The sequence below is a fragment of the Euprymna scolopes genome, chromosome 12 (genome assembly GCF_053919585.1).
Source record: "Euprymna scolopes isolate OS-2025 chromosome 12, ASM5391958v1, whole genome shotgun sequence".
In the NCBI taxonomy this organism is placed as follows: Eukaryota; Metazoa; Mollusca; class Cephalopoda; order Sepiida; family Sepiolidae; genus Euprymna; species Euprymna scolopes.
The window spans coordinates 120504910-120576998 of record NC_136493.1 but is presented as its reverse complement, the minus strand read 5'-3'; positions in this window follow the sequence as shown (position 1 = coordinate 120576998).

Sequence of the window (72089 nt, the reverse complement as noted above, 5' to 3'; positions counted from 1 at the left end):
CTGTATAATCATATAAACATATTTAAAATTCATAATGGTCCGTCAATTAGCGTAGGAGGGAATCTTAGACAAAGAATTATATAAACATATAAACACTTATTATTCATAACGATCAGTTAATAAGTTTAAGAGCAAATCTAATACAAATCCCATTACGTGATCTATTTACGTGATTTTTGGAATGTTACAAATAAGTCGAAATATCATGTATATATTTCCAATATGACATTTTCGTTACTTGAATCAAAAGCAGCCTTCAGTGTGTGTTTTAATAAAAGTGTTTTTGTATATATATACATAATATGTAAAAGTCAAGAGTATAGAAATGTGTAAAAGTAAAGGGAATTGTGGAGATCGAAACCGCAATCTTGTGCTAGTAATCGGCCATAGAAATCCCGATAAAATATATTTGTATTTTACGAACTCGTCTTCGCAGTCATATGGGCGTACAGATGCTGAAGCAAGCCTATATAATGTAAACAAAGCACCCATAAGTCATGAATTATACATTAAGGAGTACAAATTTAACTTTTTTTTAAAACTGGCGCATGGTATCATACGAACCCCGAAAAGTGTGCATGCCTAGATACTATAGCGTAATTGTGATTTGAAATTTATGCGTACGTCTGAGCCCATTGAACATTTATACTGAACGTTCGTTTATAAAGTGGGAGAAATGTTAATCCAGAATATGGGAATAGCCAGAATTCAGACAATCCAAGTAAGCAGATTTATGCTTGGGAGAATTCATTAAATAGATAGTATGTAAAGAAAATATCTTATGTTTATATATGTAATCGCAAGTTAATGGCGATCAAACTCAGCAGTGTAACAAAAGAAATTGTGGTTTTATTCTGAAACTCGTTTTAAATAAGCGGTTGAAAAATAAGATACGTCCCAACATCCCCATAGTGAGCCCGGCCTTCGAAATAAACGACCTTCGCAGACTGGACAACCAGTGAACAACGACACAAATAGTAATTCTTCTGAAAAATATAAAAAAAATCAAATGCATTTTTATGAAAAATGCGTATCTAAAAATATAAAGGAAAAAAATTAGTGAGAAAGTGTAGTCGTCGTCGTCCTCGTCAAAGATGAAGAAGTAACAGTGCTAGTTTATTGAGAAGGATAACGAAAGCGTAAATGGTTCTCATCAAGTAAATGCGTACCCGAACAAAGAAAAGAAAAGAAAGAAAAAGTAAGGGTGTGACCTATTGGGTGTGTTAGGTAAGTCTGTTATTGTTGTCATTTGTTTTAAATTAATTCATTATATGAAAATGTCCTGAATAGATTTTTTCGCCGCTTTATGCATTCCTTCAATAATAAATACGAAAAGTGCATGTCGTACGTTACTACAAATGATGGCAAACGAAGTCTGTTTGTGTGCAGTAAAGAGAATGCGCCGTCGTCGTCGTCGTCGTCGTTGTCGTCGCCATTTACGTAGACAAACTAAAATAAGTTACATTGTTAGTTGAGTAAGAACGATAACGAATTAGTAATTATGCGAACAAAACACAGACATTTTTTTTTTAAAATAACCTCGAGAAAATTATTATTTAATGAAATATGTAGTGTTATCGTTTAGAAGCCCCTTTATTGTTTATATCATACGAATTTATCGGTCAAGTGCCTTACAGAAATTCCGATAAACTATGTTTGTTTATGTATATGAAGAACTCTTTTTCGCAGTCGTACTAGTGTACACATGTTCAAGCAAACCTGAATGGTGTAACCCAACGAATCCCGAAAAGTGTCCAAGATACTATAGCGTAATTATGTTTGTCGATTTGTATGTGAGATTGACGCCATTGAAAATTCATACTGAACGTTCGTTTAAAAAGAGGGGGAATTGTTATTTGGGAATATGGAAATAGTAAAAGTTCAGCCAATCGAAATAAGAGTAATTATGCTGGCGGAATTCATAAAATAAATAGTGTGAAAAGGAAAGTTTATTTTATGTATATGTTTGTAAAAATATAGGATCGTCCCCGGTGTTAACTGGTAGTGGGGAGAGCACTAAACAATTGGAGAGAACTATAGAAACTTCCTCCTCTGTAGGTGTGGTGATTGTGATACTGTTTTTCAGTGGATATAATGTAACACTTTATTCGTTCTACTGAATATGGCAGAATGCTGGTCGTAAGCTACATAAGATAGTGGTTGTCAGGTAGATATATTTAATTTTTACGTGGCATGTGTTTCTGAGATTCTAGGCTATTTGGTCCAGGGGGGATTTCTGCAATCAAAATATTATATAGTATATTACCCCAGATTTGATAGTTTTAGAAATGATCGAAATTATGGAGAAAAATGAAAGAATGCAATAGCAAATATAGTGGCAATTTATATGGCATGGATCAATCTGATTGCACAAATATATTTGAACTCGTTAAGGGTATTACACTACATAGTCCACGACTCAAAACTTTTCCTACATATGTATGCTAATGTAGAGCAGTATTCATTTGGCTGCATCTATATGATGTTTGTAATCTGGAGGGTAATTGGAAGATGTTTGAAAACTATTTGACATAAAAAAAAATTATGTATAAATTTCTAAATTTATAAAGAAATTACTGTAAAAATGAAGCGGAACACTCGGAATATTATGTTATGAATAAATTTGCTAATTTGATTAACGATTTAAATGAACAGATGAAAAAATGAAAATTAATTCTTGTGGCATTTGCAAACAAAGGGGAGATGATGAATTATTGATAGTTTAAAGTGAATGAACAATTGAATTTGTTGACGTTATTAAAGAAAATGTGCAACTTTGCAAGTGTTTTAAAAAAGACAGTTCATTTAATAGCATAGAATAATGGATTGATAGTTTATTAAATACAGAAAAGTTGGAAAAATTAACATCTATGAACAACATTTTATTCAAACAGAAAAAAAAAAACATTTTATGCGATAAGTTTATCCCTCAAAGATTTAAAGGTTAAACATCAGATATGGTATGTGACATGATATCAGATATGGTGTCTGCCATGAAAGAAAATTACACTTATTTTCCTATAGCAATAGAATATGCAATGAATCATGGCATGCATACTCTACACTCAAAAGAAGACACCCATTATAGATTATAGTTAATTCATTATCAACAGCAGGAAAGATTAGTTGGAAATCATTGGTTAATATTCAAAATGTGTTTCATGAACTTAATTAGTTTAAAACAAACAATCCCGTTTTATGAAATTATTGGAATTCTGATATAGTTTTTTTTTCTGTATTAACCAAAACAGCACGAACCGATTAGATGGTTAGATCTTAAAAGGATTGATAAAATAGATTTCTATCACATATTATAAACATTATACAGTTACAGCAAGGTGTCAAACATTGCCGAATGAAATGGCATCGAAATTTACAAAATATAAATTACAAATTGAAAGAAATTTAATGAAATGAGGTAATCCGAATTTAGTCTGTTTGTGTTTTCCTAAAAGCAATTGCCAAAGAGTATTTGGTATGAATTACATCAGACCATACGAAAACATCTCATTTTGCATCCTAGATATTTATACATTAGTATACTAGAAACAGATGATGACACCCTATTCTAATCTGTAGAAAAACACTCAATATTCATTGTGTCTTGACAAAACTGATAAAATGGCTTTCGATTCTGGAATTTTTTCTTATGATTTTTGACTTTTTAAACACCCTGTATTTTATCTAGGAAAATTTAACAAGCCTAATTTAATCAACAACTTCACTTTTTATACAAGACTGGAATGAAATTGTTTAATGATGACGGATCAAAACAATTTGTTAGTCGAAATACATTTGAGCTGTATACATTTGATGAAAAAAAAATAACTAAGAAAAGTTCTTAATAATACTATCATGTGCTGAAAATTTTGCCTAAAATTGTAAAACTTTTCAGAAAAACTGAACAGTGCAATTAAATAATGTTGAATGTGTGAAGACAGGCATCTTATGTTTGAATGGTGTTTTTGCTCCCAGTTTAGTAATTTTATGAAGAACGATGCCATTTTAGCGGAACATTATCCCGAAGTTAGAAGAGTGGCACATGGCTTTTGAAGAAGTGAGTATTATTTTTACATTGAAATCTGGATAAAGGAATCATCCATATAGGATTTGCCAGAAAAAATAAACAATAAATAATACTAAACATAGTTTGTCAAATGTCTTGTTCAATATCAAGTCATACAACAGTTATAAATGTTGAGAAAAAGATTCACATTTATTTATCTAGTAAAACATGTTAACGAATATGGGGAAAGGCACAAACATTTATAAATTATTATGTTTACTCAAGTCAAAACATTAAATAACTTCAAGAATAGAATTTCCATCTGAATTCAAATATTTGTTCATTCAAGTGAATAAGCGGTCTATTAATATAAATATTAATATAAAAATCTCAATTGTGACATAAAGCAAGTAAAAGCACAATAAAAGCACAAAATAGTTTACACTGATTTTATTCTAAAAGCTGCTGCAATTCATAGAGGACCAACACCAGCGCATGGCATTACACTCCAATTATCAAAGAAGTAAATGGCTCTTCGGATGAATTCGTTTATATTAATAGTATATAGAGATATACAAAATGTCCATCTAAATTTACAAAGAAAAGCCTTGAAAAATAAAGGAGTACATAGAAAAATACAAGTATGACTGATAATACGATTAAGATTAAAAAGAGCCAGTTGTTGAAGCTAGAAAAGAAAAATACAAGATATTCCCGTGAAAATATAGTGAACTTATAACTTAAAACATTGCGCATTAAGTTTTACTTAAATAAATTTTATATTTTATAATATATTCTTTATGCTGCAACATATTAAGTAATATCTGCATTATACGGTTTCTATTATGTCTTTTTTCTTTACCAGTTTTAACAAATATTCCTATTAAATTCCTAAACATTATACTAACCGCATGTGTCTATGCAACACGAACCCCCACACACTTCAAGATGTCTTTTAACATATTGTATTAATCATTTGTTCATATATATATATATATATATATATATATATATATATATATATATATATATATATATATATATATATATATAGATATAATAAATTCCACAGCCAAACAACGTCGCATCCCAGAAGATCCATGACAGTAAACGAAACGGAAGTTCCGCCCTCATTTTCGCTATCAGTTACACACATACGAACTCAGGATTCGAAACCCGAGCCTCTTGCATACAAGGAAAGTACTCTATAAACTGACTATTTGGTTGTCATGGCGCTTGTGGGTTGCGACGTTGTTTGGCTGCGGATTATTGATATATAATCTCTCACATTCCTATCACTGTCTGTCTGACGTAATGAACATTTGATTTAAAATGTTTAAAATTCAACGCTATTTCACACGATTAATGGTAGCCGAATGGATACGGCCTCCGCTAATCGAGCCAGAGATGTCTCGTGTCGCGGGGTTCGAATCGTTCGACTGGTAGTAATTGTGACACCCTGCACTGAAGAATCCCGAAAGGATGAAACACTAGTGTCTGTAGGTATTTAATTATTATAGTAAAAAAAAAAAATAATTATGACAGCCCCTTTAAGAAATACGTTTCTTATCGTTGAGCACTTTCTGTTGAATAAAAGTCGGTCAATTTAGCTCTTATGCGTAGATCGTCGTATAACGATTTGATCACTGTCTGTCTGACGTAATGAACATTTGATTTAAAATGTTTAAAATTCAACGCTATTTCACACGATTAATGGTAGCCGAATGGATACGGCCTCCGCTAATCGAGCCAGAGATGTCTCGTGTCGCGGGGTTCGAATCGTTCGACTGGTAGTAATTGTGACACCCTGCACTGAAGAATCCCGAAAGGATGAAACACTAGTGTCTGTAGGTATTTAATTATTATAGTAAAAAAAAAAAAATAATTATGACAGCCCCTTTAAGAAATACGTTTCTTATCGTTGAGCACTTTCTGTTGAATAAAAGTCGGTCAATTTAGCTCTTATGCGTAGATCGTCGTATAACGATTTGATCACTGTCTGTCTGACGTAATGAACATTTGATTTAAAATGTTTAAAATTCAACGCTATTTCACACGATTAATGGTAGCCGAATGGATACGGCCTCCGCTAATCGAGCCAGAGATGTCTCGTGTCGCGGGGTTCGAATCGTTCGACTGGTAGTAATTGTGACACCCTGCACTGAAGAATCCCGAAAGGATGAAACACTAGTGTCTGTAGGTATTTAATTATTATAGTAAAAAAAAAATAATTATGACAGCCCCTTTAAGAAATACGTTTCTTATCGTTGAGCACTTTCTGTTGAATAAAAGTCGGTCAATTTAGCTCTTATGCGTAGATCGTCGTATAACGATTTGATCACTGTCTGTCTGACGTAATGAACATTTGATTTAAAATGTTTAAAATTCAACGCTATTTCACACGATTAATGGTAGCCGAATGGATACGGCCTCCGCTAATCGAGCCAGAGATGTCTCGTGTCGCGGGGTTCGAATCGTTCGACTGGTAGTAATTGTGACACCCTGCACTGAAGAATCCCGAAAGGATGAAACACTAGTGTCTGTAGGTATTTAATTATTATAGTAAAAAAAAAAAAATAATTATGACAGCCCCTTTAAGAAATACGTTTCTTATCGTTGAGCACTTTCTGTTGAATAAAAGTCGGTCAATTTAACTCTTATGCGTAGATCGTCGTATAACGATTTGATCACTGTCTGTCTGACGTAATGAACATTTGATTTAAAATGTTTAAAATTCAACGCTATTTCACACGATTAATGGTAGCCGAATGGATACGGCCTCCGCTAATCGAGCCAGAGATGTCTCGTGTCGCGGGGTTCGAATCGTTCGACTGGTAGTAATTGTGACACCCTGCACTGAAGAATCCCGAAAGGATGAAACACTAGTGTCTGTAGGTATTTAATTATTATAGTAAAAAAAAAAATAATTATGACAGCCCCTTTAAGAAATACGTTTCTTATCGTTGAGCACTTTCTGTTGAATAAAAGTCGGTCAATTTAGCTCTTATGCGTAGATCGTCGTATAACGATTTGATCACTGTCTGTCTGACGTAATGAACATTTGATTTAAAATGTTTAAAATTCAACGCTATTTCACACGATTAATGGTAGCCGAATGGATACGGCCTCCGCTAATCGAGCCAGAGATGTCTCGTGTCGCGGGGTTCGAATCGTTCGACTGGTAGTAATTGTGACACCCTGCACTGAAGAATCCCGAAAGGATGAAACACTAGTGTCTGTAGGTATTTAATTATTATAGTAAAAAAAAAAAAAAAATTATATATATATATATATATATATATATATATATATATAGTGAATAAATGACAAAGAGAATGTGTTTCAAAATTTATGATGTTGACCATTATAATTTATTTACAATTTTTACAGTACCTGTTTCGTAGCCTAATTCAATATATGTTTGTCGCTTATTCACTATATTGCTATGTAATAATTACATTGATCTTTTTTAATAAGGATGGATATATATTATAATATATATATATATATATATATATATATATATATATATATATATATATATATATATATATATTATAATAAGTTTCGTGGTTAAATTTTAAATTCTGAAAAAACAACATATCAAGACATATTCGATTAAAGAATTTAAGTATAACTGCATTTCATTTCCTCTTTTTGCCATTGTTGAAAATCCATGGATTAAGGAAATTAAAATAACCCCTTGTATATATTCCTTTTGTCAAACAATAAATTCTTAAATCGAATATACGTCTCTATATGTTGTTTTTTGCAGAATTATATATTAACTATGAAAGTTTTATATCACTCTATTCTTAAATATTTAGCTTTTCCTTTTTGGCTAGTATGTCCTTGAAAGTATTACTTCAATAATATCGATCAGTGGGTATATATATATATATATATATATATATATATATATATATATATATATATATATATATATATGTGTGTACGTGTGTTAGTATATATATGTATATATATGTATATATATATTATTATTATTATTTTTTTTTTTATTATTATATTTTCACCCCAAACAAGGCGCAATGCAACTTTGGTGTAGGGGGCAACTATCAGGGGCAGCAACTGTTGGGGCACTACGTAGGGATTTGGTCAGCAGTATGTCTTTTACCATTATACTTGAACTTCTGCATATCAGTACAGTCAGGGAAGCAGGGACCTGGAATGGAATTCCAGAGTCTAGCGATTCTGGGGAAGAACCTACTTGAGTAGAAAGATCTTTTACATATAGGGTGGCTCTGCGAAAAATGTAGGCTCTCTCTGCCGTGTTAGAAAACTACTGATACCTGAAAGTATCCTGTACCTCTATAAGGCAACCATTCGCCCATGTATGGAGTATTATTGGCACATTTGGACTGGTGCATCAGCTGCTAGTCTCTCGCTCCAAGAACTGGGTTCAAAAGAGTATCGCCAATCTGATAGGGCGTGAACTGTCATCTAAGTTTCAGCCTCTGTCCCATCGACGAAACGTTGCATCCCTCTGCCTGTTCTACAAGTAGACACCCTCGACCAACCCGACAGGCAGATGAATCCCACCCCCACACCATATATTTAAATGTGCAATTGTGTTATGTAAATCGTGCGGGTTTTTTTTTACATAATTATTATGTCAGTGAATGATTATTGCAGAAAATACGAACCATGGTGATACTAATATTAAACTTAAGCATTTTCTTAGTATATTTTACTTTGATGTAAAACACATAACAATAGCACACAGTTTATCATCAGTTTTTTTATTACGAGACAAATAAAAAGATACCGGCTCACTAAATTGAAAAAAATAAGCTTATCTGTCCCCAAGCACATAGATTAATTTTTTTATGCAGAAAAAATTGTATTACTTAAAATATTAGTTGCGGAAGATACAAAATCACAGAAACATAGCAATTCTAATTTACTAGCGGGTCGGGGGCACCCGTCTTTACTCAGGCGTTAAGCACGCTTGAGTATTATAGTATAATTTGTCAAGTTTTGCTATATATTATTATAGATTCGTGATTTTTAAAGTAAAAAAAGATTGTATTTGGGTGACAGCAACTAGAATCGTAACTTTTGCATCTATTGCTGGTGGTCATACCATTTGTTCAATGTGGCACGCATATACGTTTATTATAAAAAAAAATAAATAAAAATGGACTAAGATTTAGCTACAGAATGTACAGCGAATATTTTTAAGTTTGAGGAATTTCTGCTCCCTTAAAAACTACTTTAACCAGCTAATCCCCACCTCGAAAAAATGGGTCGTAAAAATCCAATTATTTAAGACCCATACGCAGTCCTACGATTTTTAGTCTCGGGGTAGAATGAGTTCGAAAATATGCTGCCTTTTAGATAATAGATTAACGATAAAATGTAGGCATGTGCGTTTAATAATGATGTGAATAAAGCAATCAATTATTACAAAAATATAAGCATATCACTCTAAGTACGATGAATAACATTTCATACAAGAGCCCGAGTGTTTTATGGCTGACATTAAAGGGCAATTATGTTAGGTGCTTTTTCAGCAAATATCATATTAAGGTCCGGTTTAGCTTTATAATAATCAGTGAAATATGTGAATATTTACTTTATTATATGGTTACATTACAGTCTAGTGATACAAATGCCTTAGCCACACTTTACGTAAACTATTGCAATGTAGAGCTTCATGCAATATACAAGTACATTTTGCAGTGTATGGAGTTTTTAGTCTTTATCGTTCCGTCGTAAAACAGGCTCGCATTTATTTTCATTCATAGAGATTTTAAATTTTATTCCATTTGCATACATGTTTAAAAGTTTTCTGTAATTATCCTATAATTTAGAATTAAAATATACCTCAGCATCTTTACCTCGAGTTTTCAGTTGTGACACTTGTTCGGAAGGTTACCTAAAAGGCATTCGTTAAATAAAAAGGCCACATTTATAGAAAATAAAAAAAAAACAAATGTATGTTCCTTGTCATGTTGTAAATTTGGAGAAATAAGTCTGTAAAGAGCCGCGTGTTGTATCAAGCGGTTGTGTTTTGAAATGCGTGAACTTTGCGTGGGCAACGTGACAATAACGTCAAAGAATAAGAGTTCAAATAGAAACGTTGTTTTAAATTGAATACAGTAACATACGCATAAACTGCGCTCGAACACCAAATACCACGTAATATTTGGAAAATAAGACAATGTTTCACTTGTTTGAAATTTATCACAAATATATTTCAGAGGTATCCTCAATCGGCAACGTGCAGTTTCTTTTTTTTTCCTTTCCTTCTTCCTTGACATGCTGTAAATATGTAGAAAGAAGTCAGTAAAGAGTCGCGCGTTGTTTCTAGCTGTTGTATATTGAAAGGTTTGAACTATGCGTAGTCAACGCAAGAATAACATAAACGAATGCCAGTTAATATAGAAACGTTGTTTTAATTTGAATAAAATAAAATACGCATCAAGTGCGGTTAAAAGCCAAATAATACGTAATATTAGGAAAATAAAAAAAAAATATTGTACTTGTTTGAACGCACAGTTAAAACATTTAAAATACAGAGGCTGGAAACAACACGCGGCTCTTTACAGACATCTTTCTCCAAATTTACAACATTGCAAGACAGAAGATAATAAAAAAGAAACAACACACTGAAGATGGAGGATACCTCTTACATATTTGTGATAATTTCGAACAAGTAAAATATGTGTTTATTTTCTAAATATTACGTTGTATTTGGCTTTAAAGCGCACTTGATGCGTATTTTATTTTATTCAAATTAAAAATACGTTTCTATATGAACTCTCATTCTTTGACGATATATATATATATATACACATATATATATATATATATATATATATATATATATATATATATACACCTGAACATTCATTTATACACACACACTTATATGTGTGTATATATAGATGAATATGCATGTTTATTCTGATATGATTTATATATATATATATATATATATATATATATATATATATATATATATATATTATTTTATTTTATCAAAAATTCCTTTCTGTTGCAAGTTTAGAATATAATTGTCTATAATACCAACTCAATTATTATCTCAGCTCAATGAATTTTCAAAAGAGTTTTAAGAGCATATATACGTACATTGAATAAAATTACAACCTACATGAATAGAAATTCACTTTTGTTTTTTGTTGTAAGAGTTTAACATCAAAAAAAAGTAAATTTCTATTCATGTAGGTTGTAATTTTATTCACTTCACGTATATATATATATATATATATATATATATATATATATATATATATATAACTACTTCATTCACATAAAATAAATATACGAAAGTATAGATTTATAAGCAAACTTTAAATATTTACTTAAAAAGTGCTCAATACGTAGGTAGAGCTAGTTAGTAATTTATAAACTATATATGGCGATCAAGCTACACTGAATATTCTGCGTTTCATCCACTATAGAATTCTGTGGTTATTGCTCGTTTTTATATATGTTGAGGATTTTTAGTTAGCAAATCAGCTTTCTAGTATCCACCGCGCCCCTTCCTATCAGCCAATGGGCATGCATTTTTTCGAACAAAGGATCTGTTTTAGAACTAGGTAAGTGGTTTAAGGCAGACGATTTTCCTCATTTCTGCTCTTTTTTCATATAAATATACATATGTGTACACACATACATGCACACATATATATGGTGGTTTATCTATATTCATGTTTATTTAATTTATTATATTTGTTTCTTTTCTATTGTTTGTGTTAGTTTTAAAGCTATTTTGTATCGCTATCCTAGAGTAAGTTTTATTTTGTGAACAAAATTGTTTGCTATTTCTCGTCTACAGTTTAATATATTTGGGGGTTCGTCTACAGTTTAATATATTTGGGGGTTCTTTAAAGTACAGGATATCGATTTTTCATGGAGGCATAATTTACATGGGTCATTTAAATGTCTGCACGTAGTAGCTTATCTGATTATTTTCCATTCGTTACCGGCGAATGTCCGCTTTCTTTTTGTTCCCAGTATTTATTCGCTAGTGTTGTTTTATACGGTGTTTTTTTTATATTTGAATGTGCTTTTTTGGTCATAGTATCGAATTTTCAAAAATAAAAAAAAACACCGTATAAACAACAACACTAGCGAATAAATCTATTAGTGTAAGCATTCTGTGAGGAATTTATCTGCAAAATTGACAAAATTACTCTACCTAACCCCGTTAGAATTGTAAGTAAATTTAACAATACCTTCCTCAGAATATAGTCGTTGAGATTTATCCTGCTAAAAACATACAACTATGGGAATAATTATGTAAAAACAGAGAATAATATCACCGGACTCACCAACCGAATATATATTCCAACCCAAATATATTCCTACCAGATGGTAAAACATTTCACAGCCCTAATAAACCGTGTGGCAGAAGTGGGCATTACTTTCCTGAGAAATGTACCTTAAACTGCAGGAGTCCGTTGATGTTTGAAAATATCAGCTTTAAAAAATTTCTAGTTTCTTTAAAACAACTACAATTTTAAAGTACTAATTAGATAAAATTTCCGAAACGAATAAAATACGGAAGTTCTGAACCCCAGACGAATTCGAGTCCAAGTGAAAGTTTTTTAAATTTTGCAAGATAAATTTAAAGAACGCTGAAGGTTACATGATGTGAACATGACACTTAAGATGAAAACAGTAGTCGTATGTATGCCGATAACAAAAGTAGCCAATCCTCATTTAAACATTTCCTGAATGCAGTATACCCATATATATATATATATATATATATATATATATATATATATATATATATATATATATATATAACTACTTCATTTACTCACATAAAATTAATATACGAAAGTATAGATTTATGCGTAAACTTTAAGTATTTACTTCAAAAGTGCTCTATACGTAGGTAGAGCTACTTAGTAATTTATAAAACATATATGGCGATTAAGCTACACTGAATATTCTGCGTTTCATCCAATATAGGATTCGTCAGGCTTATGCGTTAATTCTGTGGCTGTTTCTTGTTTTTATATATGGTGAGGATTTTTAGTGCGCCAATCAGATTTCTAGTATCCACCGCGCCCCTTCCTATCAGCCCATGGGCATGAATTTTATCGAACAAAGGATCTGTTTTAGAACTATGTTAGTGGTTTAAGGTAGACGTTTTCCTTTTTTTTATATATATAAATATACATATGTGTACACACATACATACACATATACATACATATATATATACATCTATGTGTGATCGTTTATGTATATTCATGTTTATTTAATTTATTTATTTGTTTGTTTTCTATTGTTATTGTTAGTTTTAAAGCTATTTTGTATCGCTATCCTAGAGTAAGTTTTATTTTGTAAACAGAGCTGTTTGCTATTTCTCGTCTACAGGCTAATAGATTTTGGGGTTCTTTAAAGTACAGGATAGCAAATATTTCATGGAGGCATAATTTACATGGGTCGTCTACATGTCTACACGTGGTAGCTTGTCTTATTATTTTCCATTCGACTACCGGCGAATGTCCGCTTTCTTTGAGTTCCCAGTATTTATTCGCTAGTGTTGTTTTTATACGGTGTTTTTTAAATTTTTGAACGTATTTTTGTGGTAATAGTGTCGGGTTTTGAAATCTAAGGAAGGCATGCCTATGTAATATTTCTTGTTATTCGGGGTTTCTTTCGCAAATATTGTTGCTTGATAAACTACGCTTTTCGTTAGACATTTATTTTGGACTGGGCAAAATGTGAGGTGTCTACAGTTGCATATATCTGGTTCGTTATTAGTATTTTTGTTTATGGTATGGTTGTTCTTGTCCAGTGGTTGTTTTTTGTTCTGCTTCTTCTTCTTCTTCTTCTTCTTATTATTATTATTAGTAGTATTATTATTATTATTATTATTTTTATTATTATTATTATTATTATTATTTTTATTATTATTATTATTATTATTATTATTATTATTATTATTATTTCTGCTAGTGTTGGTTTTATTTTTTGCATGGTGTCTACTTTTTATTGTTTATTTTGTTGTTGTTTACATTGTTTTCATTTAGTACTTTATTATTATGTGCTTTAATTATCATCTCTAAATTTTCGCAACAACTGTAAGATAACTTCAAGTTATTTTTATTGAAGATTTTGTTCCAGGGTTGGTTGCGGGAATGTGTTTTTCAATAAGATCTAGAAATTTATTGCCAAGTTGTGTTTTTAACATTTGATTGTATGAGGCCGTATACCAAATTATAGTTCTTTTTCTTCTTTTTTATTTTATTATAGTCGATAGTGTTTAGTTTGCTTATATTTTATATCGATATTTTTGTATCCACTATTTTTAGGGCTGTTTCGTAGATATTGGTTGACCTGTTAAATGCATTTTCATCGCTTGAGTTATTACTGAGCCGACTGACGATCGAGTTAGGAATGTGTTTTATAATTGATGGTGGGTGGTTGGACTAAGGGTTTACGTAAATTGGAGTAGCGTTATCTTTTAAGTATGGTCCATATGTGTATTTATCTAATTTTTACGTGACGTCCAGGAAGTTTGTTATTTTATGTATGCTGATACGCCCGCTTTTAGGCCTAATTTTTTTCATTTCCTTGTGTATGATTTTCTTAAAGTTTCTCGCTTGAGTTTGTTGGAGTTTTTTTTTTGTATTATAGCTTGTCCGTCATCTCTATATACGCCGATATCCGTAGTATCGAATATGCTTGTGAGGGTATATAGAATGAATGATTTCACAAGATCTGATGCCTCTGCAGAGTCTCTGGCACCCATCGCCAAATCGAACGAATTTTCCATTTTAGTTTTTATCCATTGGTTATTGTTATTTTTTAGAACTGATTTTCTACATTTTTTCATGATGTTGATTTCTTCTGAGGATATATCAGTATATACCTCGGCAAATTCTAGGGCAATGTTAAAAAGTTCTTCGGATATCGAGGGATAAAAGTCTATAATGTCAAACTGTATGAACGTACATTTATCTTTGTTTTCTATATTTTTAAACCAGGTGATTGCTTCGGTAGTATTTACCCACTGGTTAAGTTCTAGGTCCTGTTTGATTTATTAATCAACGGAAACAACACAATATCGTTAGAAATAAAAACAACTCTAATAAAATATTTGTAAAAGCAGATAAACCCAGAAACTTATATAAAATAGATAAGCAAGAATATAACAAACTAATCACAGAAAACATTAGAAAAAACTACAAAAAACTAGACACAACCGAATGCGACTACATAGATATAATAAATACTGAAAGTAAACAAATTACCGATAAACTAAAAATTAGCGATATAGTTGGCAAATTGAAACCTAGAGAGTCCTACATTCTGCTTGAAGACCACAAATGGGACTTTAGCAATAATCCCAGCACCCGCCTGATAAACCCAACTAAACCAGAAATAGGTAGAATGAGCAAAACTATACTTTCTAGAGTAAACAAACAAATCAAACAGGACCTCGAACTAAAACAGTGGGCAAATACTACCGAAGCAATCACCTGGTTTAAAAATATAGTCAACAAAGATAAATGTATGTTTATACAGTTTGACATCACAGACTTTTATCCCTCGATATCCGAAGAACTTAGTCTAGGATAGCGATACAAAATAGCTTTAAAACTAACAATAACAATAGAAAAGAAACGAATATAATAAATTAAATAAACATGAATATACATAAACGATCAGACATATATGTATATATAGATATATGTATATGTGCATGTGTTGAGATCCAGCAAGAAGCAAGAGCAAGACAACCAGCAACAAATTAAACTGCAGTCCGGCTTAATGTGGGTACTGGTCTTCCGTTTTTAAAATCAGATATTTGCTTTTCCTAGAAAGGTTGCCTTCACCACGGCTTACGGGAGCCCTCTCTACCCCAATACACATATACACACACAAATGTTTTGAACCGGGAGAGAGAGAGAGAGAGAGAGACTTAGCTGCCGTACAAAGCTAAGACTCTGTAACATCATCTTTGTATAGATACTCCCTCAGGCATTTGGGCTCATGGACTTTAAGTGTCTGAGGGAGTGGCACTCGTCTGACAAGGATTTGCAATCATCATATATGCATGTATGTGTGTACACACATGCATATTTATATATAATATATATACAAAACAGAAGGAACACGTCTACCTTAAACAACTAACATAGTTCTAAAACAGATCCTTTGTTCGATAAAGTGCATGCCCATCGGCTGATAGGAAGGGGCGCGGTTGATATTAGAAAGCTGATTGGTTAACTAAAACTCCTCAACATATATGAAAACAAGACACAACCACAGAATTCTATAGGTGATGAAACGCAGAATATTCAGTGTAGCTTAATCGCCATATATATTTTATAAATTACTATACACACACACACACACACACATATATATATATATATATATGAAAATTTGGTTCGTTTCAAACGAATAAAACCATATTTCTACGTTACCAATTTATTTGAACTTTTCAGACACACCATCTTTAGAGTCGAGGCATGTTTTTATGTTATTAAAATAAATTTACATCGCGAATTATTAAAATATTGAATAAAGTAAATATTTGTTTTACCGTGGTGCGAATCTGTTCGGTTGATAAAACTGAACTTCCGGTGGGATTCATTTCACAGCCACGCATTGACGAAAAATTTCATTTTCTGTTTAGTAAGTAAAAAAAAAAAAAAATATTTGTTTATCTCCCAAATTTTTTTAATTTACATATTTTTTCTTTATTATATAAGGCCAAAAAAAGTTTGTCGCTTGATTTTTTAGTTTTATTTTGTTTTTCGATATAAGATTGGTTGGAATAAAAAAACACCATTAAAAAAATAGCGCGGATCACTCTCTGCATTTCCACCGAAAAATTGTACTAAACATTTATTAATAATTTCTCACTTTTACAAACATTTGATTTTAAATTTCTTTTTAAATGACGACTTTTATCGACTTTTTTTTAAAAACACCCCCAAATAGTGTTTATTCCGAAATCCGTTGTTAACATGGAGAGGTTGAGAGTGTTTATTCTGAAAGCCGTTCTTAACATTTGTGGAGGTGGACCTAATGTAAATAAATAAATAAAAAATAAATCATTTCCTGATAACTTCTCACTTTTCCAAATATTTTTTTAATTTACATGCTCGGATGAACAAATTGTTGAATAGTGCGAAAACAAAACGTTTTTGCAATAAACTGCGGGATAATTGTTTGGGTAAATCACTTCCCCGCAGAATTTATTGATAAATTAATCTACTTCTCTCCCACGGGCACTGAACCCCTCCTTTTTTTGAATAGTATTTTCGGGTGGGTATGCTGACAACAAATATCAGTTAAATTTTGCAAATATCCCCCCCTCCAAAAGTGGCGTTTATTCCGGAAGCTGTTCTAAAGATTTGAAGGTGGGGGTTTATTCCCAGGTGGACCTAATCTAAAAAAAAGAAAAGAAAAATGTGTTCTATGTTCACATAAGCAACTATTTTTTTTATTAACTTCTTTTTTTTACTTTTTTTTTTAATTAGAAAATTTCAATGAATACAATAATAAATTATTTATCATTAATATGTGTTTTTGGTTTTGTGTTGAATGAACATTTTTTTTCATTACAACAATAATGAACCAATTTAAATCTTCCGGCATGCGTTTAAGGGTTACGAAATTATCAATAAATCGTTTAGTTACTAAGCCAACGTCAGTAAATAAAAAAAAATATTACGTGCGCATGCATTAGCCTTGACTAGGGGGGTTCTCAGGGGCGACCATTAAATAATTATGCTGGTCGCCATGGAACTCAACGCGCAAGGAGTTCCTAAAGTGGCACTTATGCACTTATGGTGTCGTGCTATTTTTTAAAATAGTATTTTCATGTTAAATTTAAATTTTACAATATGTGTTCTTTTATTAATTTGTTAAGTGAAAGTACAGATAACCCGGTCGGTTTCTAATGTGAGGAAAATCTAGCCCCCCCCCAAAAAAAAAAATAAGGGGTACTCTGGATAATAACAAAACATTAAAATTGCCTCAGTCTCGAAAGATTGCTTCTCTACTGAACGAGGTAACAAACGGTGAAGTGTAGTTCACCTCTGTTTCTCTCCCCCTCTCTCTTCCTCTCTTAATATCTCTCTATCACTCTCTCCCTTTCCCTCTCTCAATCTATCTTTCTCTCTATATCACGCTCTCCATCTCTCTTTGAGCTCCTTTCTCTCTCTAACTCCCTCTATCTCTCTCCTTTCCTCTGTCTCATCCCTTTCTGTTTCTAACTCTCCCCCTCTCTCTGTTTTGCTATCAATCCCTTTATCTCTCTATTTCCTTCTCTTTCTCTATTTTCCTCTCACTTTCTCTTTTCTATCTAGTTATCTTCCTCTCTATCTGTCCATCTCTAATCAATCATCCTATTTTAGTCTCCTAAATTAATTACAGTGAATAAGGCATTGTCAAAACATGGATAAATCCTCTTTTAGTCACCTGTGAGAATAGAAGTTATTTGGAAATTACTGCTACCTTGAACAGCACCAGAAGTAACTGGTAAAACCTTTCTAATTAAATTGATTTTGGCAGCCATTTGGTAACAAAATGACATAGCCTTAGCCCTTGCTGCATGAGGAATACCTGATACCTTGCTGCCAAGTAGAAGAATTATTTATTCTACTTTAAAAAATGCAATTTTTCAAAAATATCAAGTTCGACATCTCATAAACACCGAATATTGGGAAAAATATTGCAGAAATGCAAACTTATTGTTTAGGATTAATGCACAATGGTACGCAAAAAATCACTTGAGGCTCTTGGTCGATCCTTGCAAGATTTGCGTGGCAATGTCAGACCATTTGGGAATGCAGTAATATTGCTTGCAGGAGATTTCAGACAAATGTTACCTGTTATTCTTCAATCAACACCAGCAGATGAAATAAATGCTTGCCTCAAATACTCTACGTTTTGTTCCATGTGAAGAAATGAAACTTAACTCAACTATGCATGTCCAGTTGCAAACTGTTCGATCCGCACAACTTTTGCATCGCTTGTGGGAAATTGGGTACAAAAAAGTGCCAGTTGATCAGAGTTAAGGGCAAAATTCTTGGACTTTTAACTTCTGTAATTTCTGTAATTTTATTTCATCAAAAGAATAGTTAGTTTAAAAGGTTTTTGCAGATATTCAAATTATAAGAATTCCATTTGACTGAGTGAATGAGCTATTCTTGCAGGTCAATACAAAGATGCCCATGAACTTAACGCTATTATTCAATGTAAAATTCCAAGTGAAGTAGTCAAATACAAATCCATCGACACTGTTGTGAAAGCAGATAATGGTAATTATCCAACAGCTATATTTCCCAGGGATGCCACCGCATATATTGTAACTGAAATTTGGTGTACTAATTATCATGTTGTAAATATAAACCAATCCAAGCTTTGCAATGGCACATAGCTTGTAGTGAAAAAATAATAAACAACAATCTTTACAGGACCTTCACAGATTGATATATCTTCATGTCATGCATTCCTATGATTCCACCGGATACATAATTACACTTAAGGAAGTTGAACTATCCAATTTTATTGTCATTTGCAATAACCATCAACAAAGAACAGGGAACAAGCTTTAGAATTGTGGGCCTTACAGTTACACACTGACTGTTTTTTCACATGGACAATTTGTATTACGTATTCAAGAGTCACCAAACCGGAAAAGCTCTATATCAGCTAAGAAAATGGAACAACGAAAACTGTGTTCCCATGCAAAATGGAAAATTAAACCTATAAGAAACATGCTTTTTCTCAGTTTGGAACTTTTTCCATTGCGCCAATTTGAGCCACATCAACGCGTGGCAGGGTACAGCTAGTATATATATATATAGATAGATTGATAGATAGATAGATAGATAGATAGATACGCATTTACCCACACATACAGATATATGTGTCTGTGTAATTATGTATGCATATATATTACACAGACACAGACACACACACACACATATATATATATATATATATATTATATATATATATATTTATATATATATATATATATATATATCCAACATTATTTTACTTTTCACATGCCAATTTCTCTAGGACAATGTAACGTGTTTATTAGTTGATTTCATTATGAACAATAGGAAACTAAAGAATTCAAACATATTCTTAATGTCTCAATTGAAGAATCAGAAAAAAAATTGGCCGAATAATTAGCTTTATGAATACCGGCTTATGAATTATTGCACACTAGAAATTTCATTACTTAATCAGTGTTTCAAATTAATAATTATTTCTAAAAGTATTTAGCTTATGACCCATCATTAACACATTGAAAATCTATTCACTAGAATATACTTTATTTATTGATAAATGTTCGATACAAGTATATACGTATTAATCATGTGACACATTATATTAAAGAAAGGAACTCATATATACTACCTCTCAGATATCTGCCATATTATATTTGATTTTTTTCCTGAAATTTACCATGTATTGTTTGTGAAAAAAATTTGAATTTTATTTTCCGATACTTTATGTTTGTATCATAAGTCGATCCACAAAATATATTAACACTAGAAAAGACCATCCTTAAATAAGTGTTGATACTTTTGTAATACTGTCATATTAAATAACGTTTTTGTAAAGTAATTTAAACTCGAATATTAACTGTGATTTTAAGATACATCATATGAAATCAATGACATATTATTATTTAAAGTTTAACTAAACAGCTACAGCAGGAATTATAACACACGTTACTAAACTCTAATTGTGATAGCTGGAGAAATCAAATATACGATCTGGACGTGAGGCCACTTTAGAAAATCAGTATTCAATAAAATTTTGTAAACATAGGAAACATATAAAATGCTTCAGACTGTTTTGGATCATCTTGCATAAATCCACAAGCAGTTTTCGAATGGCGTTAGGAATTTACATTTTGTCTGTGAGAGATGACGAAATGTGTAGGAGGAGTAAGGATGTCAAAACACTTGACTTCATTGGAAAAATAAAGTAGTTAATACATTATGGTGTTTTTCTGTCTATAGAGACAGGAAGCGCACAGATAAATGTTACAATTGTTTGCGTGCAACCGAAGATGTGGAAGATATGCGTGAAGTTTGTCTCGACAGTGGCTTAGAAAATACCAGATCGAAAGACGTTGTGATGACAGCAGAAATATGGTCCCGTAGATCTATTAATTTCCCGTAGATTTGAATACTTTGGTGATCTGTGATGAAAGTGTTATCTACCGCATTATCCAAGTTCAAGATACAGATTAACCAGTAGAAGCCAGCTGGTTTTCCCATGTCCAAGAGTGCTAGACAGTTCAAATCTACTAGAAAACAGATGATCATTTGTTTTCTTGACAAAAAAGATGATCTACATGCTCTGTGTTATTACTGAGCAGATAGTCAACAAGGGAAAATATGCTGAGGATTTAAGGGAGTTCATGAAGTGATTTCGTCGTAAGAAGCCAACATATTTTAAAACCAGATCAAAAGGTGTTTCTACAATCGTTCACACTCTATCCATCACACAGAATAGTTAATCAAATTAAGAATAACACTACTCCATGATCTCCCGTCTTCAGACATTGCTCACTATAACTTTTGGTTATTATTTTTTGAGCTATTGGTATGAGATAAGTGAAGAGATGAAATCGGTTGTGATGGATATCAATGACACGCTCATACAAGAGACGTTCCAATGGTGCATTCCAGAAAATATTGGAATTGTACAAGTGCATCGCAACCGACGGGGAATTATTTTTAAGAGGGTTAGAGTTTAATGTTTGTATTATCAATAAATATGTCTATACGAAAAAAGTATCGTAAGTATGAAACATATAAAAAACTAAATGATTAATATAGGGTGCCCCCCAAAACAACGGGCCCAAACTCTAATTAGTCCCCGTTTCTTAGTGTTTTGTCTGAATGAAATGAACCTTTGGTCATGACTAGTTTATTATATTCAAGACATCACATCAAAACACTAGGGTATTTGGCCTTTGATTTCTCCGTTCTACAGCATATGTTCTATATCGCCTCCATTTAGCTTTTGTTTTGTTTGGGGGGGCATCCTGTAATAGAAAACTTTGGAATAGAAATAAGTAAGAGAAAACCCAGGATGCTATCCATAGCAATTTTCTTTCTCACTACAAGCTTTAATCAGTAAATTCAATTCATTCAATTAGATAATACTGAATCGACTGACAAATGTATAACACATGCACTCAAGTAGCTTCGGAAGTCTGTGGAAACAGGTCCCAGACCTGGACGTCCTCTTCTGCCATTGATGAGCAATCTGTCCGTCAAGTTGAGGCTGTTATTTTGGAATATCGGCGCATTACTATTCGCCAAATAGCCCAAGATGTCAAGATTCGTACAGGATCTGTGGAAACTATCATTCATGACCATTTGCATAGGCATAAGGTGTCAGCCAGTTGGATTCCCACGTTGTTCACAACATTCCAGAAGCGAGAACGCGTCGAATGCTCGAAGATGAATTTGGATAGGTGCCAAGAAGATGAGTCAAAGTTTTTCAAAGGACTGATTACACAGGATTACACCTGATTCCATCACTATAAGCCTAGTCAATGCAGTGGAAGTACTTGGACTCATTACCTCCAAAAGAGACTAGGGTGCAGCCTTCCGCTGGCAAGGTCATGCTCACAGTCGTCTGGAACCAGGACGGAGTAGTGATAACACATTTCCTGGAAAAGGATACCACAATTACAGGGGCCTATTATGCTGCAGTTTTGTAGGAATTTAAGGGAAGCTATAAACAGAGGCGGGGCAAGACCCCCAACGGTACCCTCCTCCTGCAGGACAACGCTTCGATCCACAACTCTAATGTCGCCGGATCAGAAGCACGGGCGTGTGGTTATGAAATCTTTCCCCATCCTCCCTACTCTCCTGGCCTTGCACCCTCTTTCACCTCTTCCCAGCCACGAAGTAGTTTTTGAAAGGAAAGCGTTTCCCAGATGAGGCATCCTAGATTTCTGAAGTCACGTCCTGGTGGTAGGATCAACCTGGGGTGTTCTACAAAAACGATCTCCAGAGCTGCATCAAACGATGGGAGAAAAACATAACTCTGGGTGGTTACTATGTAGAGAAATACTAAAATTGTGCCACGTTTCGTTGCTCTACTGCTATGGAAAGTGGGCCAGGGGCATTACTTATTGCACGCTTCTGGTATATGATGAAATAGATAATAGTGGGCACTCTTAACACCCACTTTGTTTTCGCCGGCCGACTTTGGAGCTGAGTCTGTTACACCCTAAATGTAGATATCACAGCCTTGAATGTTACTCTTCTCAATGCGAATGGTCTTGAGATTATCTCACAAGCGGCACGACGTTTTGCCCCTGGGAGTAGATATAGATGCGATTTAGGAGACGCATATCCTTTCTCAAGTGGATTATAAGGTGCTGGCTTGAGATTTTGATCTTTTCTATGCATATGGACGCCTGCGAGGGAAAGGAGTTTCCTTACTGGTGAAACATACTCTGCCGTGACGGTGGACAATGCGGAGGGCAGGCTGGTCATAGCCGATGGTGTTGGAAAAGAATTTGTGTTTTCGGGTGATAGCGGTCCATGCGCTCGTTAGAGGGTCTAATTCTTCGGTCAGGTCGACTCGCTCCTAGCATTTCGGAAGCGACTAGTACTAATGGGGAGTAGAACGCCATCTTAGATCCCGGGATAGACAAGAAAGGAGGCGAAGGCAGAGGGTTGGAAAGGTACGAGTCGAGCCTGGCTGATCTGATATCAAGATGCGATCTGATCGAGTGGTTTCGGGTGGAGAATCCAGAGCAGGAGATGTGGACGTGGGCCAATAACTTTCTTCCTATCCGAATACCTATTTGGACAGGGTGTCTGTTAGCAGAGGCGAAGTAGACATCTTTTTTGTCCCACGTTAACTTGGCTAGGCAAAACTGACCATAAAAGTGGACAATCTTAATAAAACTTTATATATACACGCACATGCACACACACGCACACGCACACAGACACACACATATATGTATATATATATATATATATATGTACATATACATGTATATATATATATAGTAAGTTGTAAAATATATATGGCGTTTTAGCTACACTGAATATTCCGCGTTTCATCTACCCTAGGATTCTTCAGGCTTATGCGGGCTTTTTTTTTTTTTTTGGTTATCTCGTATTTTTATTTACGCACCTACTATTGACTTTTTTGTTAGCTAATCAGCTCTCTAGTATCCATCGCGCCCTTCCTAATCAGTCAATGAGCAGGCAATTACCGGGCAAATGTCCATTTGACCTCCGGTTTACTTTCTCAGTAGTGTGTGCTATTTAGCTTGGATATCTAGTGTATTGACCTTTTTTAAATCTAGGCAACTTTGTTATATGTTAGTTTATATACATACGTATATGTATATATATATATATATATATATATATATATATATATATATATATATATATACATGAGCATACACATATATGTATGGTAGTTTATGTATATGCATGTTTATTTATTTCTTTATTTTATTTTCTATTGTTTATGTTAGTTTAAAAAATATTGTGATTTTTTTTGTTTTTGTTTTTGTATTCTCATCCTACAGTAAATTTTATCAATTTAACACAGTTGTTCGCTATTTCTCACGTACGGTTTAATAGATGTGGGATTCCTTAAAGTATAGGATAGCAAATTTTTCATGAAGGCATAATCTACATTGATCGTCTAGGTCTCTACATGTGTTTGCTTGTCTTATTATTTTCCATTCGACTACTGGCGAACTTCCGCTTTCCTGGACTCCCCAGTATGTATTCGCGAGCGTTGTTTTCATGCGGTGTTTTTTATTATTGAATGCATATTTGTGGTCATAATATCGAGTTTTGAAATCTAAGAAAGTCATACCTAAGTAAGATGTCGTGTTATTCAGGTTTTCCTTCGCAAATATTGTTTTCTGGTAAACCACCCTTTTGGTTAGACATCTATTGTTAAGTCGGCAAAATGGACGGTGTCTGCAGTTGCATTTATCTTGTTCGTTATTAGTATTTTAATGTTTATTTCTGGTATGGCTGTTGTCCGGATTTGGTTTATTATTATTATTATTATTATTATTATTATTATTATTATTATTATTATTATTATTGTTATTATTATTATTATTATTATTATTATTATTATTATTATTATTATTATTATTATTAATACTATTAATATTTTTATTATTACTAGTTGTATACGTGCCATTTGTGTTGATTTTACTTTTGTCATGGTGTCCACTTTTTATTGTTTATTTTGATGTTGTTTACATTGTTTTTATTTAATATTTTGTTATTATGTGCTTTAAGCATCATCTCTACTTTTTCGCAGCAGCTGTATAATAACATTATGGCATTTTTATTGAAAATGTTCTGTAAGGGGTTGGTTGCCGGAAAGTGTTTTTTCCATAAGCTTTAGAAATTTCTTGCAAAGTTTAATTTTTAACATTTGATTATATGGAACCGTATACCAGATTATATTTCTTTTTCTTATATTTTTAATTTTATTATAGTTATTGGTGTTTTGTTGCTTATATTTGATATCAATATTTTTGTATTCGATATTATTAGAGCGGTGTCAAAATATTGGTTGATCTGGTAAATGCATTTCCATCGCTTGAGTTATTGCTAAGACGATCGAGCAAAGAATATGTTTTATAATTGATGGTGGGTTATTGGACTTAGGGTCTACGTATATTGGGTCAGCTTATCTTTTAAGTAGGGTTCATATGTGTTTTTATCTAAATTTAACGTTACGTCCAAGAAGTTTGTTATGTTATTTCAGCTAATACCTCTACTTTTAGGCCTAGTTTTTTTTTTCATTTCTCTGTGTATGATTTTCTTAAAGTTATCTCCCTTGACTTTGTTGGAGTGTGTTATTATAGCTAGTCCACATCTCTATATAATCCGATATCCTTAGTATCAAATATGCTTGTGAGGGGATATAGGATGAATAATCCCACAGGATCTGATTTCTCTGCAGAATCCCAGGCGCCAATCGCCAAATCAAACGAATTTGTAATTTTAGTGTTTATCCATTGGTTATCGTTATTTATTAGAACTGATTCTCTACATTTTTTTATGATGTCGATTTCTTCCGAGGATATATCACTCTATTTCTCGGCGAATTCTAGGGCAATGTTGAAAAGTTCTTCGGATATCGGGAGATAGAAGTCTATGATGTTTAACTGTAGAAACGTATTTTGATTTTTGTTGTCTATATTTTTGAACGAAGTGATTGCTTCGGCAATATTTGCCAACTGGTTAAATTCATAAATTTATACTTTCGTATATTAATTTGATGTGAGTAAATGAAGTATAAATTAATATATATATATATATATATATATATATATATATATATATATATATATATATATATATATATATGTGTGTGTGTATGTGTATGTGTATGCGTGGTTTTATATGTTGCAAAAAATATGATACATTAATTTCCTTGGATTGCAGCGTTTATGTCCACACACAAAAATGGTATCAGATTCTTAATACGACAAATAATGGTTCTCTTATTATACTAATTATTATGAAATACACCAATGTTTGTATTGGTAATTTTCTTTTAACTTTATCGTATTTTCTTATTTGCACGGAGCTCCCATAGTATAAATCGCGTAGACTATCTACGTGAATATAATTACACGTAACAGCAAACTAAATATGATCGCCCTATGGGCAAACTAGAATTAAAAAAAATTAAAAGGAAATTAATTCAAATGAATGTTTAAAAATATGCAAATTGCCTAGATCGATTGACCTGAATGCAATTTCTTTGACACATACACAACAAAGTTGTATCATCTTTTTTAAATTATTAGGGAATGGAAGTGTTAATATAAATACGAATACAAAATTAAAATATGCCTACATTCGTCAAATATGCTATAGAAAAATGATCCCTCACTTATAAACTGTGATTTTTTCATAGCTTGAAAAATGTTCTTTTCCTTGGATTTTGAAATATATTTCAGTTTTAAGCAATTTCGGAAGACTATATATATTTTAATTTTAAATGTTTTTGTCTAAGGGTGAGAAGATACTGCACTTTTACCAAAAAATTGAATAGCTGTACAAAAGTACTAAAAATAGGCTCAGGTGGATGAATGGTCCTCTTAATATGGGACCGTAAATGTAAATACAACATAACCAACTACACCATTCAGGTCATAATTATTTCAACGACACCTCGTTTGTTAAATCTAATCAATAGTTACCAAAAATGGGGGTACTGCTCTCTCCTTATATATACATATATATATATATATATATATATATATATATATATATATATATATATGCATATAAAAATGTAACTCTTGGAGCGTTCGCAATTAATAGTCTAAAAATCACTGGACGGATGGCCTCCACGTTTTGGTATAATTTGTTTACTATATCAATGTGTGTTTTTATATATTTCTTTTTAATTATAACATTATACTTAATTTTTCTATGATAAATAGGTGGGTTTCTTTGTACCGATAGGTCATTTTTTATTCAGGGGCAATTATTTATTACCGCTTCCTGTCACGTGAACAGTGTTTCCAATTTAGCGGGTTTCCTGATTGAGCTGGAGATTTCGTTTGCAATCAAGTGGGGACTTCTAGAAATTCTGGAGATATTTCACACCCACACACCCGCAATTTAAGATTAAAAAATAAATAAAAGCGCTGTAAAAAATGTAAAACATAAAATAAATTTATCCGTGTACGTAAAAAAAGTAGCATTTATTGCCTTTGGTAACAATTATTAATTGATTATTTGTTTTGTTTTACACCTTTTTTCGGCTAACCTTTCTTAAATCTCGCTATAAAATCGATTTTTTAAAGTACATTTTAGTTGGGGGCATTCCAAGCTCCGATGTTTAGTTTAAAATACGTTCTAAGCAACCACGCTTAATATAAAAATATTTAGTCGAAAATTGTAAAAAGCAAGAAACAACAGAAAAAACAAAAGCACAAATACTCATACCATTACAGTAGAATTAAATTATCAACCAACCTAAATAATTTTAATATGCGAAAACAAAGTTTTTTTTTGTTTTTGTATTTTTCTAATTTCAAAATATGTTGCACCATTATTGTGATGTTTAATTAGCAGTATATTTCAATTAAACTTTTATTAAAAAATGTTTTAGTTTGTGATTTGTTTCTTGCAAAAAAAATACCCTCTCAGAAAAAACAGGTAAAACTAGATGATAAAATATTTAAGACTTCTCAGGGGGCTAACCGCTTAAATATAATCCCAGAAAACTATAGTAAGAAAACACGAAACATTTTATATATTGAATATACTATATCTATAATTTTTTATTGTAGGAAGTAAAAATATGGAGGGTTTTGTGGGGGTGAATTAGCAATTTTTTGAAAATTTCAGATGATAAAAGGTAAAAATCTAGCGATTTTCTGGAGATTTTTTCTCCTGATCTCGCGTTTTTTTTAAAAATCTCATTTACAACACTGCATCACTAAAAGGATATTAAGGTCTCACGACTACAGGCTTAATGTAAACAGAATGTGTTTAAAATATCGGTAAATTTTCAATGAGTTTAATCACATGATTATTAATAATGTTACCATGTGATTGAAATTTGATTTAAAGTAACCACACGTGGTCGCTTTCCTTTAAAGTATTCGATCAAAAAATGGTTAGGTACAAACAAAATGAATGTCGACGCTCAAGGTGTATAAGCATTTTCACCCCTCCCTTTACTTAAACATTCACCAAAAATCAGGAAATTAACCAATTTTAATGAACATTTCAGTACTTATAAAATAATGCTCGCAGAATAAAATACACTGATGATTTTTACTTAACTCTTAGTGAATATGTTTTATTTTGTTTAAACAAAAAATACTTTACTAAAGTTATTGTTTTCAGTAGTAAATAAAAAACGCAAGAATTTATTTTTGATTTTTTTATATAAATTTAGCATCGTAATTTGTAACAATAAAAAATAATTTTTACTGGAACATTCCGAGAAAAGCCCCTTAAGTCCGTATTAATTAATTCGATATAATTCGAAGAAAAATGACTTTCTCTCATACTATTGAAGAAATTGAAGATTCAAGTAGATCCCTATTTCAGTCACATAAATTATTTAGGGTGAAATTAGTTTAGGAATTTCTAACCAAGCCTAAATATATTTTTTTGCTTAAAAAATAGCATTGATACAGTAAGTTATGCAAAATTTGCATAGAATGCTCTGCTTTACGTTTGTTGTAAAAATGGGAAGGAAATTTGAATTTCGTTCCATTTTAAATTCGGTACATTTTTACATTACGTCCGACACATCGTTCACATTCGACAGGTCAACTTTTATAGCTTTTCGGGTATGCTGGCAAGGTTAGGGTTGTATGTTCCGAAAGCCGGTCTTAACATGGGTAGATTGTTAGGTGTGTCAGAAATTTCGTGAAAAATAGTGAATAATTCCAACCTGTCTTCCCAAGCTTATAACTCCTCGAAAAATGTAACTCACGCCCTATATTTTTGTTTGATTAAAGGAGCAAGGACCAAGGTTTCATTAAAAAAGAAAAAAAAACAACGTGTTATGTTTTTAAAAAAAAGGTTTTAAACTTCGGACGTTACAGGTGAATTTCTAAACACACTACGTTTTTGTTGTAAATTTGAATATATTATTTATTACCTTTTCACTTCAATTTGTGATATATAAAACTTTGGTGAGTAAATTAATTATTTAATTTTTAATAGACATTTCAAAATGGGGCGTGTGAATTAGTCGACCCCCTGTCTTTCCAAGCTTATACCTAGTCGAAAAATGTAATTCAAGCCCTATTTTTTTCAATTAAATGAGCAAGGACAAAGGTTGTATGAGGAAAAAAACAGAAGAAAAAATACAACGTGGTTTTAAAAAATAACTTCGAACTTTACAGGTAAATTTCTAAAAAAACACTACTTTTTTGTTTTAATTTTGAATATATATGAATTTATTGGAAAGAGCATAAACTTCCACATTGATCCTGATAATATCGTAAAAATTGAATGAATAGAAAAAAATTGATAAATTTTTAAATTTTAAAATTGAAAAATATGGAGTTCGTAAAATTCATTACTGTTTTTTAAACAATAAAAAAAATTCTATTACTTTTAAAACAACTTTAATAGATTTTTTTGGAAGTATAATCCATAAAGAAAATAAACACCCCGCTTTTAAAAGAGAAATTGCGAGTTTTTATATTTGTTTCGCAGTTTCGTGATAGGGGTGTCAAAAATTCCTACAAAAATGCTGATACATCTACTAGATTCGAGTGTTTATTCGTTGTAAACGTACTCAACCTATAAATGTCGATATTTTCAATGTGAATGGTAAGATTGACTCATGTAATATTAACAAACAGAAATAACAAACTGACATTTTCGTTTAAAATGGAATTATTTCCCTTTCGTTGTTAACTTTTTTAAAAAAATATTGTGTGTTTTATATTCATAAACTACAATTGTTGAACGTTACTGTTTTGATTATATTAATTTGGGGGCACAATAAAAAAATGAAGAAAGATTAAAATGGAGCGAAATTGTAGTTTCCGTTCCATTTTTACAACAACCGTTACACAGCGGATACTCAGCAAATTTCATCGTAATTTATAAGCATAATGTTGAAACATTAAATCAATATTTTATTTATTTTTCTGCATAATTATTGATGGAATTATTTTTATTTTTATTTTCTGCACATCTGTTAAAAAAAATTGTACATTCTCTTGAATAAAAGAATCAACATTTTCTCTACATTCACGTAACTATTTACAGTGTTCATGTAAAGCATTCATCTGTTCATTTTATAATAAAAATTCCGTTTTCAAAGGGAAATGTTTACTGCCTAATTTCTTTTTTTTAAAAGTGCAAGTTTTCCTGAAAAAAAAAAGACTTTCACCTAACAATTTATGGTAAACAATTTATCTTTTTTGGGGGAAAAATAAAAATTACACAAGGTAAAATATACAATGGAATTGTATATCCATTCAACATCTGATACAGTGTGTCAACGCCTAAAATGATTTTGGAGTACATCTACCAAAAAAAAACAAAAAACACTCAACACACCAACGGATCCGGCTGCCCCGTATACCTTTTGGAAAATCAATGAGAAGAAACCACGCTTTTTTGTTATATGGAGCTACTTCCTTCTCTACTGGACCAATCTTTTGCCTACCTTGATTTATTACCCCGGAGGACAATGCACTCCTTCAGATAATGAACTACCCAGGTTGTATCAAATTACCTTTACCTATACTTATTTCCATATAATTATCAGTAAGTTAGTTTCTATATTTGTGCTGAAAACACAGCTGAACATTTTGCTTACCGCATTTCATTTCCTCTGATGAAATGAGCCTTTATTGAAAATCCATGGATTAAAGAAATCAACATAACCCCTTCTACATATTCCTTTTGTCGAACAATACGCACTTAATTCGAATATATGTGTATATACTTTTTTTTTCAGAATTATAATATAACCACTAAACTTATATATTGCTCCATGTTGACATATTGAGCTTTTTCATTTTAGCGAGGATCGCCCTGAAAATATTACTTCAAGTAATATCTATCAGGATTTTTCATCTGATTGCTAATCAGTGTCTTACCTTGATTACATAGATATATATATATAGGGAAATGTGCACAGACACACACACACACACACACACAGACGCGGTCACTTTTATAGATATACTAGCAATGGGTGCCAGTGCTTGGTGGTGTATGCTGAGCAAAAAAATGGTCAATTTTTTTTAAATTTGACCCCTATTATGACTCCTTAAAATTTATTGTTTGGGGCTCAAATCGAGTTATTAAATTAGATCCATGACCAAGGAACCTATCTCTAAAATTTCAAGTTGGTAGACCAAAGATTGTTGAAGGAGTTTGGTAGAGTTCTCAAAGGTCAAATTGTTGAACTTTGACCTTTTAATCGCCAAAAGTCTGGCCCAAAAGCGATTACATCGAGTTTCCCACATTTCAGTAACCTGCCTATCAAATTTTGAGTCTGTAGACTAAACATTGAGAGATTGAGAGAGTTATTGCGTAGGGGAGTGTACACAGACACACAAACACACAGATACACAAACACGTTCACCTATATATATATATATATATATATATATATATATTTATTTACTTGTTTACTATATCTATATCCTCACAGGGAGACATGTAATTGCTCGGTTTTGAGGAGGACTAAAGCATTTTCTATGTATATATTACTTTGTCATGAATCGTAAAACATATTTAAATATCGATTGATTTATAGTTTGATCGGAGAAAGCTTCATATACGTATCTTCACTGATCTTGTTTGCATTGTATTGCACTATACGTTGCACTATAGTATACATAAATTATATATATATTTTTAACACAATTGCTTGACTTAAAGTTGATAGTCAATACTCAATAATATATTTTCAATTGTGCTCTTAATGAATCATTTATCCCGAACTACCCCTTGCCCTCTTAAAACACCTACTATTGTTTTCATAATGTGGATTCTACTGCCTGTGCTTCGATGCCTTTTGTTTTAATGAACTGATGGCCCGATAAGTCTCGAAATACAACAGATACCTCAAAATGACAGGTGCTCTTATCATTGCGAGGCAAGCCTGGCATAATCCCTAACCAACCTCTCCTGAGTCCACACTGTCTGCCCAGTGGTAAGGATTAATCCATGAAAACATTGCCGATATATGCGGAGAGCACCTACAGATACTGGAAGTTCTAAATGGCCCTACATTTAGTAACGACCCAATTCAACGATGCTTAACTGTGGTGATCCAGCGGGGACCGGTGTGTCAACTTAATTATGCATTACTTGCGATTTTAAATTATTTGGACATTCTTCGTATTTCAATAGTTATTCATCCGTTGATTATTTGTATAACATTTGCGGTAATTTCAAACAATGTTTTTTTATTCGCTATGTGTTTTCCTTAATTGGTACTTTGAAAGAGAAACTGTAACCATGAAACACAAGCTATAAATACGAACATCTTGTATGGAATGCGGACATGAATAAGAAAGTTTTATTGATAAAGACAATTTCAATTTAGTTGATACATACACTCATAATATAAATAGAAGACGACCGTTAGTTTCTAGTTGGTTACGAGTTACGAGTCCAGTCGGCTGAGTTCTACAACTGAGTGTGGATATAAAGTACGAGAGAAAAGCAAACATGCACGTCTTTTACATGAAAAAGAAAACAGATAATGACATGTAAAGAGTTTTCCCCGTTGAGGAATCGAAATAAAAAGATTGCCGATCATATAACCCTAATCGAATAGTTTGTTTATTGTATCAGTTTGATTTCTAGGACCGCATCCAAGATATGTGAAATTCCTGCTATAATCACAAAAAATACGTGTTTTGTTGCTACGACAGCTTTACTTCGGTTCTAATAAATCTATTCTCTCACGTAGAACGCACACACGCATTATATAGACTATGATATGAAGTTTTCTTCGCATGACGAATATTATTGATTGTCAGTGATTGAAGCCCTGTATGTGTTGGCAAATTCGTCTGTTGCCGGCTACGACTTATTTCTGATTTTGGTAAGGTCATGCCGTTGACTTCATCCATGACATCTCAATGTCATTCGATCCAGATAGCTGCTACAGCGACTACATCCAAAATTGTAAATTACATTATTATTAGGATGGGGGTGAACATGTTTTCAAGAAGATTGCATTAACGTTCTCACAACACTTATTCGAAGTGAAATATTGTTTTGGCACCGTCGAGCTGATTTGGTTGGCGAATATCTCACTTCCTGTCCCTAACAACGCTAATCGTAGAAATACTCGACATTAATCACTGCTAGAATTTTAATTTCAGAGAATTCATTTTTTTCCCTTGCATAACCTACGTAATAATATCCAAAGTTTACCCATTCTTGGATAGAATATCAGTAATTATTTTAAATTCCGCATCCATTTCTTAGTTTGAACAAATCATAAGGGCACGACGTGTTAGGGTCCAATATAAACTGATCTTACGTTTTGAGGGGCAAAATGAATCCCAGCGTGTTTGCAGCCCCGTAAATGTAGATTTGCGGTAAAAATGTAAGGTAACAAGATAGTGTTTTTTTTATAGCAATACGTCAAGGAAATTCATGGAGGAGTAATACTCTCCACTATAAGTATACTTTAACGCGGGCTGCATTTTATGAAGTAGGGAGAAAAATTATTTGACCTCTGTTTGATTACTGGGCAGACAAAATTATCGTTCACATATCGAAAATAGGCTAAGTGTTTAATCGGTCCAAAGTGTAACCATCCTTCATTGAAACCCACAACAATATACGCTATTATGAACATAGCCTATGGAGACACTGTCTATTTGCCGGTGCATTACATTGCTGAAACTCAATTCAACAGATGCAGTAGTAAATATCATCAGTTAACCAAATATGTTTTCAGAATTACGGACAGGCGGTATAAATAGTGTGTGCAGATAACTCAAGTCCCTAAAATCGGGACATAATTAAACATGTGGTTAATGCCATGAGAACACATAAATTTATTAACAAACCTGGACTTAAATAAATGTCTGCCAAATAAAATTAATATTTAAGTGAAAATTTACTGTAATGTTCAAATAGAGGTTGTAAAATATTTTAGATCCGTTTTGAAATCCTATGCTGTGAGCATAATAATAATGTAATTTGCAATTTTGTATGTAGTTGTAATGCCACCTATTTGGGTCGAGTGACATTGAGATTGGATGGAAGTGTCCAACATAACGTACCTACCAAAATAAGAAATAGGAAATAACGAGCAACAGACGTATGTATCGACACATGCGTGTCTACAATCGTTGCCAATCTTATAAAGATTTTGGAGGCGGATCACATTTGGTTGGAGAAAGATTTATCAGAAAATAACAACAAATTGATGGGATTTTCATGGGTAGCTTCTTAGGTCCTATCCTTGCCGATATTTCCCTTGGATTTTATGAATGAAAACGTTTAAACTACCCCATAACATTCCTGCTTTACATTTACGCTATGTGGATGCTATATTTGCGGGCTTTTGTTTCTCAGGACCCTGCTTTGAAATTTTTCAAACGTCTTAATTCCTTACATCACACTTTTTTTCTATTACTATAGTTCCGTTCCTCGGCGTGCTGATTGAAAGGTCCGGAGGTTATTTTATTACCTCAAGTTATAGTAAGTCTACCTTTCAAGTCTTTATACTAAATGGTGTTCTTTTACATTTAAAACCACCAATGTACGTTAATGTATATGTTAGTACATAGAGCTTTGGTTATTTGTTCTCCCTGTCGACTAGCTACGAAATTACTAAAAATAAAGAAACTCTGTTCGAAAACGGCTACCCAAAATTCTTAATTGATAAATATATTAAATTTGAAATCAACCGATTTAATAAAGATATACACTTTCTACTCCAAAGTGTGCTGCCTATCATAAGTTTCTACGCGTATAAGAAAAATGTGTCCCTTTCATTACCCAACTTAAACAGATTATCAACGATTGTTTTCCGTCTTCTACCCCTCCTATGATTTTCAAAACATAACCTGCAGTTTCTTTTTTCAAAAAGGACGAGTTGCCCTGCACTTAACGTCGTAATGTTATATATGATGTCAAATGCCAGTGTAATGATGTCTACGTCGATCGAATCAGGTTGTATTGTGAAACAAGAATTAGACAACATGCAACTTGATGCATTTGAAATAAAAATAAAAATTAAATTCTTTTCAATCATAACCACAATAATTTTAATTCTGCATTTGAACAACAATTATTGGATAATTTAGATTGTGGTTTTGCATATAAGGACGCCCTTTAGTTGAATTCTCTTCCGAGGCCGAGCGATTAGTCATCTAAACACTCACGAACTCTCTTCATTGCACGACTCAAGTCCACTTCTCTGCAGGTAGAAGAGGTTTATGTATACATTGAACCCTTTTAAACATCTTTAGACGGACACTATAGCGAGATACGTAGATTTATACATGTACATTCATATTTATACATACGGGATATATCAGTCTTTACCCGTTATATTTTACGAGTTTTTCTCCCTTTTATTATATATTTATACTCCATTTTTGTCTCTTCTTCTCTTTCTCCCCCCCCATCTAATACTTATTTTATGGTAATTGTAAATGGGTCTTTCTCATTTTCACCCTCGTGTTAATTTCTCCCTACTAGTTAACAAAAATTAAAATACCATCGTTTTAACCTGATAAGTATGGTGAAAGGCATCTCTGGTTAATACAAACACACACACACACACACACACACGCACCCCCATATATATATATATATATATATATATATATATATATATATATATATGTGTGTGTGTGTGTGTGTGTGTGTGTGCGTATATATATATATATATATATATATATATATATATATATATATATATATATATTGCTGTTTTTTCATAATTGCTTTTAGTCCAGAGATTCACATGCCTTTGACAGTTAGAAAATAACGGGCGTGCGTAAGTATATAAAGTAATTGCCTTCCGAGAACCTGAAGTGTCGTTAGCAAACATCACATGAAAAGCATAAAAATAAAAAATCACAGCAAAACTAATATAAGTGAATTATAAAATAGACAATAAATAACGTATTTTCCTTGCATGATATCAAACAGCATGTGGTTAGTAATGGAGTTCTAAGAGTGTCTTCTTCTCAGTGTTTCGGCTGTTGTGACAAACCTGTATTCTTCATTGTAAGAAATGTTACCGCAATACAAAACAAGCAAAAAAGACAAATATTCTTTTGCGTGTTGCATGGAAGTGAACAGAACCCATCTTATTCATTCTGTGTCTCTTATCTTCATGGCAGTTATATTGGTGCTGTCGAAAAAGGACAGTAGAAATATATAGATATTGAAAAAGTTGGCCTATTTTATGAAATAAACAACACTATACATCACTGTTATTATTGAATAGGTAAGTTATTTAATTGCAACGGATACACGGTTAAGTAAACAAAATATTGACGATATACACCAGAGCTTTTAATATAATATAATATAATATAATATGATATAATAACATAAGACGTATGTATTCAGTTCTTTCTAAAGAATATGATTTAATATATAATACTCCCAATATTTAGAATGTATACACACGATATTGCCACAAACAATTTATAAAATAATCCAATGCCAAAACATCATTAAAAAGATGAAATATCGAGAGATTTGAAATACACTAGACAACTGAGAAAGCATTATACCACAAAAAGACTTGAACAAACAAGATCTTGCTATACGATTACGATATGCAATTATGCTTGTCCCTATATACTTAGTGAATATGTTATACAAATATGAATACTTGTACTACAACACAAAGAAAAACTGTAATGTGTATACACCTTTATATGAGAAATATAAAAATTAATTCAGAACATATAAACATGATAATAGAACAATTTTATATATCTTACTGCCGACGTGTTTCATAATCTGACATAGCAAAACAGTTTGTATTTATTTATTTTTTTTTACATGGTAGTCACCACTCGGGGATAAGGGTTATTGCGTGTACAGTAATCAATGGAATAATATCGTAATAATCGTTAGTACTGGAGATTTGATAAAATGTCTTACTCAAAGAGGGTGTTCTATGAGGAATTTGTGTATGATGGACTTAAATACAGCCAAGTTGTCAGGTGGGATACAGGCAAACGGAACACAGTTTCTAAGTAAACAGCTTGTTCATGGAATCTACGTTTTGATTTAAGCGCAGATATAGAGTGGGGAAAATTAGTGACAGTGGTTTCAGCTATACGATTGTTTTTCGTAAAATATTGGCCAGGAGGAGACCAGCGATTGTAGCTCAGACTAGCACTTTCCATGAAATAAACGATAAAACAAATACAGGCTCGCAACGTCCCTTCTGTGGAAGAGTGGTTGCAGGAAAGTGGAAAGGGCATCCCTCACTAAGCTACGAAGTCTATTTTGTACTCTGTCTCGCGGGGATGCAAATTAGCAAGGCCATCTTGAGGAATAAAAATCGGTCCATTGGAGGTGCGAGGCAGTCGGGTTCTGACGTTCGTGGCGATCAGTACAGTGACCGTTGTGTTTCGTTAGTGACCGTTGGGTTCCGTTTCTATTCTTGCAGTCAGCTGAGCGTTGTTAGTTACCTTCGCGCTGTGGCTGTCATTGTTTGTTGGTTTGCTGTGTGTTGCCGTGGTTCTTCAGTGAAACGCTTCGTCGCCCACGACGAGACTCCCCGTCTCCTACACAAGATACTCATACAAGCTATTTCGCCCCCCCACTCCGAACTTGGTTTTCTTTTCTTCAATGGCGGATAGGTTCGATCTAAAGTTGATACCGGAATTCGACGGATCCGACCCGGTACTCAGCTGGGTTGAGAAGGTCGAGTTACATTGTCAGTTGTCCGGAGTGAAAAATGTCGAGCGCGTGATTCCTCTGCGGCTGACCGGCGGGGCCTTCGCTGTATATCAGCAACTCAGCGCTGAGGAGAAGTGTGACTACTCGAGTATCAAGGCGGCGTTGTACAGGGCGTTCGCCACTGACCCCGCCACTGCATGGGAGCAGTTTGAGACGAGGTCTATACGCTTGGGCGAAACTGTGGGCGTGTATCTCGCCGAACTTAAGAAGCTGACAGTGTTGTTCGGCGGTCTTCCCGAGAGGGCCCTAGCCTACAAATTCCTGTCAGGACTCCCCGGTGGAGCAAAGCAGCTCCTGCGAGCAACCTCAACCATGTCCTCACTACCGCTGAGTGACCTAGTGGACAGAGCCAAGACAATAATGAAGGACGACTCGACGGTGCAGGAACCGGTAGTCGCCGTCGCATAGGCCCCACCAAGTGGCGAAGGACCGTCTCAGGGACCCAGCCCGCAAGGTGATGTCATCTGCTACAAATGCAACGGGCGGAGCCACATGGCAAGAAATTGTAGAAGGCGGTCGACGGCTGTTCGCTGCTACCGCTGTAACAAGACTGGGCACATGGCCCGAGACTGTGCGGGAAACGGGGACGGGGACAAGGTGCCAGTGCCGACCTCTTCCCCGAACAGAAAATAAACAAGGCGCTCCCTGTCATTCAGGTCCGAGTTAATGACACGTTATGTTCAGCCCTCCTTGATTCCGGTTGCTCCCGCACCATAGTGTGTGCGGACTTCTGTCGGGCGTGGAAAAAGAAGAACGTCAGGATAACTACCATTACTGGAAAAATACGAATGTGTAGCGGCGTGGGTGTGGTACACATTCGCACAAGAACTGGGAACTCGGCCAACGTCGAAGCGCTGGTGACACGCGAAAAGCCGCTGAGTTTCGACCTGTTGCTAGGCTACGATGCCATCAAAGCCCTGGGCGGCGTGCGCATAACGCGCGCTGGTGTTGTAGAGTTCAGGATAGGCCCCCGGTGTGCGCAGCACTAAGAGTCGACCAGCCGGACTTCAGTGCGGAATTCGACGACCAACAGAAGGCGTGGACCGCCACTTGGAGGTGGTCAGAAGACAAGGAACCGGCCAAACTACAAAACAAAGTGTCAGAGTACCGTATGCCCGACCAGATAAGGCCTGCATACGAAAGCGAGCTCCGTGAATTGATTAAGAACGGTTGGCTGATTCCATACCTCTACGACAAACTTGGACCCCCCAAGCGCCTGATACCGCTGATGGCAGTTGCCCAACCTAACAAGTCAAAGGTGAGGCCGGTAATGGACTACCGCGAGTTGAATGCGCACGTTGATGCGTTCACAGCGGACGCCGACGTCTGTGCCAGCAAGCTGCGAGAGTGGCGCCGGCAGGGGTCCAATGTGTCCCTACTGGACTTGAGAAAAGCATACTTGCAGGTCCGGATCGGCGAGGCGATGTGGCCTTTCCAGACAGTCATGTTTTCCGGGAAGAGATACTGTCTTACGCGACTCGGATTTGGGCAAAACGTAGCACCCCAGATAATGAAGTCTATCGTCAATGCCGTGTTGTCACAAGAAGAATGGATCAGAAAGGGAACATCGGCGTATATTGACGATATATATGTGAACGAAGATATCGTGTCATCTTCGCGCGTAAGATCCAAACTTGCCGAGTTTGGTCTAAACTGCAAGGACTCTGAGCGGCTTGAGGATAGCGCCCGCGTATTGGGCTTGATCGTTCAAGAGGAGCGAGGGATCCTGAAGTGGAGGCGTGAAACCGCAGTTCCCGACGTACCCGAAGTTTACACAAGACGGGCCGTGTTCTCCCTGTGCGGGAAACTTGTGGGGCACCTTCCAGTATGCGGATGGGTTCGTGCGGCGACAGGCGTCATAAAAAGGAGGGGAAATGCGGTCACCAAAGGCTGGGACGATAAGATAACCGACGAACTATTGGTTCGAATGTTAAAGGAGACCGTCGCTTTTGTGAAAAAGAATGACCCCGCCACAGGGGACTGGTGCGTGCAGGGAGACGAACTGAGCGTGTGGGTGGACGCAAGTTCTCTAGCGATCGGTGTAGTTTTGGAGAAAGATGGGGCCGTTGTTGAGGATGCCTGCTGGCTGCGACCGGCGAATGATGCTGCCCATATCAACCTGGCAGAACTCGACGCTGTAATAAAGGGCATTAACCTGGCATTCAATGGGAAGTGAAGAAACTGCGTGTGCACACTGACTCACTTAGCGTGCACCACTGGGTGTCGGACACACTCACGAGCAAGGCCAGGGCACGCACCAAGGCAGCCAGCGAAATGCTGATAAGACGGAGGCTGGAGACTGTGAAAAAACTGGTGACGGAGTACAACCTGTCCGTAGACGTAGTGCTCGTCATCTCGGACTACAACCTCGCCGACAAGCTCACTCGGGTACCACGGAGATGGTATAGGGCTATGAAGAAAGAAGCTAAGCCATTGCCTCTGTGTGCTGCCTCCGTCGAGGAGGACGAAATCAGGAAGATACATCACGACAGTGGGCACCCCGGAGTACAATGGACCTACTACTTTGTGAAATTGGCTAGACCATCAATACCAAAAAGCGCAGTAAGAGCAGTGGTCAGGGAGTGCCAAACCTTCCAGTCCATCGACCCCGCCCCAGCAAGATGGCGGAAAGGACAGCTGGGAGTGGACGCGACTTGGAGTCGGTTGGGTATGGATATAACCCACTACGGCAGCCAACACTTCCTCACGCTGATAGACTGCGGGCCAACGAGGTTCGCGATTTGGCGCCAATTTGCGAGGCAGAATTCCACCAGTGTCATCCACGAATTGGAATCCATATTCTACCAAAGGAGCCGCCTGAGGAGATCCTCACGGATAACAACACGGCGTTCTGCAGCAGGGAATTTAGGCATTTTATGGACAACTGGGGGATCCGTCTTCGACACCGATGCGCGTATGTGCCGAGCGGCAACGGCATAGCGGAGCGGTGCCACCGAACCGTGAAGAGGATCGCGGCCAGGAAGAAGTGTACGATCGCGGAGGCGGTTTACAGATACAACACAACGCCTAAGGACGCCGTGACTGGCGGCAGTGCGCCCGCTGATGCGATTCATCACTACCACGTGCGCGTCAAGGACGTTGAAGTGTGTCTACCCGACCAACGAGAACCCCAGGGGACGTACCAAGTGGGAGACACCGTCTGGGTGAAGCCACCCGGCGGCCGGTGCACCAGCAGCTTTTGGAGGGGGCGGGTCACCGGCGTCATCAGTGAACAGGCCATACTAGTCGATGATACTCCGCGCCACGTAAGGGATGTCCGGCCCGCTCTAAGCGCTGACAAATCGGCGAGCAGTGGAAGGAGCGAGTCATCCGACGATGAGCGATGGATCCAACCTGTGCCCCCCGAACCTGATGACTCAACTGCGAGCTCTAATGCTGATGCTGATGCTTCCGATGTCACTTCTGAGAGCTCCGATGAGGAAGTCCCGGCAATACCCCTCCGCAGGAGTGCTCGAATCACACGGCCACGTCCGCCGTGTCACGTATGTGATCTGGAGACCAGGGGGGAGTGTGAGACTAACCGTAGCCCTCGGCGCAAGAGGGTCCGTGTGTGCCTGGCGTGTGGGGTGGTGGCTGATCCTGTGGTCGAGGCAGCGGAAGAAAGAGTTTCAAGATGGCGCCTGCCTGCTTTTATTAGAGACGGAATCTCGCAGGATCGCGCGAGATCTCGCGAGGATGCAGATTAGCTAGCCCATCTTGAGGAATAAAAATCGGTCCATTGAAGGTGCGAGGCAGTCGGGTTCTGACGTTCGTGGCGATCAGTACAGTGACCGTTGGGTTCCGTTAGTGACCGTTGGGTTCCGTTTCTATTCGTGCAGTCAGCTGAGCTTTGTTAGTTATCTTCGCGCCGTGGCTGTCATTGTTTGTTGGTTTGCTGTGTGTTGCCGTGGTTCTTCAGTGAAACGCTTCGTCGCCCACGACGAGACTCCCCGTCTCCTACACAAGATACTCATACAAATTACTAACATACGAAAAAAAACTCATAACAAAGTTCAACCTCGCTTTGAACATAGCCCAATAACAATACACATTAATAGGCAAACCACAAAATACACTCACGCACACGCATGCTTATGCTAATGTGCATCCTCACACATGAATAAAGACAAGCACAATAAAGCACGGGCACACATTCACGGGCACGCGCGTCCACATCCAATATAATACCATTCCCCTAAGCAAAACAAATAATTAGAAACAAAATACACTACTCTGCTCATATTTTTAAAATCTTTCTAGAGTAAGACAACTGTAACCAATATGGATACGGTGTGTGTGTGTATATGTGTGTGCACATGTGGGTGTCGGAGTGAGTGCCTGTGTGGATGTATGTATGTATGGCTATGTGTATGTATGTAGGTATACTCCTGTTTTTGTATGTCTGTATGTATGTGAATGTGTATGTGTGTCTATATGCATGCATGCATATGTATATATATGTGTATGTATATGTGCGTATATGCATATATATACGTGTATGTGTGTATACCTATGTACGTATATGTGCATGTGTATATATGTGTATATATCATCTATTTTCGATTTTGTTTGTATATGTGCGGGTGTTTGTGCTTGAGTGACTGAATGCATGTATATGAATATGTTTAGATAAGGAATCGACCTTATACCTATCTAAATATCCTGCCTCTTTCTCTATCTTACACGCATAGCCATCGGCGCACGCGCGGCATACGCACAAACACAAACACGAGAATAACACACCGATCTTAACCCACACGCAGTCACACACGCACAGCACACTGACCTCGCTTTAACACACAAGTACACACGGACACACACATACACACATTAAAAAAGAAGGAAAATAAAAGAAACATAAACACATGTCCCTAATAAACCCAAACCCCCCTCCACCCAATAAATGGACTTAACTCAAGCTGATTGAACTTCTGACCAGCTCATCCACTATTGGTGACGAAAAGTCTGAGATTTGCATTACTCTGAATAACACAATCAGTGTTGCCAGAGATAAAATGATTTCCAAAAAGACATTACCTAAAAAAATCCTTTATATTAAAATATCTTAAGAGACCTGAACAAGGCTTGAAAGACGTTATAAAATAGTTTAACATTTAAAAAAAAATGATAAAAATCTGAAAAACGTTGATTGCTACACTCTTTTATAAATACATTATTTTCTATCTTTGAAATAAATAAATGTACACATATATATATCATATATGCGTTAATTTCACTCATATATATATATATATATATGTAAATAAGCATATATCTGTAAGTTTATATTATTTTATATTTTTTTATTTTTTTATTTTTTTACACAGTGATCACCACTTATCAAGGCCCGGAAGCCACTCAGGGATAAGGGTTATTGCAAGTACATTACGTTAGTGTGGAGATTTGATGAAGTGTTTACTTAAGGGGGCGGTTCATTAGGAATTTGTTAACATTGGACTTGAACACATCCAAGTTTTAGTCCGGTGGGAAGCAGACTGACGAAACAGAGTTCAACAGGCGTGCAGTGTTAGGAAAGAAGCTTTGTTCATGGAATCCGCGTTTTGATTTTGGCACAGATAAACAGTGGGGGAATTTTTTCACAGTGGATTCAGCTGGACGAGTGCTTTTCGTGTAAGACTGGCCAGGAGGGACTAGAGATTGGAGTTCAGACGAGCACCTGCCATGGAAATAACGATAAAAAAGGATAGGCTCGCAACGTCTATTTTGTCGGAGAGAGGTTGAAAGGTAGAGAAAATGGCACCCCCCACTAAGCCACGAAGTATATTTTGTACTCTGTCAAGGCAGGATAGGCTGTTTTTAGCAGCTCCTGCCCAGATATGGCAACAGTATTCCATCCTTGGACGTACTTGGCTTTATATAGATAGAGAATTGCATCAGTAGTGAGATATCTTCTGGAGCCGTAGAAAGATCCCACCATATTTCAGCGACCTTGGCAACAGACTTGATGTACGTGTTCCATTTCAGATCAGGAGTAAAGGTTAAACCCAGAAGCTTGTCAAAACACGGGGCCTCACCCAGACGAGCGCCATCCATCACAATTGATGCCAGATGGGGATCAGAGCGTTGATGATGTAAGGATAGGAGTTTGGTTTTGGATGCATTAAAGGTAACCAGTCACATCTTCCCCCACTAAACCACACGCTCGAGATCTGCATATATATATATATATATATATATATATATATATATATATATATATATATATATATATATATATGTGTGTGTGTGTGTGTGTATATGTATAATGTATATATATATAATGTATGTATATATATATGCATAATAAGACGCATGTATAGACTGTTTTGCTGCATCGCTCGCTATAATATATTTATTATATATAATACTCAATACATATATGGCTTTGTGATAATAAATAAGAACTATGCATCGAGTAAAAATAAACTACTTAAGCGTATTGTCTTAGTAAAAAACGCTCGGCAACGTTAGTAAATGATAATTAAACGGTAATTAAAGCATCATTGATAGTTACAAATATGTATGCATGGCCAACTTCAAGTTTTTTATCAAGCGATTTATATTATGTAAGTTAATAGATAAATTGATTCATTTGTACGATAGAATTTTTGAAAAACAAATTAATACGTTATCTAAAGGTTTATTATGTTACAACTTTCAATGAAATAATCTATTTAAATACAAAATGTCTTTACAGGAACGTATATGGCTTCATATAGATTGTGAAAGGAAATATGAAGGTTTAATTCGTACACGGTTTATTTAGACGTTGACAGAATATCCACTGTAGTACCTAATAATATTATCGTATAGAATTAATCATATGAAGTTTATATTGTGTATCCTTATTGAATACTTTCGACTTTCTGATTTTTACGCAGCATCAGCAGCAGATTAGCTTGCTTACCTGCAGTGTGGGGTAATTAACCTTCACCAAAATGTTCCGTATGTTCACGAGGACAGTAAATTTTTAAGTTTAGCTATCGCAAGTAAAATTAACGCCCGATCCTTTTAAAATGAGCATTTGATATAACATAGATATCTTTGACGTTCAGAGAACTATCGATTGTGGCCATGCGTTCCATGTTTAGCAAGACACAGCTTTGCAGGTGATGGGAAAATTAACGGGAATGAGATAAACTAGAAAGAAAAAAAAATGATTTCAGAAAGAAAAGTAAGTAAAAAGAGAAAGAGTTTCTGAAGAACAGAAAATAGAAAAGGAAAATATATAATAAATGTGTAACCTCCTAACGACAGAGGAGGACATCCAAATCTCAGACAGATGGGGATAAAGAACTTGTGTTCTCATAAAGAATCGATGTTTTTAGCAAATAAACGAGACTCACCAACTTGCCTGGAACTCTGGTAGATCAGTGTTTTTTTTCTGCTAGCCACCCAATGCTGAGATCTGCAAAATTGGTAAATTGAAAGGTTATCTCTTCCTCAGCCGACGTAGAAGCTGTCTGAAGGAACCTAAGTTGAAAATACTTAACGTTTAAACAGTTTATGTTGATTGATTCCAGAAGAATACGGATAGAATTACTTTTACCTGCACGATTCTATTTGAAAAAATATCCTCTCTTCGTTTATAAGAAAGTAGACTACGAATATTTTCATAGATTGATGATCGTTCTGATGTGTGAAACTTGATCCAGTAAATTTCGAATTTCATTCTTAAACATGGCGCCCAAAATTAAGCTTAGATAAACCCTGTTTTCTGATTCGTGCACCTGTCAAAGAAGAGTTTAGCCCAGGATATGAACAACGAAGAGCAATATTCCTAGTTTGGGAAGAAGTACATGATAAATAGAATGTTAAAGTCTTAAACATGAACTAAGGATATACTTTTTTTTATCTGCGCATAATATTCTCTGAAAATATTCATAATGTTATTTTTCCTAACTTGGATTTTGAATTAAACTGCATATAGTTATTCTGGACATGCGTCTTCAATGGAATTACTAGCTGTAAATGTGTGTATGCAATGGACGTATCTTATGAGCATTCATCCTTGATAAAACTTTTTTCTATAAAAAATCCTGTCATTATTGATGGAAAAGATAACGTCAAAAAAAACAAAACACTCCTGTCCACCGAGATTTCATACAAAGTGATTCATATAAGAGTAACATTTTCCACACTGATCTATTATGTTTTTTTTTTTCATTTACATGTATCTCTTGCTCGAAATAGACATGACCAGACGACTTCAATTTCCTACTGTTTGTGGAAATAAGCCGTATGAGTTTAGGTTATCAATGTAGAAAGATCAACATTATTTTTAACATAGCCAACCTGAAGGACTGTCGCAGTTTGTTTTCCTTCAATATGAAATAGAATAATACGTCTGGAGTGACAAAAATAACACACCTGTATTATAATACCCGTGATTTGAACGCGGTTAAAGGACTAAACATATATTTTCTTTTCCTGAATCACGCACATATTTCTATTCAAAAATCTATCAGTCGATAAATCAATCTGCCTGTTTCTCCGTGTGTATATGTCTATTTAACTCTCTCTCCCTACATATATATATATATATATATATACATACATACATATATATGTGTGTGTGCGTGTGTGTGTACGTGTGCGTGTGTTTGTGTATGTGCGTGGGTGTGCATGTGTGTGTGTGTGTACAGTTGTCTATGTCTTTATATAAGTGTTGGTTTGGTAGCCTATATTCTGGCTTTGGGTAGGTGTTAGAAGCATTTATAGAGTATACATGATATATATATATATATATATATATATATATATATATATATATATATACCCACGTTTGTGTGACTGTGGTTGTTTGTGTGTGTGTGCATGTGTGTGTGTGCATGTGTGTGTGTGCATGTGTGTGTGTGTATTTGCGTACGTGACTATATGCGTGCCTATGGGTGTGTTTTTTGTGTGTGGCTATAATACAGAACAAAGTAGCCTATTAGACAAATATAATAACATATTCGTGCATATTTTTTTACGTGAATTCATCACTTGTCAAGGCAAGGAACCCACTCGCAAACGGAAAAGATTTCCGAAGGCGTGCACTTCTACGAAAGAAGTTTATTCATGGAATGTACGTTTTGATTTAGGCACAGATAAAGAGTGGGGAAAATTATTGCAGTGGTTTCAGCTAGACGCGTGATTTTCCTGAAAGATTGGTGAGGGGAGACCAGAGATTTGAGCTCAGATGAGCTGTTGCCATGGGGATAACTATAAAACAAAGACAGGTCCACAACGTCTTGTCTGTGGGAGAGAGGTTGCAAGGAAGAGACAAGAACATCCCCCATTAAGCAACCAAGTCTATTTTGTATTCTCTCAAGGCATGAGAGACAGTTTTTAGCCAGGTGTTCTGCTAGTATATATCTCTATCAATCTCATAATCTCCTGGGAGAAAAGAGCATCCCCCATTGAGCAACCAAGTCTATTTTGTATTCTGTCAATGCATGATAGACTGTTTTTAGCCAGGTGTTCTGCTAGTATACATCTCCATCAATCTCATAATCTCCTGGGCGTTAGTATATATTTCAATCAATCTAATTCAATCCCAGGCAACGTCAGGTATTCTACCAGTATAAATGTGCATCTATCTCATTGGATCCCAGGCGCCCGTGTATTCTGCTTGCATACATTTGCATGTATCTTATCCAATCCCGAGTGAGGCCGGGTAATCTGCTAGTACATATGAGGATGTATCTCGTTGACTCCGATAATTCCTGGATATGTTACTAATTTCGACAATCATTTTTCATAATTCAACCCATATTATCTTCCCCGCTTAATAAAATAATTACATTGATAAATTGTCTGGGCTGTTTATTTCATTACAGACACACCATACAAATAACTTATATTTGATGATTTTTCATAATTCTTGGATATGCTACTAATTTTGGCAATTCTTTTCACGACTACACCCAACATTAACGCCCCTATAACTAAAGTAATATATTTGATATATTGTCTGTTTTTTTTTTACTTCATTACAAACACACCATACAAATAACTCACATGCCATACTTTTTCATAATTCTTGGATATGTTACTAAATTCGACAGTTATTTCTTTTCGATTTAACGACACTATACCCCCATCACAAAAATAATAACTTTGATTCCTTGCCTGGGCTGTTTATTTCATTACAAACACCTAATCAAGAAACTCACATTTCATAATTTTTCATAATTCTTGGGTATGTTACTTATTTTGATAATAATGTTTCATGATTTAACCCGCATTATCGTTCACCTCTGTCTAAAATAATAATTTGAGACATTGGCTTGGCCGATTATTTCATTACAAACCACACAATCTAAATAACTCACATTTCATCATTTTTCATAATTCTTGGATATGTTACTAAATTCGACAACCATTTATAATGATTAACAATCTTGTGATGCTTTACTTTAAATGTATTTTTATTATTCATTAAAAGAATACTTTAATACGTAACTACATGAAATAAACCACCTTCTAAATTTACAAGAAGAAGTGATACTAGATGGATTTAATTTATGCAATCATTTTTACAGCCTATCGCAATAATGTTAATTTGAAAAAAAAAAGAACGCTTCTGAGACAGACGTAAACATCGACAAGTTCCCTGCAAAAAAATGTGTGGTAGCTCCATATTTACAAAAATAATTTCCAAACGTGATCAAACATTAGAATTAGGACAGTGTGTTTTAAATAATTATTAGACGGTTTTTTATTTATAAAACAGAACACATTAGAAAAATATAGAAAATATTAAGCTTTATATCCCTTTTTACAGCGATTAATTATTAAAAAAATGTATTGGCTTTCTAATAATTTAATAAACTTACACAATTATTAACTCTATTAACAGATTAAGAAGATACATGAAATAAAACATTCGTTTAATTAATATTTAAATACATATTCATCTCAATTAAAATATTTTAATTTAACCTTTTTTCATTAATGCAACATATATTTGTTTTTCATAGATATCTAAACCTGTTTTTAATTATTAGATATGGTATGGTTTAATTCATGTCTAACTGTCTTGATTTTTTTAGATCAGGAAATAATATAGTATAATATTATCTCCTGAAATGTATATGCCTGATTAAAATTCTTTCACTCAACGAGAAAGAGAGGTTTTTCGTTTCCGAATCAGTTGGGGTCCTGGAGACTACATTAACTTCATCCTATGGTAAGCCCCCAACTTGCAGGCTTTGGGAAGTGTGGAGCAACACTTTAATTGCAATTGCCCCCAGGTCAATTCTGACCCGGAGTGATAGTACCTGTTAGGGTCCCAACTATCGGTTAAATAGAAATCGACTTTAAAAATACATATATTATATTTTAAAAAAATCTTCAAAATAACTGAATTGTGCATTAAATAACATTAAATGGGTTGATATGGTAAAACATAAAAAACCAAATCAAACGAATCAGTTGAAAAAAAGTAATACACCATCGAACACGACTAAGCGATTTCTATACATACACACCAAGAAAATGGAGCTATTGAACCTGACATAGCCATAAATACAAACAAAAAGAAACAGCATTAATAGAAAGTGTCCCTAATGACGTTGGGTTAAAAAAAGCTGAAAGTAAATAATAATAAAAATAAGAGGATTCTATGTACTACTTGAAAGGAAACTAAAATTCTTAGGAAGAGCTTCAATATTCCAGTATTTATTCCGTGATTATAGGAGCAACGTGCACAATGAAAACATTTTGAAAAACTATCTTGCACATATACCCTGTGAACTAAATGCAAGAAAGAGATGGACACATTGTTCTTAAAGGGATCCTTGGAATCTTAAAACATCTTTAATTTAGAATGTTTAAGATAATAAGTGATTACCTTGCATCTCCAGCTTAAACAAAATAAAAATTTGACAGTAATTGTATACAGAGTTGAAGGGAAAGAAAAAGAAAAGGTGTTATATTGATGAAGAAACCTGTTTAATTTCTTCCGTCATTAATTTTGTAAAATAGACAAAATTGTTAAAGGTAATGAAAATTATATTAATCTTTTTCTCAATTAATATTTCATTTTTTTAAAATTTCAAACACACCCATTTGAACGTGAATACTTGTATAATTTAGCTCTGTAAAAAAGGGATATCAAGATTAACAATTTTCACATTTTTTTAATGCTTTCTGTTTTGCAAATAAAAATAAATACTCTAATAATTATTTAATTTTGTTTGGTAATAAACATCCCAGATTATATACAACAAAAAAAGTAAAATATTCTGCATTAAATTCATTTTCAATCATTAATTTACATATATACTACATCCCAAAATATAATCGTCCTAACTGGACTTTTATTTCCCAGCAGAATATAGTAAATCATTACTACTACAGAGGATAAAATAAGTGAAACAAGAGGCCGACAAATACAAAGATGTCCGCAGCAATAAACTGAAAAAATGGATAATATCAGATGTCAAAGGTAGAACATAATGAGAAAATAAATAACATAAATTCACAAAATAAACAGCTTGTTTGGAAATTGAAAGAGTCAGAGGAAAGAAAGGGAGAAATAGCATTATTGTAGAAGATAAACAATATATCTGGAAAATAAAAGAGCCAAACAAAGGGAATAAAGCGATACTATTACTGTAGGAGAAAGACCAAATATTAATATTATGGAATAGGTAACATGGTTATCATTCGCTCATTTTGTTGGGCATTTATATGTCTAGAAGAAGCATTGCATTGTTATTAAATAGGAAAGGTTTGTCTTGGCATATTAGAGAATTTCCTGATTTAATAGTAACGTGGCCAATAATTCCGCGATTCGCATGCCCAGATACACAAGCGAATTATAATGATTGACTTAAAACTTTAATCATTGCCAGAAATTGGCAGTTTACCTACTCCAAAATCTCCTTCACAGTTATGAAAAAAAAACCCGGCGCTGAGTGATTAATAGAATTAAACAGTTTAAATACTAAACCTAATCTCCCGAATTTAATTGTTAAGTAAAAGTACAAGAACGTTACAAAATACTGTCCCCGTTCTAAATAACGATTTCAGGTCGTTACCATATAAGTACCATCATTTTTTGCATCGAATTATTTGCTCAAGAACTAAATTTGACGAGTTTTTTTTTATTTTTTATTCGTAGTGAGCAACTTTAAAACTTTTTAAAATTTATCTGTAGTTATATAAATTACTGTACAATAAAATAATAAAATCCAAACAAATAGTTTTTCATATTTTGAATTATTTAATCAAGTACAAATACAATTGATAACTTGATTTCTAAGGTAAAAGATAACGAAAATATATCTAAAAAATAAAGTAATCAATCAAGAGTGGACACAAGTTGGTAAAATAATCTAGATCCCTATATTTCGTAAATACCCCAAATTTTCTGACAATCGTTATGCTACTATGCTAACAATATTAAAACTACGCAATCAGTCCGGAGATTTTCTTCCAAAATAAACATTATAAACAGAATTTAAATTAAAAACACATATCTTTATCTATTTTAAACAATATATAAAATCCATTTTATATTTTTTAACAATGTAAGTAGAATTTTGTATTGTTTCAGAAAACCATATCTACTTTAATTTTAAACTATAAAAATAGAACGATTCCGATACTAACCACTTATTAACGACACGTTTATAAAAATTTAATCACGTGATTTATTATAAACGAGTCAAATTAGATTTGCTACCCACATTCCAGTGTAGCTGCCAACGAGAAACCACTGATAAGTGGCGGTTGTGATAAAGCAAACTATTTTGCAAAGGCTATCAAAAGAGACGGCGAGTACAGGAAATCTGGGGAGACGTGTTTTCACTAAAAAAAAAACATAAGTTGTTGTGATGTCTTGTGTGAATACTGCTAGAAGTTAATAATAATAATAATAATAATAATAATGATAACAACAACAATCAATAAAAATAAACTAGATCATTCCTTACACAAAACCAATGTATAATAGTGAAATAACAAAAATGACTTAATCAATAGGAAAATAGGCTAATTGAAAGCAGCCCAACCTAACTGGACCTACACTGAACACATTTATATTCAGGTATCTGGAAAACGCATAACTGACTTAAAATATGAAAGAAAAGGACTTACGGCAAGAAAGTAGGTTCATAATACATTACTACCTGAATCGAAAAGAAAGTAATGAAAATATAAAAACTTAGGAAGAGCCACGTTACAATTAAATATATTCTACAGAATTTGTAAAATATTCGACCCAAGTAGAAAAAAAAAAAACTAATGCAAATTATAAAATAAATATTTACGAACGGAACATAAAATAATACACAATAAAATAACGAACTATAGCAATGATAGCATAAGCGGAAAAATGAAAATATGTGAAGAATCATAGTTCTCTGGTGGAAAATCGTAACAGCGAAGTTGAAAAACTGAGGAACCATACTTGCCTTATCCTCAAATATCTCCTAGTAAATATAAACAGAGTACATATACCCAAACGCAAGAGAACGTCAGGAAAATAAGTGATTACAGGGATCAGTCGAAGGAACGCACGCAACAAAATTTATCAGGTATACATAATTTTGCGTTTGAAGATGTACAAAATAATTGGTGAGATTACCGATCATAATTACTAATTTTATATTCTAGTGTTGACTAATATTAGAAAGGCAATGAACACTTGAGGATAAGATCTGGACACAAGGTTTAAATGAAATTGAAAATACTAGAGAATATTTGAGAAAACTCTTTAAGATGATTACTGTTTTTCCTAATAATTGAACTCAACTGTACTAACAAAAACTAAAGTGCAAACAAGATAATGTGCACAGTCGAGCCAACATTTTTTCAGAAAAGCTAACTGACGTGATGAAAAACACCCTTAGAAAAATATAAACATATGAGTTAAAATATACATAAGTGTCTAGCTTTACACGGAAAATGGGCACAGCGGAGGTTCTAGAACTACAAAACTGAGGGGTATGCAAACACCTGGCAAACATCCAACTTACAAATACCTGGTTGTTCTGTAATAAAAATTAAAAACATACAGTGAAAGAATACCTAAAAAAAAACAAGAAATAAACTTTGAAAAGTTAAGTATTTTGTGGATAGAAAAAGGTAATAAAAACGATTTCATTTATTACACTCGGCGAAAGTGGCGAGACATAAAAGAACTGTACTAAAATCTACGTTGAAAAAATTATCTAGGATATTATGTTACAGAAAAAAATCTAATCCAAAATGATTGGCGATTAGTATAGTATGATGATTGCTGCAAGTGATATGCTAACATAAAATGGCAATGACTCAACAAGCGTTGAACAAAACGAATTAAAACTAATGGAAAGAGAAAAAGGTTTACAATTAAAGCATCTCATAAATCACCTTCATATGGCTATGTAAATTACAGGTACACAATAAAACACCGAGCATTGTTGTCGGAGGAGAATGTCTAATCGGAGAAAAGTGCATGTTATAATAGTAACCAGGAGGTAAATGTTCTTCTAATATTTACAGTTTCCCCTCTCTACACTAATTAGCAGTGAATACTAAGTAGACAGAACAGCCAACAGATAAGAAACTTGGCAGAGAATTAAGTGTTATCGGAAACTGAATATGCATTACATAATTGTAATACATAATGCACTGGAAACAGTTAAAACAAATTGAAAAGATAAACTATATACGAAACAAGAAAACATCGCGATTATTTAGCGGCCTTAAATACAATTAAAATGAAATGGGCAATCCAAGAATGCTAAAATAATTAACATAATTTTTTTCCAAGCTTCAATATAGAAGATATAACTAAATTAAAAATACTCCATAGAAAAGAACATACATAAATGAGTCATACCACGGCCACTAAGGTATGGATGGCATGTTAGCTAAAAATTGCCTGCAGGCAATGTAGGTAAAATTTATCGAACTGTTACTTTCGATACTATACCATGGCATTTTAAAAAATAGCTCTCAAACATGTTAAAAAAGAACCCAATTAGATTAATAATGGAACTGAACTATATTTAATATAAAATATAAAATATTATCAATGTAAAATTACGTAATTTTAAAGCAATATACAATCTAATACTAATAAAAATGAATTATGTATGTAAGGAAAAAACAGTAAAAGAAACAAAAAACACAGTTCTTGCCCCCCCCCGGGACAAGATTACAGAGTGTATCTGTTCGGATGCTAAAATTCACCTATCTGTCTTCGGCCGATGGAGGAGAAATCTTTTATAACTGAGACAATTTTTGTTCCTATCCAGATTGATCCTTATTGAGGAGCTGGATTTCCACCCACAATATTATACGTTAAAATATTTAAATAACTGTTACTTTTAATAGAGAAATTACGTTTAAAGTTTTGGTATTCTGTTCTTCAATGTTCATGTTCCCTATGGTTTTCAACAAACCTGTATGTATATACCTACATGTTGATCTGGGAATGACGTCAGGCTAGCATGTTCACTGGCCTACTCTCCCGGTAGTCGTGGTCATACCGTCCTTTATAATCACGAGGAGGGCACTACCTTAGTTATAATTCAGGGGACTGTACGTACGCCTTTATTATTTACAAGTTACCTCTCTTCGTAGATATTAGTTATATCATACTTAGAGCCCAGTATGTATTCAACGTATACGGAAATATAGGCATACTTGTATTTAAGAAGCCGGTGGATAAGAGTAAACAGAGCACACATCGTAATAATATTGCGCATTAGTCAGACCCCGGTGCTCTGCTTTAGTAAGTTTCTTAGAACATAATGCTGCAATTTTAAATATAATAACAATAATTTTTTTAACAAATCTGTAATAAAACTGACACTTTTTGGTAAGCCACGAAAATGAAGTAAATCGAATATAATGTTAAGTTGACCTTTAACCCGAAAGTTATAATTAACTGTTTTTTAATAAAAAAAACAAACAAACACATTTTTAAAACAAGAAACTAATCAAATTATTTACACCTCCGCCTTTATGTAACATACAAAACAGGCAAAGCAACTCTTATAAAAAAAACTTATATTCTGCAAATGGCTAAACCCATTTTCTACTAATATATATATATATATATATATATATATATATATGTGTGTGTGTGTGTGTGTGTGCGTGTGTGTGTGTGTGGCTCAATAGTTTACTGTATTTCCAATAGAAATTCACTTCGGTGTACTTGTTTGAGGTAAAGTAAATATGTTAAATAAATAACTTATTCCACAAATGAGCAAAGCTGAAGACTACTGATAAGAAGTTCGGGAAATACGCTATTAGCATTTATCCGTCGATTAAACTATAATCAACCATCATTATGGCTATGACCCTGGTTTGCTTTTGAATGCCCCTCCATCAGAGCACCGTGACTCAAGGCAGGCTGTGGACATTCCACGTAAGCTGTTTATCGTTTGACAACACATCTAGCTAATAAAGAGTGAACTTATTCCCTTATCTGATGTCTTTATATTTAAATACCACTTACTTAATCTTACAATTAATGATATTTTCGTAAACTAATGGGGCATGGCTTAGTCATCACTATTAGAATACTATTATCCTTTTGTCTTCCCATATAGGGAACAATTTTTCGGACAAAAAAAGGTGATATGGGCTTCCTAGCTTAGTTGCTATTCTAGTTAACTCCTCTCGTTGAAAAGTTATTTGTCTGAAGTGTATTTTAGCTAATCATATCAAGTAAAATCATGACTTGTCTGGAATGGTTTACTTTTATTTATTTTTTATAGTGCTGGTTTTTATAATAACATTTTCCGATGAATGTGATTCAGTAAATGTGTCGACGTAGTAAGACTGAATTATTGGTGCAATATCTTCAATGTACCTCAGATAATCGAACTTATATACTTTTTTTTTTTTGCAAAAACGCATAATGAACAATAGAAACGTTTTCCTGTTTTAGAAATATTTTAACTCAATACATTTTTATTCTATTTAACTATTAGTTTCAGCTATACTTGTTATGTCGGAACAAACCTCTGTTCTTACCAATAGACTATTCAAATCTAAATAAACACCGAGAGACTAAGCCGTAAGACGTCGGTCGATATAAGATGAAAAAAAAAAAACTAGATTGTTTGTGGGCTATGGCGGACACCTCCATATTGTATGCTTTGGAATATATAGTGCTACTTTATATTGATGTTTTGTCTTGCTTCGGAACCCCTTTACAAAGACCAGAACAAAGTTGTCAATCTAATCGGTCACACTTTATCAACTAAGCCCAGCCCCTGTCTCATCGCCGCAATGTTGCACCACTGTTCCTATTTTACAAATATTTTAGTGGAACGTGTTCTAATGAGCTCGTTTCTCTTGTACCCCCTCTACGCACATATCCCTGACCAATCCGCTTAGCAACAAGATCTCACCCCTTCATTTTTCATCATTTGATAATATCAGAAAGCTTTTTACTCCAATAGTTTCTTCCCTACAACAGCTAGACTAAGCGATTCTCTTCCAGGTTCCTGCATCCCTAGCTCTACTTATATGCAGAGGAGTAAATGTTACATTAACAAATATCCTGTTAATCTTTCCCAGACATGTCCCCAAATAGTAGTCCCTTACGTTCGAGTGGCGATATGCTTTGTAAGGGGTGGACATGAGTAAACATCAAAACAGGTGTACCTGAATGGAACTTTATTCGATATTAAAGAAAATGAGGCACCATATTATTTAAACAGAGTTGTCCCATCAAAAAACGCCTGCAACGATTTGCATACACGCCAAAAGATTCTTGGGGATTGCAATATTTCAGAGATGAAGAAGTTGGCTATAGTTATGGATGGAATGAAAAAAAAAAACTTTTAAAATTTTTTATTTCTTTTTTTTTTTTAATTACATTTTCACCCCAAACCAGGCAAATTGCTACTTTGGTGTAGGGGGCTACTATCAGGGGCAACAACTACTGGGGTACTATGTAGGGATTTGGGCAGCAAGGTGTCGGTTCACGTTACACTTGAACTTCTGCACGTCAGTACTGTTGGGGAAGCAGGGACCTGGAATGGAATTCCAGAGTCTTGCGGTTCTGGGGAAGAAACTATTGGAGTAAAAATATCTTTTACATCTAGGGATCTCTACAGTGTGGGGGTGGGATCTAGTAGCCTGTCGGGTTTGTCGAGGGTGCTCGCATCGTGGGGGCACAAGTGATTGCAGTTCGTCAGAGCATTCACCACTAAAATACTTGTAGAAAAGGCAGAGGGATGCAACATTTCGTCGATGGGACAGATGCTGAAGCTTAGATGCCAGTTCAGGGCCTATCAGGTTTGCGACTCTCTTTTGAACCTTGTCAAGAAGCGAGAGACTAGTAGCAGATGCACCAGCCCAGATGTGGCAGCAATACTCCATACATGGGCGAATGGTGGCCTTATAGAGGTACAGGATACTTTCGGGTGTTAGTAGTTTTCTAGCACGGTAGAGAGAGCCTACCTGTCTTGCAGGGGCCCTGGCAATACCTTCAATGTAATTGTTTCAACTCATGTTTCCTGTGAACGTTAGGCCAAGGAGTTTGAAAGATGGACTCTCAGATAAAGAGTCGTTGGCCATTGCTATGGGTGGTAGAGAGGGTTTCTTGTAATTATTGAATGAAACTAGTTTAGTCTTGGACGTATTGAACGCGACCAACCACTTTTGTCCCCATTCCACTACAGATTGGAGGTCTTCCTCTAGTGTTTCTGCCATTTCTTTAGAAATGTGTTCATTCGTCTTCCTGTCGTGTCTGCCATAGAGTGTAGTGTCATCAGCATATATACCCATCTCAGAGGCAATGTTGTCGAGGAGGTCATTTATGAATATCAGGAACAATAGAGGTCCAAGGATAGAACCCCGGGGGGACTTCCCGATTTTATATCATATTGGTTAGATGTGCGACCGTCGAGGACTACCTGGATTTTTCTCTTATCTAAGAAGGATTTAATTATGTTAAGTATTCTACCAATGATACCGTATTATCTGATTTTACTGAGGAGACCCTCATGCCATACCCTGTCAAAAGCCTTAGATATATCTAGAGCTACCGCTCTGCCTTCCCCCGCTTTGTCCAGTGAATGGTATATATGTTCAGAGATCACAGTGAGGATGTCTGCTGTGGAACGGGCTTGTCTAAATCCATATTGTTTGTCAGTCAGTAGTTAAGCATCTGTAAGATGATGGACTAGAGCATGGTTAATTATGGTCTCAAATATTTTGGCAAAAAGTGGGAGGAGGCTAATGGGGCGATAATTTGATGGGTCTGTCCTTTCGCCAGAATTCTTGAATACTGGTACAACAGAAGCAGTTTTCCAACAGCCCGGAAAGCAAGCTTTATTAAGACATTTGTTGTAGAGTTTGGAGAGAACTGGAGCTACTTCAGCTGAGCACTTTTTTAATAGCACAGCTGGGATAAGATCGGGTCCACATGCTTTTGAGGTGTCAAGTTTTCTATGATAGCATGCACCTTAGCAGGGGTGGTTTTCAGATCGTCTAGTGTGGCGTCTGTCCGCATAGGAAAGTCAGGTAGGGGGTGGTTGGAAGGGTCCAGTGTGGAGTTTGAGGCAAACCGACTGGCAAGCATGTTAGCCTTGTCGGTTGCTGAGAAGACAACCTCGTGATTGTTGGTTAGTAGGGGAATTGTTGATTGCCCATTATTTACTACACTGTTGTAGATTTTCCAGAAGTCTCGAGTTCCTAGTTTTTGTGCTTCGGTGCGCTTTTTAGTGGTTTCCGTAAATTCTCTCTTAGCTGTCGCTATTTCTTTCTTAACGTTATTTCTAGCTTCTATATACTTCAGTCTGTTTGAACTGGACTTATGTCGGTTAAACCTGCGGTATGCATGCTGCTTTTGAGTAATCGCAGTTGCACAAGTCGACATAAACCATTGGGTAGAGTGGGGCTTACTATAAAATTTCCGCATGGGAACATGCGCTTCGATTGCAGTTGTAACCAGTCAGTGGTCTCGTTTGCACATTGTTCAGCAGGGAGAGAGAAAATATTTTTCCATGGAGCATCTCTAATTAGTTCCCTGATGGCTTCCCAGTCAGCCTTATTATAATATCTCGTTGTTTTGAGCACTGGCTCTTCAGTTTTGGGTATAGAGTTTACAGCGATTTCAACCATTATCACTGCATGATCAGCGTTCCCGAGTGGGCTGTGGACCTAAGTTATGTAGTCATCGGGAACTGTGGTCAAAAACAGATCTAGAAGTGATGCGTGTTGTTCTTCCTGGTCAGGGAAACGGGTTGGAAACGTAACAGTTTGTGATAGGGACTGAGATATAGCGAATCTATGGGTTGTTCTGCCCGCTGCATCTGTGTGAGTAGAGAATCCAAGCCAGTTTATGTGGTGGACATTAAAGTCACCAAACACATGTATTTGTGCGCTAGTGTCGAGGGGCAGTGCCGTGTCTATGCTGTCAGATACTTTGTTTATTATGGAGCAGTCCTGAGTCGAGAGAGAGAGCGGTAGAGAAAATAATAGTAGCTAATACTGTGTTGCACGTTTAGTCTAAAGCACATAAAGGCTTGATCATCTGTTGCTAGGTTTGTTTCTCGAGTCAAGGGAAGGGTATTACGAATGTAAACTCCAAGTCCGTGCATATGTCTGTCAGAGTCCTTACGGCAGAGTGGGAGATATCCAGGCATGTTAAAGTGGTTAGAGGGAATGGAGGAGTGTAGGTTAGTCTCACTTAGTGCTAAGATATCCGGGGTATTTGTTAAGAGAAATGCTTAAACATCAGCTAAGTTAGTTCTAAGCCCACGGATATTTGTAAATGAGAGCCTCAAGGGAGGAGGCGAGTTGAATTTGTTTGCCCCTAATCCTGGTTTAAGCTTATTTTTAGATTGTACTGTCGTCATATTTTGTTTTAAGAGTTTCGGTAAGGGGGAGCTAAACAAGAGGTTATGCGGAGCTTCAGACATTCATCACAAGTAGGCCATCAGTTGACCTTTCTCCAATTTGGATTGTGGCCTCAGGAAAGCCCACCGGGGATGGGTGCAGGGTCCCTTTCCATGAGCGTCATAGCACTGCAAACAACCCGATATTATTCAACTGTTGATGGAGCAGCCGCTCTAAGCGCTACAAAAGAGTTAGGGCTCCTGTACTACCAGTCGGGAACAGCAGCCAGGAACTGTCAATCCGGTACCCTACACCCTTTAGAAGAAGGTCAACCCAATCTAATCGCTCAGGCATATCTTATACTCAAGCACTCCCAAATGTTCAGTTTTAGGGGTGGGGCATGCTGGGAATGGGAAAGAACGGCGTTCATTGCCCTAGCCAGGAAACAAGATCTTCCGCTGGGTGTTTCTGTCGAATCACTGAGATAGTGTCTCTGTGCTTTACTAATAGGCAAAGAAGGAGTATGGAAGCCGGGCGATAGACAGGGCCTATCTACTCCTTAAGCAATTTAGGTTTGCAAACCGGTGAATTTGTTTTAGTCACCAGCTCTAGGAAGGTTGTCATCCAAGACTGAAGAGGCCTCTCTCCCCTTTGGTTTAGTTTCAGAGTTTTCCTTCTCCTAGACGGATGATCTGGGAAGACCTACTGGGTCCGTCAGCCCTGAGAGGGTTTTCTCCGCGCCTAGGTTCTAATGCAGGTATTTCTGCGACCCCGCATTGTAAGTGTTACTGGGTTAGTTTGTTGGGGATTATATCTCTACTGATTAGTTACACTCCTCAAAGTGGTTTAGGGACATGCTATTTACTTGTTAATGGATAAAGGGGGTGGGTTAAGTTCATGCAGTGTAAGCGTCTATGTTTGTAAGAGGGCTTGTTAGGGAGGAGATAATGTGATTTTAGTCTTACCCTTTTTTTATTTTATTAATGTTAGCTTAGGTCTAGTATTGTGTTACAGTATGAGTAGGTATTAAGAATTGAGCTACGAGTTGTGCCCGAGCTATTTTAGATGATAGGAGGGTTAAGATGTAAGTGCAATATAGCATGGATAAGACAGCAAGTTTTGAGTCATGCGTAATTAGGTGAATAGATATATGGGCAGGTTTTCAGTAGGTGCGAATAGAGTTGAAGTTGTAGGTATTTTTTAGTAAGAGTCATGGGGCGTTTTGCATAACAAGGAGTGTCGTTTCAATAACGTAATTAATCGTTGCAAAACTCGAGGAGACAGTAGTGTAGTGCATATCGCTTTGTTTCTGAGTACTTTGGCTGTTAAGTACCTGCCTTTGTGTGCATAGGCTGTCAAGTCCCTTACTGGATAGGAATGAGCTGTAATGCATGCCTTAGAGGTAGAAATGTATAGATGTTTAGTGATGGCTATTAAAACAGTTTGCATGTGAGGGATTAGGGGCTGGAAGTTAGCGATTCCACTACAGATGCGGAGCAATGTGGGAGTTTAGTGGCGGATAGGTTGGAAGGAGTAGATTGTTAGCGTTCAAGAGAAGAGGGGTTATTTATTTACAGATGGATTTCCATTAGGATTTTTGAGTTACAGGTAAGGTTTAGTTTGAAGAAGGGAGGAATTTTGTTTTTTTATGCATGCAGGTAAGACCAACGCAATCGTCTTGGAGGTAAAATGTATAAGATTTCGTAGCTAGCTATTAGGTTTTTCCCTCCCAGTTATAGGGACAGCTTGTTCGTTGGGATTTGGAATTGTAGTCATTAAGGTCAGGCGCAGAGTGTTGCATCTACTCAGAAAATTAGCCCTAGTATCACAGCTGGGATTATGTATACTGCAGTTAAAAATATAGTGCCAGTCAAATTATGAGCCACGTGCAGTGGTTTGGTATGGTATGGGTATCATGGAGGACACTTAAATACAAGCAAGCGTACGGTGATTGCATATATTAAGTATACTACTTAATAAAGTTCTTCTGTCTTCCATAGTAGAAAGAAAGGTGGCCCTAGCTCTTCTATATTCTTGCATAGGCTATTCGTTATCGAGTAGAGTTCTTCATACCAGAAAAACGGCTCGCGTGGGACTAAAGTGTTAGACACCATTTTTACGCATATGTAATTAAAATGCATTAAATAAATACATTTAAAGAGAAAGTATACACATTTGGTAAAAGCAAAAAGAGAAATAAATAAAAAAAATGAATAAATAAATAAAAAATAAAGTAATAGAAGAAACGACTCGCATAAAAAATAAAGTAATAGAAGAAACGACTCGCATGGAAGCAAAGAGTTAAAGACAATATATGCGCATATAGTTAAAATACATTAGTCAAAATTAAGAAGAAAAAAAAAGCAGTTGCCATTTTGGTAATATTAGGATTTGTTAAATTAACTTAGCTTATATTGTTTGCCCATCTTCAAAATTGTCGCGTCTGTCAGCGAGCGTAACCCTGTTCTCAGTGTGACGGTAGGTGGGGGCTCCACTTCCTTTCCCCGGATTTTATATCTATTTATAGTTTATAGTGCGCACATGTGTATGGAAATTTTACTTTTTTTCTTTTTTTTTCTTTTATTCTTTATTTTTTTTAGATTAAACTTCTGTCTTCTATAGTAGAAAGAAAGGTGGTCCTAGCTCTTCTATATTCTTGCATAGGCTATTCGTTATCGAGTAGAGTTCTTCTGACCATAAAAACGGCTCGCGTGGGACTAAAGTGTTAGACACCATTTTTACGTATATGTAATTAAAATGCATTAAATAAATACATTTAAAGAGAAGGTATACACAGTTGGTGAAAGCAAAAAGAGAAATAAATAAACAAAATGAATAAATAAATAAAAAATAAAGTAATAGAAGAAACGACTCGCATGGAAGCAAAGAGTTAAAGACAATATATGCGCATATAGTTAAAATACATTAGTCAAAATTAAGAAGAAAAAAAAAGCAGTTGCCATTTTGATAATATTAGGATTTGTTAAATTAACTTAGCTTATATTTTTTGCCCATCTTCACAATTGTCGCGTCTGTCAGCGAGCGTAACCCTGTTCTCAGTGTGACGGAAGGTAGGGGCTTCACTTCCTTTCCCCGGATTTTATATCTATTTATAGTTTATAGTGCGCACATGTGTATGGTAATTTTACTTTTTTCTTTTTTTTCTTTTATTCTTTATTTTTTTTTAGGTTAAACTTCATTCTTCTATAGTAGAAAGAAGGTGGTCCTTTCGTTGTTTTTTATTGCAAAAAGAGAAGGTATCAACGAATTAATAAAAATAGTTTCTAGAATTTTTAGATTAGAGGGTGAGTGCGACTGACTCAGGATCGTAAACATGTCAGCACTGAAATTCATGGCACATATCTATTACTCAGAACATCCGAAGGTGAAATATTGGCATAACGATTATTTGATGGTACGTATTGTTTCAAACGAGAATCCAATCTTTGCGATGTTCGCCCAACGTAGTGTTCGCTGCAACTACATTTGAATTAATAAATTTTATAATTATTATATAAGGAGGGAAGAACCTCTTTGGAAATTGACGATAACATAGGTCTGGCTGAAAAACAACGCGTTGATTCGATGCAAAATAACACCATTCTGATAGTAGCTAACCAAGGTAGACGCAGATACACATGACATCGATTAGCTACAATGTCTTTAGGTTTATAAAAATTGAGAATGTTCTTATTAATATTAGTTTCAACAATATCTAAGGGGTAGCCATTGTTAGAAAGGGTCTTCGTAATGAATTAAAGCTCATCATCCGGATATATTTTATAACAAATCATTAAGACTCTATCTGCTAAATTTTGAATTAAATTAAATGTTTGATTCATAGGGTAAAAAGACTCCCAACGCCTATAGAGACCGCTAAATGTTGGTTTACGATAAACAGAAGTAAGAAAGTATGAGGATGTCTTGAACACAAGAACATCCACAAACGGAAGACCAGGATGTGTGTTTTGTCGACCATAAACTTAATGGCTTGATGAACGTTAACGGGGGGCACAAAAAAGCATCCGTCTTCGTCTCGTTGTAAAATAAACAAAAGGTGTCATCAACATAACGAAAGTAAATTCTGGTTTGTATGAACCAGACAATAGACCTTGTTCATGAAAACCCACAAACATATAAGTCAATGCTGGTCTCAATGGGGAACCCATGGCCACACCATCTGCCTCATACATATTATCATGGACATCGAATTAAATCGACATAGTGCCGAATTTGATCAATTCCACAAAAAATATTTTCTGGGATTGGGATGTTGGAAGTTGACTCCGATATAGGGTGTGAGCACAAATAGTAATAGTGTCTAGCAATGAGATGCAAGTAAATAGACTAGAAATATCAAACCAAACACATTAATTTGTCTGAATGAATATAGATTTGCACCAAACAAATGTAAAAGAGTAATTAATGGGCAATAAGCTATAACGTTCAAAAACGGGTTCTAAAATACTTGTCAAGCATTTAGCTAATTGTGTTGAGATCACCATATTATTGATAATATTGGTCTCAACGGTACCCCACTTTTACGGGTCTTAGGCAAACCATACAAAAGGGGGCGAATAAAACCTGTTGGTCGAATTAAATTAGAAATGAAAGTGGGAAGAACACCACATTTGCCAACTTGACAAGTCGTTTTGGGAACTTGGCCTCGATAGAGATATTAGAATCGTGTGTATCCACCCGACTTAATTTAACAAATTTTGAGGTATCGCCCTTGGTATTCATCATTTTGTTTACAAAAGCCTGGTGATTGCTTATGACAACGACAAAGCCTTTGTCTTGTTTTGTTATAACTAAAGATGTATTATGGTGAAGTACTTGGATTGTACGATAATATTCACTTCGCCATTTTGATTCACAAAACGAAATTGCATATGAATGTGCGACGTCATTCAGTTTCGTCTCTTGATCACTTACCATAGAGTAGGAAACGGGAGAATGTATTTCTAATTGAACAAAAAATAACTTTGTATTCAGCATATATATGTTCCGTATATTCTACTCGTATAAACCAGCATATTCCATCGAAGATCAGACAAGGGAGGATGGGATCTGGTCCTCCCACATTCTGCAGTCTTGGGCTCTGCTATTAACCAGCATTTGGTGGGTAACCCGTGCTGTGCCGATAGATATAAAATAGAATGGTTCGAGGTGCTACATAGAGCGGACCCCAGAAACCATTTAAAGATATTGGAGGCTGTCTCTATTGCGGTGCGTAAACCTTATTTGTGCCGGCAAAAGGAAACATCCAACACATTGTTTCACTTTGGGGAACTTTGAATCTTATCTCCCGTTTTTTCTCTGTCGTTGTGCCAATATTTTGATCGTTTTTATAAGTTAATAAATGTATTTTAGTGTCCCCGTACTTTTGGCACATTCAATAAATTCCCCATTAGAACTCTTTATTTGCGACATAATATTATTGTGTACGCTATGGATTTTCTCCTGATGAGATGATAGCCGAAAGAGCTATTGAGAAGCTTAAACTTATGATGTTCAAAACTGTATATAAATTCTGTACATCCAAGCATTATATATATATATATATATATATATATATATATATATATATATATATATATATATATATATATATATATACTATAATTATTAAATACCTGCAGAGACTAGAGTATCATGCTTTCGGGAATCTCTGGAGCATGCTGTCTCGATTAGCACCAGTTGATACATTGGAACCCGGCAACAGTCGTTATCTCTCGATTGGCTAGACAAGATCGTACCTATTCGGCTAGAATTACCCGCGTGAAATACCGTAGAATTAAACGTTTTATTTTTAACTGCTGTTTAGGTCAGTCAATGATCTAATCGTTATACGAGGATCTACACAATAACTTCCGGCCTCTTTGCTGACAAAAATGACTTCTCTTTCGGATTGTATATATATATATATATATATATATATATATATATAGAGAGAGAGAGAGAGAGAGAGAGAGACATTATATAGACATGTATATAGACGTGTATATACATATACATATATATGCATATATACATATGCATATGCACATATGTATATGCATATATACACAATTACATGCATACATATATGCACATACATATATATATACATATAAATATATATATACACACATACATATATACATATATAAACATATAAATATATATATACATATATGTATACATACATATACATATGTATATACACACATATATATACATACATGTTTGTATATCCATATATATATATATATATATATATATATATATATATATATATATATATATACACGCAATCTGAAATAGACGTGTTTTGTGTAAGCAAAGAGGCCGAGAATTACTTGCAATTTAAAAAACATAATTAATTCAGAGTGAAATATATATACTTCAACGTGCATTATACAGAAACAGCCACACGCACACACACGCACACACACGCACACTCCATATATATATATATATATATATATATATATATATATATATATATATATATATATATACCTCCACGATATCATGAAAAGTATTAGTAAATCTACTAACTGCGTTGTTTATTAATTATAATAATAACCATTTGCACCAGACAGCTTGAGGTTTTTAAAACGTGTCTTACAATAACCGATACTTATATTAAGAACTAAAACTGACCGGGCAATGGAAGTGTACAAAATATCCATAGAGTTCAACCTTATTTTCTACAGACATAATTATCCAGATACCTGTCTCACAATAAAATTTAATGATTGGAGCATTGTTTTGACTTAACACCATTTTCACGCACAAATAAAGCGCAAAAGCTTATGCTAACGTGGATAAATTGCGAACGATTTTACAATATATTAAAAGTGCAGCAGTGTACTACATATTTACAAAATTTAAACATTTACATAATGTATTTAAAATATTTATGTCAGTTTATATTTCATTCATGTGAGGGAAGTGTTTGTGAAAAAATGTTTAATAATGCCATGTATTATTACTACTTAAACACGTTTAGGATTATTATTGAAGAAAGCCAGATATATATTATGGTAGAATCAACTATATATGAAGTAAAAACAACAACCTAAATAAATTTGAATTTAGCATAATTGAACAAGGATTGAGTTTTTCTTTATTAAAGGATTGTAAACCTGTTTTAACAAACACTGAGTCTAGGCGTTCATTTGCCATTACCACAACATTCCCTTATTGGATTGTTTTATTAGTGTATACATAATAACAATCTCTTGTAAACTACACGCACGAAACAACACACACACGTAAATGTATATATATTTATATATATATATATATATATATGCATATATATATATGAATAAATAAGTATATATCAATATACATATAAATATACATATATATAACTAAATATATATATTTATATATAAGCATATATATATAAATATATATATATATACACATATATATACAAATATATACATATATATATAAATATATAGATATGAAAATATAATTATAAAACTCAAATGACATTGTAACGATTGATGTAATCAACTTTCCGGTTTACGACATCCGTTTGCGCATGTGCGCATAAGAATTCACCCATAACAACATAAACAAATAAACACAAATCGCTTCTTTTGCAGATTTTGATCTTCGCACTAAAATATTAACGTTATTATTTAGAAATTATAATTTAGCATGGGAAGTGTGGGTGTGTCATGAAATTATTCTTTATTACAATTATACTGTCGCTATTTTCTTACAACTAAACAACTTTAACCGGTTGACAAAAATAAGAACAATTGTTAAAGCAAAAACTACTACAAATACTGCTACTACTCTACTACTCTCTATCCGTCTGTTTTCTTTCCTCCTTTGCCTCTTTTTATGTATATCAATATATATATATATATATATATATATATATATATATATATATATATATATATATATATATATATATAAGTATATATATATATATACATTAATTTATATATATATATATATATATATATATATATATATATATATATATTATTATACTGTTGGCAAAATTTTTTCAGTAACTCATAACACCAACACAATATGCCATTCCAAAGAGTGCTCAATGCATGAAACAGAGCAATATATTGATTGTTGGAACGCTATTGGCTACACATTAGCTAACGTGTTTCAATGACCCCCTAGCAGGGAAAATCACCTCATCAGGCCAAAAAACATCCACCGTTTTCCGTGTGTTCAGACAAAAGCTGATATCGTTAATAGATTTTATTGTTAAGCATAAAGTACTTGGGTTTACTTCTATTTGCGCAACTGTCATTCCTCAAAGACATCATGCATACCGCATATTTAACACACATAAGTCCAGTTAAAACAGACAGAAGTATGTAGAAGCTAGAAGTAACGATAAAAAAGAAATAGCGACAGCAATGAGAGAATTTAGAGAAAAACGCATCGAAGCACAAAAATTAGGAACTCTTGACTTCTGGAAAATCTACAACCGTGTAGTAAATAATGCGCAATAAGCAATTCCCTCACTAACCAACAATTACGAATTAGCTCAGCAACCGACAAGTCTAATAGATTGCTAGTCGCTGTACCTCAAACTCCACACTTGCCCCTTCAAGCCACCCCCTGCCTGGTGAAAGATAGGTTATTTTGTTCGAATTAAAATATATTGTGCGTTCCGTGTGTGGCGAGTCGACACATTTTGCATTTTACATTTCGAAGGATCGCAAATAAAATTATGACCAGAAGTGGCGGCATTGGTAAGTACTTGAATGTAGATATTTATGTATGCAATCAACTATATTTCATCATCTTTTTATTCATTAGCACATCAATAATAATAATAAGTCAAGTCCATTGTGCTTTGGTTATCTCCGGAGTATTGCTGCATTCCAATTCGAGGCATTCCCAAATTGCAGGATGTCGTATTTCAGAAAGGGTATGCTACTAAATATTAACAAGTTCATTGTGTTCCTGTTTTATTAAACATTGCATGAATGCCCTTAGTTACATTTAAATAACAATTACTTTTATTATGGTGACTTTCTTGTAGAATAAATTATTTGAACATACTTTATGCAAATATAATAAAATATAAAATATGTATTGAGTGCTTACATCAGGCTAACTTAATATATCCTGGTGTTTAATCACACTTAAAAATCTATTTTATTAATCACTCTAATTATTCACTGGAAATATCATTTAAATTCACTCGGAAAATGTGTGCTATTTTTCCTTAAAAGGATATAATTACATGTACATGCTGAGGCCCGTATTTCACATAGTTTTTCAGTTGGATATTGTCCGTATAGCAACAAATAGATCAGGCAACTTGAAAAGTTTTAATTAACAAGACACAAAATGTGTATCCGTAATCAAATATTCAATCCGACCATCTCTCCATTTGTGCACATCTTGTTTGAAGCCGTCACTCCTTCTGAGTTGCTCTATTGAAGACTGCATTTACTGCATATGTCCGGCTTCGATTGCTGTCTGTCGAAATAGGTAACCCTTCAGGCTATGTCACAAGGAATCGTTTATTGAAACCAGTAAGCCACATTTATATCACATGTTTGTTCTGAATAAAGTATTTTGTCGTTGTGATATATATATATATATATATATATATATATATATATATATATATATATATATATATATATATTAAAACAAAATTTAATGTAACTGTCTATAACAACTATAGCTCATTTGATCTTCCTTTTATTCTTCTATATTTTTTCTCTGGTTATATTTGGCTTTTAATTGAAATGTTCTAGAGTTCGCGTCAATTAAAAATAATTTCGAATTAAGGAGGCAAAAAGGAGTCCGCACAATGGAAAATTCTTATTTATGAGAGACGCTCAAGGGTACAAAAATAAGAATTGTCCCAGTCGTGAAAGATTTCTCCTCCACCGAAAGAGAACAAGAAATGGAAGTGCGGCATCCGAAGAACAGATGCTGCACTTTGATCCTGACCAAAAGGCCAAGAGTAGCGGTGAACCCGTGGAAAAAGAAAGGGAAAACAGGCAGCTGTAAACGACGAAAGGAAGAGAAAAAAGATAAGATCGTAGCTTATGGTGGAAGAACGTGATGACGTTAAATTGGCCATGACAGCCCGTGGGTGGCGAGGATACCAATGAAATTCCGATCTACAAGGCAAACAGTCGACGAACAGCGGGACGACACGTGACCCTATTGAAAAGACGCGTGGCCTTTGTGGAATCGGATTCAGCTGTTTTTATGTCCTCTCAAAAATAATTAAGTTGGGCATCTCTGTTTTTACGACCTGTCAAGTTCCATTAGAGAACACCCGAATGCCAACAAAGAAAGAAAGACAGCTCCTTTTTTGGGTATAGGCCGCCTGGCGAAGATTTGACGGACAGTGATCCCTTAATTCTGATTGGCAAACGGCCTGAAACGGGAAGAGACCCAGTCCACGCCCCCACAATATAAGCAGCGAGCCTTGAGAGATTGACAGTCAGAGTCAGAGTCAGAGTACGAGTAAGAGAGAGAGAGAGCTTTGCTTCCTTGGGTCCGACGAACGAAGATTCCCCCATCGATTGACCCTGTCACGTAGATAATTGAGTTGTCTGTCGGAGAGAGAGAAGAGAACACCTCGCAGTTAACAAGTGGCCAGTCCCTAACTAAACAGCTAACTGCGATTGTACCCTGATTGAATACAAAGAAGTTTAAACAAAAAGAAACGCTTATTGACTTGGTCCCTTCAATTGTTTTGCATGACAAGTCTGTTTCAGGAAACCGGCCGTTGACATCACCCCCGAGAAAACACCAGCACTGACAACCGGGGGCGTTCCACCACTGGACGACGCACGGGTGACGTAAGTGTCACATTTATATATAACTTTAGAGCATTACTGCAAGACGAATAAAACAGAAACACAATGAAGTAGTTAATAGTTAGTAGAATTGCCTTTCTGCAATTCCACAACCTCAAATCTATGGGGAATTTCTTGAATTAGAATGCCACAATACTCCGGGGAAAGAGCATTCCACTTTTCTTTAATTTTTGTCCAAATTTTTTTTTTAATTGCATTTTCACCCCAAACAAGGCACATTGCCATTTTGGTGTAGGGGTATACTATCAGGGGCAGCAACTACTGGGGCACTATGTTGGAATTTGGGCAGCAAGATGTCGGTTCACGTTGCACTTGAACTTCTGCGGGTCAGTACAGTAAGGGAAGCAGTAAACTGGAATGGAATTCCAGAGTCAAGCGGTTCTGGGGAAGAAAGTACTGGAGTAGAAAGATCTTTTACATCTAGGTATCTCTACTGTGTGGGGTGGGATTTAGCTGCCTGTCGGGTTAGTCGAGGGTGTCTACGTCGTAGGTGGCAGAGGCGTCTGCAGTTCGTCAGATCATTCACCATTAAAATATTTGTAGAACAGACAGAGGGATGCAACGTTTCGTCGATAGGACAGAGGCTGAAGTTTAGATGCCAGTTCGGGGTCTATCAGATTGGCGACTCTTTTTTTAACCTTGTCTAGGAGCGAGAGACTAGTAGCAGATGCACTAGCCCAAATGTGACAACAATACGCCATACATTTTTTAATAGCACAGCTGGGATTAGATCAGGTCCACATGCTTTTGAAGTGTCAAGGTTTTTATGATAGCGTGTACCTGAGCAGGGGTGAATTTTAGATCGTCTAGCGTGGCGTCTGTCCGCAAACGAAAATTAGGCAGGAGGAAGTTGGAAGGGTGCAGTGTGGAGTTTGAGGCAAACCGGCTGGCAAGCATATTAGCCTTGTCGGTTGCTGAGCCAACACATTTTGTCATTGCGTAGCTGTTTCTTGGTGTAATGACATGCGTTTTCGATAGTATTGAAATCTGGAGATTGTGCAGGCCAATCCAATCACGGAA